The sequence below is a fragment of the Pholcus phalangioides genome, unplaced genomic scaffold, assembly GCF_987345545.1.
Source record: "Pholcus phalangioides strain wild (caught in Gottingen) unplaced genomic scaffold, Ppha-v1.0 ptg000020l_1, whole genome shotgun sequence".
NCBI classification, from domain to species: Eukaryota; Metazoa; Arthropoda; class Arachnida; order Araneae; family Pholcidae; genus Pholcus; species Pholcus phalangioides.
This window is the reverse complement of record NW_028301613.1, coordinates 13,864,124-13,915,908: the sequence shown is the minus strand read 5'-3', so window position 1 is coordinate 13,915,908 and position 51,785 is coordinate 13,864,124. Positions and strand designations below refer to the sequence as shown.

The window sequence follows — 51,785 nt, the reverse complement described above, 5'->3', positions numbered from 1 at the left end:
TTTCCGTTAAGCCTTTTTTGGTGTACGCGAGGGAAGCCCTTTACGATTATAGTAGTAATAAAAAACTTTCTCTTTTTTTTTTCCCCGCAGCGCCCTCTGACGAGAGAGAGGAGGCGTGGGAAAAACAGCTGTTTGAAGCAGCCAACGTCTTTTTCCTTTCTTTTCCCTCTTTTTCTCTCTCCCTGACCTTCAACAACGGTTGTTCGTGACGTCAGCGAGAGGGAAAAGAAGATGTTTCTTATCGTTATTTCAGCTTGGAGATGATTCTGCTCTGCCTGGGAAAGGCAATTTTGGGAAAAAAGAGCGGACTTTTAAAAAGGGGGAAACTCCCCTTTAATGTTTATGTTTATGTTGGTCAAACGACGAAGTGTGTGTATGATATGCGTGCCATTAAAGATCGTGCCACTGGAGTGCCCAGATTTGTTTTGGTCTCCGGTACTTTCTTACTTCGTCAGTGGCGTAGTCAACAATATTCCTGATGTGTGGGTAACGGGATTCGCTCATTCTATCGAATTGGCTTTGGTTAAGCTCGAGTATGTACGGCCAGAGGTGTGTAATCTGGAGGTCAAGGCGGATGTTGGCATTACGAAGGAACCAAGGAGCTCTCGTCAGTTGTCTGAGGATCTTGTTTTGGCGTACTTGTAGGCCTTTTATGTTGAGTTTCCGAGCGTGGGCCCAGACTGGTGAGGCGTAGAGCATTGTGGGGCGCAGAATTGATTTGAAGAGTATTGTCTTGTTTGTTAGGGACAATTTGGCTTGGGGGAAAGTGATCTTGTTTAGCATGCCCATAATGTTAACTGTTTTGTTCCTGGCCATTTGGACATGCTCACGGAAGAGGAGTTTCTTGTCGAGAAGGACTCCCAGATATTTAGTTAGTTGAACTGGTGGGAGGTTATGGCCTCCGAAGCGAAGAGTGTGCCTAGGAAGCTTAGTTTTCCGGGAAAACCACATGAATTGGCACTTGTTGAAATTCATGCGGACGTCGGAGTTAGTGCACCACTGTTCTATGTCGAGGGCTGCATCCTGGAGGTTCCAAAGGGCGTAGGCTGGCTTCCTGTGACTGCAGAGAATTGCTGCGTCATCCGCAAATAAGGCAATGATTCCATTTCTGGGGGTTGGGAAGTCATTCATGTAGAGCAAGAAGAGCTGTGGCCCAAGAACGCTTCCCTGAGGGACAGAGGCCCTTACGGGCCTTGAGGAGGAGAGGGTTTGGCCAATCTTGACTTGGAAGGTTCGTCCCATGAGGTAATTGAAGAAAAAAAGTATGAAGTGTGGTGGAAAGTTCATGTTAATTAATTTTGCAAGCAATGTTGCGTATTCACACTTGTCAAACGCCTTCGAGATGTCGCAGAACAGGGCTGCCACTGAGTCCTTGTAATTGAAGGCATTTGTCACAAATTCAGTGACTCGGAGCAGTTGCGTGACACAAGAGTGTTCCGGTCTGAAGCCGTGCTGCTCCGGTCGGATTATATTATTTGTATCAGTGAATTGAAATAGCCTAGTGGCGATGACTCGCTCATAGATTTTAGAGAAATTTTTGAGGAGCGAGATCGGGCGATATGAGGTAGCAACATCCGGGTCAGTTCCGGGTTTGTGTATGGCCCGTATGACTGCGTGTTTCCAAGGAACTGGGAAGTGGTTTATGTTGATTGATGCATTTATAATATTAGTAAGTGTTGTGAGGTGTGCAGGGGCCATAAGTTTAATTGCCTTGTTGCTGATGCCATCGGCTCCTGGGGCTTTTTTGGAATCCAATTTTTGTATGAGTGATTTAACTTCCTCTTCATTTGTGTTTGCCATATGTCCAGGATTGTTTCCCCTGTGGTATCGTATGTAGTTGGATACGCGTTGGCAAATGTCAATTGTGTCGTCCCTTGGCTGGACCCTGTTTGGGGAGAATTGACGCTCATAGGCGTCAGCGAAGGTTTCGGCTATGTCGGACTCAGAGAAAACGAAACCGTTTCCTTTTTTGATCTTTGTGAGTCGTGTTTGCGGAGGCCTACAAATTTTCCATGCTCGCCACAGGTTCCCATTTTCGGCTGTAGCATTTCCAATAAATTCTGAGAATCTGTCATTTGTGTATTCTGCAACGTCTCTTTTTATTTCGCTTTGTAGACGATTGAGGAGCACTTTGTCCAGTCGTCGTCTAAAACGCTGCCATTTTTTTCGGATTCGGTTTTTAAAGGCTATTTTTTGTAGAATATCTCTCGGGAGGCCGTATCGGAGGTCAGAGAAGTGTACTTCGCTAGAAGCGAGGTCAATGGCCTCCTGAAAGCGGATTGACAGTTGTGAAACAACCTCATCAATTTGCGTGGGCGTTTCCGCTGTGATAGGGATGATGTTGTCGTTTTCTGTTAATTCTTGGAATTTGGTCCAGTCGACCCGTTTACTGATTCGTTTGGATCGTGGGATGTGAAAGTCGACCTCGAAAAAAACAGGGTTATGGGGGGAATTTAGAATGACCTTGGTGTGTGTGTCAATGTCCCAGAGGAAATTTTTTGAGATCCCAAAATCTATAACATCAGGAGCTTGCCGTGGGCAACCGGGGATGTGTGTAGGGGTGGGAGAAGAGTGAACTTGAAGAAATTTGTTCATACAGTATCGTCGGAGGGCTACGCCATGCTTATTTCTTTTTTTGCTGCAAAAGAGGGGGTCCTTGCAGTTCCAATCGCCCCCAACGAAGACTGGGGTGTTTGTGTCAAAAATAGTATTTAGAAGGTTGACGTCAATTTTGTTTCGGGGCGGCTTGTAAATTGAGCAGAAGATGAATTTTTTACGCTCTATGAAAATTTCCACGGCAATGGCCTCCATTTCTGATGAGGCTGGGAGAACAATATTTTGGAAGGGGATGGTGTTCCGGATGTAAATTGCTACTCCGCCTCCTCTATTTAAAATTCTGTCCCTTCGTGCCATAGTGAAACCTTGTAGTTTCGGTTTGTTGCTGGGTAGCAGCCAGGTCTCAGAAAGCATTACTATATCAAGCTGGGCTCGGTGGACCTCCTCCTGCAGCTCTTTCAGGCTATTTTTTAGACCATTACAGTTCCAAGCCATAATTCGTAATGGTCTGGGGGGGACACTAATTGTTTGAGCTATTTTTAAGCAGGGATTGGAGTAGTACAATTAAAGTTGTTATTTCCTCTTTTTTAAGCTGTGTTAGTTGGTGAACAAGTGTTTCAGGTAATGTGCTGGTGGGGGCTGAGGCCAACTGCTTGGGAACTTCTGTTTCAGCTGTGAGGGTCTGAGCGCACACTTGGGTTTCGGGTCCAGAGGTGTCCTGGGCCAAATTTGAGTTTGTTTGCTTGTCGTTGATTTCAAGGTTTTCTTTTTCTGGGAGTGACTCGTGAGCATCTTCGAAAGATTCTTCGTCCGAGTCAATTTCTTCGGTTCTAAGGATATAGTAATTGTATGCAGCTGTAGCTGCTCTTTTGCTGGTGTCCATCTCCTCTAGCTTGGAGGAGAGTTCATCTAATGGGGCTTGTTTGTGTTCCACAGCTAGCGGGTGTACGCCAGCCTGAATTGTGTTATGCAATTTGGTTTGTTTTTCTTGCATTATTTTGGCTTGCTGAGCAAGGGGTATCTCATGAGAGGGCTGAGTTTTCGGCCCGGTTCCTGGCCCGTGGGGCCGTGAAGGGCGAATAGTGAGAGTGTCGGTACCAAGCGTGAACTCTTCTTCGTTTTCAATGGTTGGTAGGTTAGTTCCCAACTGGGTACTCGTGGGCTCCGGGGGGGCGCTTCCTGGGAGGGGGGGAAAGTCCTCAGCAGAAATCGGCCTGAGGTGAAGGGGGAGCAGGGGAATAATAATTCTGCCCTTTTCTTGTTTTTTTGGATTGGGGTGTCTAGGGCAACCTGGGAAAGTGGCTGTGTGAGGGCCACCACAGAAGGCACATTTTATTTTTCTTCTGTCTCCTTTATCCCTACATTTGCTTGTTTCATGCGGCCCGGAACAGAAGGCGCATACGGGCTTATGTTTGCAGAAGAGGGCCGTGTGGTTGAACGCCATACAGCGCCTGCATTGTATTGGGGCGGCGTTGCCCCTGTATCGTTCAATATCTATGGGGATACCAGCTAATTCTTTTATGTTAGCAAAATTTTTATTTTCAATAGTGATTTCCACCAAAAATAAGGGTAGGGGCCTGTTTCCTGCTCTGGTCGTCATGTTGGAGACCTTAACTGTATTGATGTTCTGTTTTCGGAGCTCTTCTTTTATTTCATCAGGTCTAACATTTGCTGGGAGCCCTCTAATGACAAATTTAAGTGTTTTTTCAGATTGTAATTGGTAGGTATTGTAATTAAATTTCCGTTCATCGAAAAATTTGGTTGCTGTTCTGTGGTCAGTTTCTGTGAAGACTTCAACCACTAAAGTATTTTGTGTTGGTTTGGAAGTGGGGGGTATTTCACAGAGGGCTCGAAGGGCGCCAAAGTCTGTCAGCCAGGTGTTTCCCCAGTTCCTAAGGATGATGGCAGGTATGTTTTTACGCCTACGAGGGCGTCGTGCAGGTTGGAACCCTGCATTATTCTGTATATCATCTTGGTCGTTTTCGTCCTCGTCCGACGGGGGCGTAGGAGCATTGTTTATGTTTATATTAGCTACGGGGGCGTTGCCCGGCGGTGTTGAGGGGGCGTTACCCTCAGAAGTGTTATCATTCGGGTGGGTTTGGCCCACCATATTTGGGGAGGCAATTCCTCCTGTGGTGTTTACATCCGGGTAAGTAGTGCTTACCAAATTGAGAGGGGCGTTCCCCTCAGTGTTGTTTATGTTCGAGTGGGCGTTTTCCACTGAATTTGGTGACAGAGTTCGCTCTGTTGACATGCTGTCATGGTCCGGTTTGTCTGATACCGGAGAGAGGGGCGAGATCGGAGTGGGGGCAGGGGGAGAGGACAGATGTTCAGATGCATCTGTTATGGCTTGTTGCACTCTTATGTCATTTGAGGCAGTGGTGTTTCCTGGCAACGAGCTATCCGCAGTGGAGCTGGAGTGAGCGGTGGAGCCGTTTTGAGATCCGGAGCTGTTTATACTCGAAGTGAAGTCAGTGGTATTTTCAGTAGAGGGGGTGTCAGTTCTCTCCTCAGAAGTACTTGAGTTTTGACGCTCTGAAATATTGGTGCTGTTTTCAGAGATTGCAGGCGTGTTATCAGTAAGGCTGAGACGCAAATTGATGTTTATGTTTGGATTTGGTGCGGACCCGTGGGTCGAATTTTCTGTGGTGTTCATGGTTGAGTCAGACTTCTGCGTGTCTGAAGAGCTTCCGGGGGCAGTTGAGGACCCCAAATGTGAGTTAGATTTTTTTTCCCTTTTCTTCTTTTTCAACCTTTTTCTCCGACCACCATTTTCGGGTGGGGGGGGGGGGTCAGAGTCACCCTTCAGCATGGGGGTTGAAGTAAGGTTGCGCTTAAACATAAGTGCCCTTTTGTGGCAGCAGGTTTTATTTCCCATAAGGTCAAAAAGGTCCCTTGCCTCGCAGAAAAGCTCTTCGAGGCCCTTAAGGGCAACCTTGTTTTTCCCTTCCTGTTCGATGTGGTAGTATTCAATCACTAGATTTTCGATCTTTTCCTCAAAGATACATCTATTGTGGGCCACATTTTCCCCCAAAACAATATTTTTAAGCTTGTCTATCCATGGCAGAAAAGCCTTACCAAACTCTGCCCTGGGGCCGGATTCGTCCAGGTCCCCCGCAAGATTTTTCAACTTAGCTACGGCTTCGGCGCCGTCAGTATCGGCAAAGGGGCAGATTATGCCCATCTTACTCAGAGCACATGCAAGAGAATTTCCACTCACCTGTTACTACTTACCGTGCGTATCACTTCCTTGAAGCATAGGTGTAGCAGGGAGCGGGGGGAAAGGTCCTCTTTTTTTTTTTTATATAAATTGGGGGGATTTGGTATCTATGGCTAGCACGCCGCTATCTAGCAGGCCATGCCAGCCTTTATTTCAACTTGAGTTTTGCACGCAAGTGGGCTATGTCAATATTTGACCTTGAGAACGAAGAGCCCCGACCCGTCCAGCCTATGCCTAGGGTCCGTAACTAGCTCCCTTTGGCAGGGCGGTATTCCACCTGCCCTTACCGCCTACGGGAGAACTGCACTAGCACTTTGCAATGTCGAAGGAGGGTGGAAAAAGTCGACCGTTCGTGACGGCGTCCAGTTCGATTGTCCCCCCTGCCGCCACGAGGGACGAGAGCTGCAAGGTAAAGCCGGGTTTTCCTAGGAGTAGAATTTCTGCGCCGTATGCAGCGTGAAGGAGGGGATTGGTTAAAAACCCGAAATCAGGGTTTTTTAACCAATTTTTTAACCAATCAGCGTTTTCACGCTGCACGTGAGGAAGATGACCTGCTCCTAGGAAAACCCGGCTTTAGGCTACAGGCCACAGCCACATCCCCTTCAGCCCACATCGAATCACAGCTGGTTTTACCAAATCGTATTGTCGCTTGTATTATCGAAAAACAATCAACTTCTTCACAGCTTCATCTTCGCTATCACACTTCTCATGTTAATACTAACATCTGAGGTTGTGCCGGCATTTTTCCTGCAAAAAGAGTTAAGGCCAAGAACCATTTTTATTAATCACAAATATACTTCCCGATTGTGTCAAAAAAAAAAGAAAAAAAGACTGCTTTTCCACTCACATACATGCATTTCACTCAAATACATACATTACTCTCTTGTCTTTGTCTTCACCAGGGGGACGCGACGGGCCCCCAGCCCTTATGGGGAATATATGGCCCGCTTAAGGGCCAGGCATCCCCTTAAAATTTTTATTCTGGTTCTGGTGGAGGCACACATGGAGGAAAGAATAACAGGAGGTGACCCGACCAGCGCGCCCGTTGAGAAAGCATGGGGAATCTGGGTTGCCAGATGAAGCCAGTTAACGCTCTATTAAAGGGACCAAGTAAGCCCAAACAAACCGTGGCATCCCATGCTTTTCTATGAGAAACATCCCCGTTTTTAAAAATCATTCAAAAATTTACTATTCACTTTAGGAACTCGATTTTTCCCCCTCAAATTCTTTGGATATATTTATACAATTGAACGAGAGCTTTTACAATTTTAGTTGTTATTTGTTTTCGAATAATAACTTCAACAACATGGAACCTTTTACAAAAATAACCAAAATTTACCCATATCTTGTGCCCCGAAATTCCTTCTTGGCATTTTAATTTTAAAAATATTATGCCAAAGCATGTAATACCTCAGTGCTGAGAGAGACACAATGTTTAAAGACACTTGAACAAGCGGTGTTTGAAAAAAATCGGACTCTTTTTTGCAAAACATTAGCATATATAATGCCTTTCATCTGTTTATATTAAAATATTGTAGAAATACTTCCAGTCCAGGTAGAACAACAAAAACTAGAGCACAGACAATTTTAGATTTCAAATTCAATTCGAAACTGTTTTTTGTCAAATTTTCGTACACATATCACTTTAAAAGCAAAGTAATAGGTACAAAATGAAGAGGAAAAAAAAACAGCCCTAGTGATTATTTTCCTAATACTATAGGCTATTTTTAATATTTTTTTTCTCAATAATACATCTACATAGTGGAAGGTTCGGATGGGCGGCATATATTTCAATCATACGTATTCAAGAATATGAGAGTGGAACGGAAGAAGAGGGTGGCGAAATTTGTACAGCCTACAGGCAGCAAAACGATAAATACACAGTGGTAGAGGACGCTCGAGCACTTCCAGTACTTTGAGGCACGGGGGCGGCAAAATGCTGTTTGACCCGAGTGGCAAAAATCCTAGCTACGGCCCTGTCAGAAGGTGCTCGAGCACCTCAGGATTGATTCAGAAATCAAAATTCCTCATGTAAAGCATAATACGAGCGCCCACGGACTTCAAACACTTTCGAAATGTCTCGAATCTATGATAATGATGAACGAAACAAAAAGGCAAAATAAACAGTTAAAAGAAAATTATGAAAATTGCATTTTATTGGAGTTTCATATAATTTTAATTAATCATATTCCCATAGACATTAATGTGATACATCGAATTTTTAAAATAAATTGAAGGCACTGAACTAAAAACTTATGACGAGTCGACCCGGATGCAACTAGAGTCACCGATTTGGGAATTCTCATTGACGAGCGACTTAAGTTTTCTGAACATTGTTCAGCGGTTGTCAAAAAAGCGAATAGAATGCTTGGTCTCATTTTCAAAAAGGTCTCTTCGCGTTCTCCTAAAGTCATTCTTCCGCTTTTTCGAGGCTTAGTTCGCCCTGGACTGGAGTATGCTGTAAGGAATTGGAGACCATACCTACAGAGGGACATAGACTTGGTTGAAGGGGTGCAGAGAAGAGCTACGCGTGTCCTTATTGGCACACAGGGCTTGAGTTATGAAGAAAGACTTCATTTTGTGAATATGTTTACATTGGATGAACGCAGGTGTCGAGGAGATATGATCGAAGTGTTCAAAATTTTCAATGGGATGGATAGGATGGACCATGAACTTTTAGTACACCGCCAATCGACTGCTTTTACAAGGGGACACCAGTATCGATTGGTGAGGGACAATGCAAGGTTATGGTGTCGCAGGGAATTTTTCTCCAATAGGGTTGTTAATAAATGGAATAGCTTACCCCCGGAGGTAGTAAATTGTAACACGATTGACACGTTTAAAAAGAAATACGATAGACATGTTGGGGTAAATCGAGAAGCTCTATTCCATTCTTAGAATAAGACAACCATAAGTATTCTTTATGGGCATTGTATAATATTTTATGTCAAGTGTATATATTGTTTATAATTTGTGTTAATTTCATTTTTAATTGGGTTGCTGTATTTTTGAAACATATGACAACCATATTTTTATGGGCATCTTTTTATCAGCCACCTCGTTGGGCATTTTGCCTGTTGTGGCGTTGTATTTGTATTTGTATTTGTATTTGAGAGTGAAAAGTGATCTTCCCCTTTCAAAAATAAATTAAAAATATAAAACCCCCTTATACAAGGATAAACTTTTATCTTTCCCCATTATTGGATCATGTAGATTACCTGAAGACGCATTAAACAGTCATGGTGCTTAAATTTATTTAGTTATTAATATTTTAAGAGAATTCGATCCGGCAAAACACATGTTAAGTATAGGGAAAAGAGCGGTTTGTTTGGGCTTACTTGTCAGCCCACAGGGTTGCCACAGCGGCTTCAATTTTCGTGCCTGATGTCACCTCCTGTTATTCTTTCCTCCATGGGAGGCACAGCTGATGACGAAATTTTGCTGACAAAGGGGGCTCAGAGTTTTGCTGACAAGGGGGGGGGGGTCAAAAATGGCTAAAAATTTGCTGACGTAATACAAGAACGGCCCCATACCACTCTACGAGTACTTTTCTTGAGAGAGTTTCTGTATTGGTAGTAAGAAAGGGACGGGGCTCAGAAAGATATGCTGGCGTTTTTTCTTTTACTTTCGGATGACGTTGGGTCTCCGCAAACGTCTTTTCAACGTCAAACGCTTCACGCAAAAAATCTTGGCTCTGCTTTTTCTTTTTTCCTGTGGGAACATATTTTTTGCTTTGATGATGCAACATGTCGCTTATGGAAGAAAACCTTCTCACGAAGCTTGTGACGTCACTGAAGAAAGCCATCTCACCTAAGTCGACTGGATAGGGGTGACCCTTATCCTAGTGGCTATAATCTCACCTAAGACGCCTTCATATCATAGGCGGAGATAGACTTGGAAGTCTGGGGGGGGGGGGTGCACGATGATGATATATATGCATACATTAGGTCAGTCGACTTCACCTTTGACGCTGGGGGGGGGGGGCAATGCTCTTCCCGTATTCCACCCATGCTTCATATACAAAGGGTTCTAATCTCACCTATAGCCATTGGATATGCTAGAAAAAGGGTTAAACTGGCGCGTGAGTCGGCCTGCTATACCCAATGGATTATAGCCACTGTAATAAGTCGCCTTCAGTAAGATGGCCTTTTTCAGTGACGTCACGAGTTTTGCGCAGAATCCACTTTTAAGTGGTGTTGGATGATGTCGAAATAGACGATCCGATTCTTTTACGGGAGAGGTTTCGAATCCGGGACGAGACTAGAATTAGCAACATGTTCTGTTCAAGTACCTTTCGGCCTTTGAAATCGGAGTTGTTCCTGCAATGCAGGCGCGGCATACCCCCCCCCCCCCCACCCTGAAGCAGCGCCCCTAGGCTTAGATCTTTGGCGGACCCCTCCCCTCAAAAGAGAATTTATAGCGTGACAAAGCAATGACGAGAATCGTCCTGGGCCCCAGGGCCGGGGCCCTGTCAGCCCCACTCTTGCGGAGGCCATGAGCAGGGAACGGGCTTTATTTTGCAACAAGCGAAAAATAGCTTTGCGGCCCTCAAAAATGATAATTTTTTTCCAATCCTGCAGGATCCTCGTTCAGTGTGCCAATTGACGTGATTTCAATGAATCATTCGGAATTAGGGGTCATTCAAGTATAACGTCATCATCAATGGGGGTGGTGGTGGTGGTGGGGGGGGGGGTTCGGTTCCGCAAAGCTGTTTTCGCATCGGGTTGCAAAAGAAATGATCCCGTCCCTGTCCGGGCAGTTACCGTCCCCCCCGTGCACTTAAAGCCGGGGTTTCCTAGGAATAGGTTTGTTGCGCAGCGTGAACCGAATTAGACCATATCGCGCCGGCAGAAACGTGTTACATAATTACGCTACGCATTTATGGTTTCCCAGCGAGACGCATCAGATCAGGGCTGCTATATAAAGTATATGGCTTTGGCATCAGCTACTCTGTCGTCTGCATGCTCCGGTATGAAGGGAAGAGAAAGAAAATACACAAGAGTGAAAAGAATATCGGCAAAACCGCGGTGCACGACGCATTTGACTCCTCCAGAAGCAGTCGGCCAATCACGCCTGACGTAAAGCGCCGTCGTGAGCAGTATTGCGCTCTGTAGGAAAACAGTCATGCTGCTTTTCTTATTGGTGAGTGGACGGCGTGTCGCGCTGGGTGAATCACGTTGCGCGTGGCACAGGAAACCTGCTCCTAGGAAAACCCGGCTTTAAGGTCGTGCCCGTACGGAAAACGGCCCAGGAAAGAATATAAAGTTCTCCTTCGGACTCCCATAACTTTTCTAAAAAATCAATTTATTCATTAAAAAAATATATATAAATTACCCTGAAGCTATAGTTCGTGTGTTGTTTCCTAGATAGAAGCAGAAGTTTGAATATTTTGAGCTATTTTTCGGCTACTTTTGGAAGATGATTTGGGCTGGAAAATTTTTCAAAATCTGGCAACTCTGTCGCGATGAAGACCAAACTGAACTGAACCAGACGACATGCAGCTGTCAATTTAATTTTATATTATACAGAAGTCATTGTTTATTTGACGTAATAATCAGGAAGTCATTATTACGAGAGAAATTAGCATCGAGGAAATAAGTGAGCAATTATTTCCTCTTTTAATTTAGTTTTATGTCAGTTATCAGCAAAAGAAAAAAACCCGAGGTTTTTTTTCGGGCTTTTTCAGGGTTTTTTTCAAGGGTTTTTCGGGTTTTTTTTAATAGCGAAGCAGGAAGAAAACTAGCGCGAAGAAATGCTGTAGCCTTCGTAAATATAACCGCTGTGGATACGTATATGGAGCCGAACGTTTATTCGTTGTACGGCGGATGCGGCAAGCCGGTGGTGTGACCGAAGGCCCGTTTATCATGGCCCCCCCCCACATCCTGGAGCAGGGCCCCAGGCTGAGATTTTTTACTGGTCCCTAAGGCGTCATTTTCACGAGTCCCTTTATAAAGAATTTATAGCGCGGAAAAACAAACAAAAAAATATTTTCTTGGCCTAGGGCTCGAGCCCTGTCAGCCCCACACTTGTGGGAGCCATGCCGTTTATACACGCGTTAATAACAGTCTCTTGGTCATTCACTCAACTGTAGTCACTCACATACTCAAATGGTCGCTCACAAGGTCATTCATTCGGTCAATTGTATTGGAGAATGAAATTAGTGGTCTAAAGCCGGGTTTTCCTAGGAATAGGTTTGTTGCGCAGCGTGAACCGAATTAGACTATTTCGCGCCGACAGAAACGTGTTACATAATCACGCTACGCGTTTGTGTTTTCCTAGCGAGGCGCATAAGATCAGGTCGGCTATATAAAGTATATGGCTTTGGCATCAGCTACTCTGTTGTCTGCATGTTCCGGTTTGAACGGAAGAAAAAGAAAACACACAAGAGTGAAGAGAATATCGGCAAAACTGTGGGGCAGGACGTATTTGACTCCTCCGGAAGCAGTCGGCCAATTACGCCCGACGTAAAGCACTGTCGTGAGGCGTATCGCGCTCTGTAGGAAAACAGTCATGCTGTTTTTCTTATTGGTGAGTGGACGGCATTTCGAGCTGGGCGAATCATGTTGCACGTGGCACAGGGAACCTGCTCCTAGGAAAACCACTGCTTTAGAAATTCCAACTGAAATTTGAAATCAGTGCATGTCCCCCTCGAGTCATGTTTCTGCTGTTCCTTAGACAGTAAATGGCAGGGTCGTCTTAACGCATGGGCCCACCTGGACGCTTATAAGCAATCCCTACATTTCTAGCTACATTGTAGAAATTTAGTGCATCGTGATTGGCCGAAACGAGTGATGAACCATTATGTCACTCATGGTGAAATTTTTTCTGGTGACGTTCAACAATAGATACAATTAATTGTGCTTGAATCCGAAATCCGCCGTTGGGAGTTATGGTTATAATACGAGACATATATGGAAGGTTGTGTGTTCGATTCCGTCTGAAACCCATCTAATTTTTTTTTTCCATCTTTGCTATCATTTGCTGATTTACTAAAAAAAATTTCCGTTTTTGTTTCTGATTTAATCAAATGCTGTTTACGTGCATCGAGAAGACAATAATAACAGCTTGCGAACCTGGGCCCAGCTATCATTTACTGATTCAATAAAAAAATGATTTCATTTTTCATTAATGAACTTTGTAATTCAGTTTCGCCCAAAATTCTGCCTCTCGTGACATCTTGCTAGCTTTTTTGTTCGCAGTAACCAATCACCAGTGTGCTAATGCTTCCTGTGTTACTAAGAGAGTGGTGGTTGTAATTACGCCACCCTGGCGCCTCAGGAGAAAAGGAGCCTTACAAAAATTAGATTTGGTTGAAATTTCCTAAAATTTACAAGGTAGGGCCTCAGAAAAACCACTTTGCCCGGAAGTGCCACGATGCTCTTAAGACAGCCCTGGTAGTGTGCATTGCACCATGGTTGGTTTAGGTGCTAATTTTAAAACTAATCAAAGTTTCAATTATGCTCATCATTGAGCCGGTTACAAATCAAAGAAAGCTTAAGCGCACGGTTAATCATATCTCCCATTAAGGAGTCTTTTCACAGAGAACGAAAGCCCTACAATGGTACAGGTATTTAACTATTACACTTCACTCATAGTTTGAGAAATATAGACGGCATCGTTAAAGGTTCACGCACAACACTAGATATGTGCTCAAACTGTTAGGTACACATTCGGTACAGCTCATTGTGGTAATTGCCCATAGTGATAGACTGGAGCTGTGCTCCGTTTGAAGAAGAAAAAGGTAAACCAATTACGCATACCAAAAGTAGATCGTTGGTGACTGAGCTTCCTTGGAGGGTTATCAGGAAAATAAGAATTATAATAGATATAGGGAACTTATTCAGGGCCATATCATGCCTTCTCAAGGGTCCCTGAAGCAGACTTTTTTCTGGGATCCTTTCAAAAGGTTGCGCTGAGAAAAATGTGGTTGTGGTCCCCTATCTGGACCTGTTAATAAAACTTTAATTACTTTTTTTTTTCTTTGTTGCATTGTACTCTAATGAAAAGCGAGTTGAAGCATTTTGAAATATCAAGTGATGCAGTATTTGTTTGCATTTTTAATGTGTACTGACCCTGTCACCAGATAGGGACTTATCTGATTCTGGTGGCAGTGTCAGCATTTGTGAGCTTTGGCCTAAGATAGGTCCAACCATCCATGAACGATCCCGTTCAGTGCACATGGGCTCTAAGGAAAGATTGCAAATCGTTGCCTTTGTAGTCTAGTGTTCTAAGGCGCTTACCAGGAAAGTGAGAGGACGCGAGTTTGATTTCCTGCAAGGGCATTTAAATTTTTTCTTTTTTTAGATTCCTCTCCGCATTATCCAGCTGTTAAAAACCTTTATGATCTTATTTCGTTTGTTCGCATACATTTTTGAAAGACAACTTAACCTCAAGAAACCCATTCAACTGGATAGATTATTCGTCTAAGTCACTTTTTTTTGCCGCTCCCATGCTCACACACTTTCCAGATCACAATTTTGATCATTCTATTGCATGCATACACTCTAGGTCACTCTCTCGATCTCTCACTCGTCTGGTTCCTTGCTGTCTAGATCACTCTTGGTCACTCCCATGTTTAACACATACACACACTGGGTCACTCTTTTTGGTCACTCAATGATTTAGTCCCTTGCTCTCTCTAAGTCACTGTTTTGATCACTTACATGCTTTCACACTTTTTTTAGTCACTCACATGCTTGTTAACCAGTCAACTGTCCAATTAATTTCTCCGAGCATTACCCGCAGTGCCCACTTTTTTTTGAAGATGCGCGCTTTTTTCCTTTTTTTCCATTTCTTGGAAGTTTGAAATATTAAAATATTTTTTTTATAGCATGTTTTTTTATAGCTCGAATGTGTCGAGACATAATATGACACCCCAAAAGTGGGGAGGGGCGGTCATAATGTCCTGTGACTAAAAGAAATGCTATTGATGGATTTATGTGGAACCATAGTAGTTGAACCTTTGCTAAAAGATATATGAGTAATAAAACTGATGCATCTTCGCAAGGAAATCGGAAATTGAAACATAAACGATAGGGATGCAGCTTTGCAAAGCATGACAAAGATAATAGTAATAATAATCTCAGAACTTGAAATATAATTGTCAACTCCATCTAGTGATGAGATAATAAAGTAGAAGGATGGCTGTACAGAGATGGCAGCACATGTATGACAAATTATTTCGTCATATCTATGTGAAAAAGACTGAAAAGTCTGTGTGTTGGCAAATGCCGTCGTAGGCAACACCATTACGTATATCAGCGACAGCAAATGCCGTCTTAACCACTTAACTGGTTAATTCTTCTGGTCACTTGCGTGGTCAGTGCCAACATGGCAACTTTTTTCTCTCCAAAATTGGCAACCCTGACAGAAGTGTCAGCATTTGCTAGTTTTGGCAACCCTTTATCAACCGCATTAATTAACTGCATGCATCGTTGATTCCATTTTTTGGTAGTTTTCCCTCGAGTCCTGCAGTATTTCTGGCTATGATTCCATAAGCAGGTGTAGCGACAAATTTGGAATTTAAAAATTTTTCATTTTTGAAAATTTCTCACTGTAATTAGCATGGTGGTGCTTGCGTGATCACCATTCTACTGATTCTTTTCCTCACTCCCCACCCCCCACCCCACCCAGTGCCGTCTTAAGGCATGGGCCCACCCGGGCACCTCAAGAGAAAGGGGGGGGGGGCTTACAAAAATAGGATCTGGTTGAGACTTTCAAAAATTTGCCTGGTAGGGCCTCAGAAAAATCATTTGGCCCAGGGCCATGATGATAAGATGCCCTGTCCGCACCCCGCAATGTATTTTATAATTTTTGTTTGTGCCCGCATTTATTATCTCTTCTGAGGTAGGCCCAGAAAATTTTAGAGCCTCGTGTGTTAAGTTGTGTGTCCAGTTATTTTTAAAAACAAATTCTCATTTGCTGTGCACCGTTCATCCTTGTATTTTTTCTTCAACATTTGGATTAACTATACTCACGTGTGTTTGCAATTGACCAGTGACGTAATTTTCACCCAATGGTTCGGGAGAAGGGAGAAAAATCATGGAAGTAAATGGGGGGAAATTTTTTTTTCCTTCCTCCGTTTTTGAGGGTTGCCCAAAACATTTCTACACCATAATTATGCATGGTAACCTCTTTTTTGGCAAGAGGAGGGGGGGGGGGGTTATAGGTAATTTTTAACTGGAATGGACTTGCCCTCAGTTGTCGCGTTGAAGCATGTGATATGTGCTGATGCTTGGCCAACGGTACCATCAGGCAGGAATCGCTCAGCTTTTTTTTTTCATTTGTTCCTGCGGAATGTTTGTGAGTAAAAAGCAGAGTGTAGTGTTCTTTTATTAGTAAGGGAAAGAATTGCAGCTCGCATAGTGCATCGGCGAACGAAGCCAGGAAGGAGAACACGTACTGTTATTGACTTGTGTGCAGGACTGGCACAATGGGAGTGAGTTTCAGTTGGGTTTGTGCCATCATTACAGAGGGAAATCCACTACAGGAAAGTCAGTGCGCAGTGAAACCCTACAGTCTTGTCAAGTTCCTGGAGGATAATATGCATCAGCTGCACGATAAGACTAGGGGAGTATGGAAGTCGAGAGGAGACATGAACCCGATGTATGTGCCCTCAGGAGAGTGCAGCAGTCAACCGTTGAGTGAGGGGGGGGGGTAGGAATTGCAGTCAAGACTACAACAATCTGCAGTAAATGATCAGTCATCACTGCAGTGACAACTGGACATGATCATAGATGAGCTTCATAAATGATCGCCATAATCACGGATGACTGTAATTAGCTGATGCTACGATTAACTGAGATTCAAAATTTTATTCAATAAAATTATTGACTATCATGATTGATTGGCGATTACCAGATTCTGATGTGATGAACAGCTATATGCCATCGCCTTATCATATTTATAATTTGATCATCCATTGCCATTATTTTATTTATCTATTATATGATTTGAGATTGACGATGCTCCATGACGATTATATCAATTTTTTTCCATTACCTTCATCTGTGGTGGATGTGTTTCTTTGGTTTTAATATAATTTCTAAACTCTCATATCCTTGGGGAATGCTTCAGTATGTATCGGAGATGAAAAACAAGGTGTGTCTGGTCCTTCAGTGATGGCGCGCCTGAGTGACATGGCAGTAAGATGCTCGTCTACCTTCATGAAGGTTGCGATCAGGTTCAAAGTTTGAACCAGGGAAGGAATACAGGTAACAAGATATTTTCCTCTAACGAGCTTCAGGCAACCACTGATACATGGTACCTTTGTTTCCAACCCAACTTGCTAATGGCACTAAATTATGGTACAGAGATATGGCTGGAGTTGGTGTGTGGCGAATTAGGTCCTTCAATATTCCAACGAGAAAGTAGCAAGATTTGCTATAATGCAAGTGTCCATGTTGTAATGAAATCTCATTTTAATATGTTTTCTGATGTCTTTAATTTCATGTTCTTTCAGAATGGCATCCCCCTTTCAGTCTACAGATGCAGGACAGGCTAGTGCACCGCAGCACCAGTCACCTTTCCCAGATTCGCAGGGGCTCGTTATGGGTCAGAATCCCATGATCATGGCACCGGTTGAAGACTCGGAATCTCAGAGTATGATGGAGTCTGCATCTGCAATGAATGCTATGGGTAGCTCGTCACAGTCGAAGCCGCAAACGGATTTCAACATGGCCTTGCTGTGCCGATTCGGACAGGAGACGGTCCAGGAAATCGTGACCAAAACCACTGAACTATTTCAGATTCTGAAAGCTATACAAGTAAGAATTGTTTAATTTCCTTCTTTTTTTAAATGAATTTGTAGTAGTACTTGGTTTACTGTGTGTTGTGTGATGTCAGATCTGCCAACTTTCCGGATTAAGTTGTCAATGCCAGATTTCACAACATTTACAGGGCGTCTGGATTATGAATTCGTATTTTGGAGTTCGGATTATTGCCATCAATGTGATGAGAATAAAAACTGTTATTAAATGAAGAAAAGAAACACACATTGAGTAGGGTGTTTTCCACTGTTTCTTTTCTTTGGGAAGCGACCCCCATTCAAATGAAAAAACTTGCAATGTGGCATCACCTGAACTGTTGTCGCGGTGCCCTGTATGAACGGTGATCGTCAAAGCCACCCAAATCTATGAATGCAAACATACATAGTGGCCCGTTCACACTGAAGTTATTTTTTTAAATACATGTGTTTGATTGTAAGACAGCTGGTATGTAATTTCAATAGATATTGATGATCGTATTTCATAGCGAAAATTACATAAGATCGGGATCTAGGATCTGACCTTTAAGCAGTGGTGGATTATAGTCGGTTGGGCCCCTAAATTAGAAAAAAGTGTGAAGTTTGTGTTTTTTGGGGCCCTGGGCATGCCCAGTGCACCCGCCAAAATATCAGCCTCTGCCCCTAGAATCCCTATATATCAGATATCGCCAGTTGTGGGCAAAAATTCCTAATTTATTGCTAAAAATTGCAGATGAGAGGGAAAAATATGGGGTTGCTTTTATAAATCTTGGTTAATTGAAGGAAACATGAAAAAAAACTTTCAACATAACGATAAATTAATAACGTGTACATCCAGCAAAGATAAGAAATTCAAAGAAGCATGTGTGAAAAAAATGTATATTGCTTAAGAATAATCAGACAGCAAATGGTAACAAAAAATAAAGAATTGTCCCATATAAAATATGGGTAGTATGGTCACCTTATGTGTTACTTCTTGCATTAGTTCGTATTATGGCCATAAATAAAATTTGACGTGCAAAAATATGTTTGCCAGATTTTTGAGTAATTGCAGGATTTTCATGAAGTTACAGGATTTTTACGTTCTGAAGGTTGGCAGGTCTATTCTAGTGAAAGAATATGGTATAGTGGTACCTCGGCTGCGACAAACGTAATTTCGGAATCATGTTCATTAGCTGAAACATGATTTTCCTTAGGTTTCTATGGAAAATTGTTTAATTCGTTCCAGAAACAGCCCAAAATTTGTTGGCGAGTTCCATAAAACTCTAAGAAGTACTGAAAGAGCCCGAAGGATGAGATAAACAACTGTTCACAGTTGAATGAAGCAGAGTTTATGGGAAGACTACTGTATATACTCGTGTATAAGCCAAGTTTTTTTGTGGAAAAATTCGTTCCTCAAGTGGGTGGGTCGGCTTATACTCCGGTCAGTTTTTGATGAGAAAATATATACCCCCTGCAATCAGTAGTCATTTTTGTAACAGTGTTTGAGAAACCGGCATTATTGGTATGGGATATTATGTTCAACCCCCACAGAACTGATAATGCCAAAGCCGAGGCAAAGAAATCGAGAACATCATTGGCTTTGATACCAGGTGGGTTAACGACGATTGTACAGCCTTTAGATGTGAGCATCAACAAGCCTCTAAAAGACTATTTGAGGAATTTGCGGATCAAATGGATGAGTTCCGATGATAAAGAAACTATAAAAACTGGTGCCTTGAAGGAACCTAATATTGGCTTAGAGTGCCAATGGGTACATGAAGCATGGAATTCTGTTTCCACCAAAATTATCATCCAATCCTTCAAAAAGTGTTGCATCAGCAATGCAATGGACGGAACTGAAGATTATATCCTCTTTGAAAGTGATAATGGCGATGACAGTCCAGGTGAGGATAAAAACAAAGATGCTGCACTCGCTTTGATGATCTGATGGATTACGATGAGCTTGGAGACTCAGAAGAAATGGATTAAATAGTTTGAATCATTTTCTATTATAAATTTCTGCAAGCTATTCATTTTGCATGAAAATATAAGATTTTTTTTTCTCTATAAAATGCACAGATTTTTGGGGGGTTGGCTTATACGCAGGTTTTCAATTTATTGCAGTTTTGGTGGACCTGAAGTGGGGGGTCAGCTTATACACGAGTATATACGGTATATGCTAAACATAGATTTTATTTTACACTATGCCGTTCCGTTCATGAGACATAGTAGGAAAAAAAACCATCATACTTTGTGTGATGGTGGGATGCTATGTGACATAGTCATCTTGTTTCTCTCTCTCTCTTGCCGCTGTGGTGGTCGAGTGGTTATAGTGCCGGACTCGTGATGCGAGGATCCGGGTTCGAACCCCACAGTGGTGGTCGGCTGAAGTTGGTTTTCTGTGGTTCCCAACTTCAAGGCGCAAATGCGAGCCGATCTCCCCGTTAAAAAATCTCGCCACAGAGAGTAACAGTCCTACAACGGTAAATCATTCAACCATAACACTTCACTCATAGTTTGTAAAACTGGGGGCAGATGACAGCACTACACATAACAAGCATTACACAGAAAGAAACTTTACGTCAGGTTGCACTACACGTACACGCACATTCCCGCATGTATCGATTCGTTGGGGGGTTCCGCGGGGGGGGGGGGATGCATGTGTGGTGTAGCAGTAGTAGGTAGGGGCTCGGGGATCCATGATGTTCTTAAGTCAGCCACCTCGTTGGGCAATTTGCCTGTTGTGGCGTTGTATTTGTATTTGTATTTGTAAATAGAAAAGATAAGTTTTAAAGTGTCCAAACAGTTCAGTTTGGTACAAAGAGTCTTACCGTATACGGGTCATTCTCAAAAAAATTGACTGAAAATCATGGATTTTGTCCTGTTATGAAAACAAATATCGCTGTTAAAAAAATATTGTTATTTCTGCTGTTTTTATGTCTTAAAATAAATGAAATAAGATTATTTCTTACACATATGCTGGAAAAAAAGCAATTTGTAAAAGGCAAGCTGCTGACAAGGACGTACAGTAATACTTTTACTCATGAGACACATGAGGCTTAAGTTTTATCGAGAGATGAAGACATTCTCGAGGAGTTCCATTTTAACCTTCATGACGAATTGTTGTCAGTTTCGCATGTTAACGTAGAGTTGTTCTGTATTAATGTAGAATAAAGGAATTCACCATATTCACCACTTCGTATACTACACACGGACCGTCACAAGTTGTAAACAATTTTTCCTTTTTTTCTGCCGTTTTGATGGTTTTTGATTTTTTTTTTTCGAAATAGCACATAGGAAAGTTTATTTTTTTTCACATATTTAGCCACTCAAAATCGAAACTTTTTATTTCTGACAGACAATGGGCTGGTAATTTATAATTCAACATCCTAGTTTGAAGTGTTCCTAAAATTTTTTGCCCGTGAACTGCATAAATGCTTCCCGTAACAGAGTGGACACCATTGTAACAGAATGCACAAAAACGTTTAACTGAGAGAAAGATATCTCAAACATTCTCTAAATAAGCTATGCAAATACTTTTGTTTTCTCAAAAATGATATACAAAATGTGATAGATGACCCAGAGACTCCTCCACAATGGCCACCCCATGAAGACATTCAAAAAACATGCACCCCATCCCTCGTAGTTTGAATTTTAGTCTTGTAAAATGTTCAAAATCTGGTTAAAGTGGACACCAGGTTCGTATATTATATCATCAGGATGATTTTTCTTTAACTTCAAAATTTTTTGTTAAAATTGAATGGTAATTTGATGTTGGTGTAAAACTCATGTTTATGCCTCTCCCATTAGTGATTCTGATTGAACGGGGTGGGGGACCTTGGGACTGGAAACAAAAATAATAATGAAAGAAAATAATGGTTCTGTCCCAGAAAATACAGGACGTAGTGTCATAACAGCCTTTACTAATACTAAAATGCCCCGTGTGACACATCTCCCTGGATCTGTGCGTGGCCGTGATTTTAAGGATCTGTATCTTTTGTAATTTAACTGAAAAAATAAAATGATGAAGCATATATTATAGGGTTCAAAATGAAAAAACCTTTAGATAACCTTAGTTTAAATTTAACTTAAAACTTCAAAACCTCTTAACTAGTATAACTTTAAATCATAGTTTCCATTCTGTTTTCCGTTGCTTGAGTTTTTGGAAGATGTAACAGAGTGGACAAATTAGTCTAAATTATCATTTTTTTCATAAATTTAAATGATTGATGTGATGTTGATATAGATGGAAAAAAAATCTTAATTATTTATGATAATGACTATGTAACAGAGTCGACATCCGACAGAGAAAAATCTGGTGCTAAAGACAAAACGTGAATATTAAGCGTTTTGCAAAAGTCAAATCCAAAATTTTTGATCAGTGAACCTTTCAAGGAGCTTAAAAGTGTTATCAATTTTAATCTGGTATAAAAATATATTTCCCAAATGACCGTAACAGAGTGGAAAAAAAAAACTTTTCTTTTTCAAAATTTTACTGTCAGTTTTGTTCATCTATGGCTCATATATAAAATGTGATTCAAAGTTTTTTGAAAAAAAAATTTCCAGATTTGCACCATCTCTTTGTTTAACACTTTTTTGAAGTGGGAACAGCCAAATTTTGACGTTTTGCTACAAACAATGATTAAAAAAAAAAAAAAATTAGATACCATCTGAAACAAATCAAGAAATACCATATGACAGAATTAAATGAAGAACTAGAAAAAAATTACTACAATAGTGCTCTGAAGTTTCATAAAAAAAATTTACAAGTCTCGGAAACAGTTTGTACACTTTTTTTGGGAATGGCCCATACACTGAAACCATATAAGTCTAAGGCAGGGCTGGACAAATCCCAGGCAGCAGGTCACCATGGCAATTAAAAATTGAGATTGGCATTAATTTTATTTTTGTTTGTTTGTTTGATAACTGAATTATAGTCTCAGGACCACAAAATTCATTTTCTCTTAGCCTAATCATTCAATACTTTTTTGAAAGAGAAAAAGAAATGCATTTGAAAAGTGATTCCGAGTTGGAAATAAATTAATTTGACTCGAGTGACAACTAATTATTGAATTCATTTTGATCGACACGCAAGTTCAGTTCATGACTTGGCAGTTTTATGATAACGCATGCATCCGTATCAACCGAAGTGTTTGTTAGCCGAATCCGTGTTCGTTAGCTGAGACAGAAAAATGTTGAAAAAATCTTTGTTAGCTGAAAGATTTTTAAGCCAAGTCGTGTTCGTTAGCCGAAACGCTACTGCAAAGCAGAATGGATTCAAATGATTTCCTGGAGAGAGAGAACATTTGGACATGACAGATAGTTGAGATGTGAATAATCATGTATTCATAATAACCATAATATAATTTATAACTTTTGCAAAGTAACATTTTCATGATGAAATGTCTGGAAGGCAGAGGAAAATATGAGAATGTTCCTAGAAAATAGGTCATATGATTACCCTATGCAATGCTTTCTCTCCCTCCCCCCCGAAAAAAATCTTCCCCTCATTTGTATGACTCTTTTCTTTGGCAGTGATGATGTCACACACACACACACACACACACACAGCAATCTACATATTTTTCGAGTCTAGGGTGGGACACATATTGCATATACGTGAATATACATATTTTTTCTGCACAACAAGAAGTACGGATTTCTGAAGAAGCAGCTGGGTGAATTTGCAGCCTTCCAGACCAGTAAAGTAGATACCGAGGAGAGTCTACAACATGGGGTCACATGGGGAAATTGGTAATTCATTAAAATAACATGGTGTTAATTGGAAAATCACAATGAGCAAAATAATAAACACATAAAATTGTGAACACGGTAGATCCATGTTGCCTGTCATCAAACTAGCCAGCATATATAGCTTTGGGAAGGATGAACTTGCCCTACTTGTCCAGTGGAATAAGGGTATAGTGCAAGAGCAATGCATGCCCAGAATGATTTAAAACACCTGGATGACTGAATGTGATTGAAATTGAACCAAGAGTCCATGTGATGCATACATGACAGGGATCTGTTGCTGTACTGCCTGCACAACTCCAACCTTGACATCAAAAATTAAACAGGGATTCATCAGACGATTCTGAACGTACAAACAAAGTACATAATAATGTCCACAATGTGCTGCTGCTAGATCAATTCAGATTTCAGTACTTAGATTACGATTTGTCATAATTATTTTATTGATTATACACCCATAGACGGGTTCCTTGTTATACATATTTATAGTTTTTCTAGAAAACTGTGTAATAAAATTCCAGATGCACCCAACCTTCGGGAAAACTTCTATCTCTCCCTGAGATGAGAAGCAGGGTGTGTCAGATCCTTTAATGTATTATGTTGATAATGAATGGCTGCTTATTATATCATTTCAGCCTCCGAATGGATCTGCTCAAGGAATGAGCGGACAGGAAGAAAAAAAAGCGAAGATACAAGAGACTCTCAAGAGCATCAATACGTGTTTCAAGCAGCTTCGGAAAATCCACGGGAAGTGCAACGAAAATTGTGCTGGGATGGAGTACACTCACATTGAAGTTGATGTAAGCACAAGTTTCATCTGTGCTTTTTCTGTCACAATGTGCATAAATGTGCTATAAATATATATGAAAAATAATGAAAGTGCTATAAATATATATATCCCAGAGATTTGAATTGTGAAAGAATATTATTTTTAAACTAAACATCACTGCCCAAGTGTGCATTAAGGCACGTATACATTGGTGTGTCAATTTTATAATGTGCAACTTCCACCCTACAGAATAGTTCTAATCTATTTATAGTTCACAAACTTCCTTTGTGTTCTCTGAAAAAAACTCACTCAGTTGGCAACTCACCCACTCTCTGAATCACTCATAGGGTTATTCAATCGCTTGATCACCCATTCACTAGCTTTCTACTAGTTCATTCATCAACTCATTCTGTCACTTCCTCACACGTTGGCTCACTTGCTTAATCATTTGGTCACTCACTCACTGGTGACAAACTATAGTCAGTAAATTTACTCATCTGTGAATTTTCCTATCTATGAATTACATGACAATTGTTGTCCGTGAATTTTATGTAAATCCTGTTTGACAACCAGTGTTTGGCAACTTCAGCACATTGTGATGGCCTTGCGATATGAAAGCCAAGGTTGGTGTTTGCTGCAACAATTCATTGAAAATTTACCAGAGGAGCATTTACAAGGTTCATGTGGGGCAGTAAAACCTCACAAAATGGGTACTCCCCATTAGCAGACACCTCCCATTAATGGGCCCATTTTTAAATTATGTCAACGAGCATCAATAAATTTTGTTGTCCATTAAAGCCTGCCTTCCATGACGTCCCGAATCAGATGCAGGGTAAAATAATTAAGGTGAAAGATAATAAAGTCTTTGTTTGACAAAAACCACAAAATGCTCCCGGCAACTGCAGCCAGTGTGAAGAAAATACCATACTTGTTCGGAAATTTCAGAGGAAGATGCTTGGTGGAGAGAAAAAATTTGGGGAGTTTCTTAATAGGTTCAGTATATTTAGCTGCAACAAACAATCTTTTCTATTTGCCTCTATCATTTTTTGAGACCTTCCTCTGCTAATGTTCCATTTCGAAATGTCAACATTCCCCGTTGTTGACTAGGTGTAGTCTCCCATCCGGTCATTATAGCCTTTGTATTCAAATCCATAAAAATGATTGCTTGATTGCTTTCCCGAGACCCGAAGACGATGCTTGGCTCTCGACGTTGTGGGAGGCGGGCTTTACAGATACCAGACACTCCTTGTTAGCAGAAAAAATTTTCTGTCCTGTAGGTGTCCATTATCAATAGGTTTACTGCAGCCTGAATGAACTAGTACGAAACATTGTGAGGTAAAAAAAGCCTGATAAAATTATTCGTGCGATTTGTTTATCTCTTTCAGACCCAGTACTAATAAACGTTAGGGGTTCTTTCTCACTCTGTAGATATTTTTTAACCCCAGGGAAGTTCAGTCTTGACGTCGATGATGCACATAATCCTTGAATTCAGGGCTAAATCCCAGAGGATAAAAAAAAAAAAGAATACCTGAAGTCTGCACGTTTGTGCATACAGGGTCTGAAAGAGTTATTTGGGTTCTGTGTCAAGGTGAAAGTAAACATATACTAACAACCCCTGCAGACTCAAATGAGTTACCAGGACGTGAAGTTAGAAAGAGTGAATGAAAAACTTTGAATGAGTTAACTTCTTGTTTTATTTAATAATGTGCATTCATTTTTTCATTAAATGTTTGTCTCTAGCAGGTTTGAAATTATGATTTTTTTTTTTTTAGTGGGTGACAAAATTAGGTTTGCATTCCTTTCACTGTAAAATTTTATGATTTAATACTGCGGTTTTTCCCTTAAAATATGCCATCCAGGGCAGTTTCCCCATTCCCCTCCATAAAGTCCCAGCCCTGATCTCCAGGGCTTGACAAATTCCAGATCATGATGGCAACTAGAAAATTAGCATTGTCTCCTAAAGTTTTTTGTACATGATTGTGAAATTGGGGAGTGAAAGGATGGCTCAAAATTTTCTGACTTCATCATAGCGCAACTTTTAATATGGGAAGGAGTTATATATACACACACACACACACATTTTTTTTTAAAAGTCCTGGAAAAGTCGAAATATGCATTATTTAGGACCGTTTCTCTAAAGCAAAAAACCGTGCATGATGCCTAAATATTTTTTCCATTTTTCAGGCCCTGGTTTTCTCACTCGCACTTGAAACACCAGCTGAAATTACATCTTGATTCATAGCTTGAATAATGTAATTCGTATCAAGTGGTGAACATTCGTGATACACTCTAGTTGAAAAATATTCAAATGTGGGCAGGGCCGTCATTTCAACTTTTTCCTGTGATGGGGGGGGGGGCAGGCAAAGAACATGTACTCAATGTATTTATAATTATATATATATATATATATTTTTTTTGTATATATACACACACCATTTTTAGTGTATTTTCAAAAGCCAGGGGGAGCAATGCCCTTCGACTTCTCCAAATGAAAAGCCTGAATGTGGGCATTAAATTGTCAAAGAAAAACATTTCACGTTTTTTTTTAGAAATTAACATTTTTAGTATTAACTGTACTAACAAGTAAGTGTTTGAAATAGCTCGCTTGTGATTCAAGCATTTTTGTCGGGTTCATTCAGCACGGATTTGCTTTTTATAAAATTAGATCACTGAGTGTTTCCGATCAACAATGGTAATTTTTTTTTGTCGAACTCAGTAGCTAAAAAAATGAATCTAACGCGAAAAGCAAATTAAATTCTGACATGTGTTTTAGCATATGAAAGGTGCCGTTTTTAGAGAGATACATTGGTTTTTTAATCAAAAGTCTGTCATAGAGAACCTGGGTATATCTTCAGGACTGGCTCCACGTTTCTTTACACGTTGCTCAGCAGACAGAATGGCAGTTCAAACCAGAAACTGAGATAGAAAAAACGGCATCCACAGTGTTCTGAAATTGTCAGAATTTTCAAATTGTGTATTTTTAGTCTTCAATGATTTGTGTTATAACAACTTGATGGAGAGAAAGTCTGACTGCTTATGGAATTTTTCTAAACTAAATTTGCTTCATACAAGAACCATAATTTTTCCCTCAACTTCTAATTATTCAAAACATTTGAAAAAACATTCTAATTAACCAAGAAATTATAACATCAAATTAAGTAGAAGACTCAAAGGTAACTCGTAAAAGTTTGAATTATCCAAAATTTGAATTGGCCAAGTTCCAGTGTAGCTGCTTGATTAAAATGTGGGTTGCTTTCTTTAGCTGCAGGGATCAGCAGGAGGGTTGCTTTATTGCAAATATTGAAAGAGCTGTAGTGTCTAGTACTCTCCAATTTCAGTTCATGCCATTAAGTTCTAATTATGTTGCCCTCCCCCCATTTCTGCAGAGCCTGGTGCCATTGAAGGATGAGATGGATACAAGAGCGGAGGACAAGAAGGTCTCTGACTCCATGAAATATGCCACTGAAGAACATAAGGAACTTGTGGAGGTAAAGCCGACCTTTTATTCAGTGTAATAGAAACTGCCACTGTGGTGATCGAGTGGTCACAGTGACAGACTCGCGTCATGCTTTCCTGGGTTCGAACCCCACAGTAGCCGCAGTGGTGGTCAGTTAAAGTTGATTTTCTGTGGTTCCCAACTTCAAGGTACGAATGCGAGCCGATCTCTCCTTTAAAAAGTCTTGCAACAGAAAGCAATAGACCTACAAACAGTACAAATGTAATTCAATCATAACACAGCACTTTTTAAATATAGATGGCAGCACTGAAAAATCAAAACACAACACCACGTACACACTCAGACTGTTAGGTACACACAATTTACACTTCTGTCACAACTCACTAGGTAGTAAATTGCCCAAAGATGGTGATAAACTGGAGTTGTGCTTGGTTTGGAAAGGAAGAAAGTGTATAAAAACAACTGTAAAATTTTATTATCGCTGGAACTGTATCTTGTGTCACTAACCCATATCATGTATCACTAAATTTATTTTCAATTCCTCTTACCTTCATTAACGCCACATGTGATTAAATTTATTTGATACAGTATTTTCCACTTACTCTTACTTTTTTTATCTCCTCTTCCTGTAATCAGCAAGTCATGCTGAGGAATCGTCAACTGAAAGAAGTCATTGATAACCTGAGGAGCTTCATCTGGGACATCAACACCATGCTGTGCATGAGGAGGTCTTAAATGTGAGTTTGTACGTGCAATTTTATATCTAAATGAAATGGAGGCTAGTCGTTGCTGAAGTTTTGTCCACTGAATAATTGTATAGATCTGTGTTCTTCATGGGCTGGTCTGCAGACCGGTACCAGGCCGTGGAAATTTTCTCATGGTGTGCGAAATATTTCGTCTAATTCACATAGCTGCCACATGATTTTGGATTCAATTTTTTTAAATATTATACAGTATTTATATTGATTTTTGCTTCTGTCTTCCATCAGTTGGTTTGCAAATTATTTCCACCATTTATCTATTTTCGCCGGTCTGCAAACTAGTTATATTTGTTTAGACTTGCACTTGTGGGTGGGTGGTTCCACCAAACCGCCACCAGAGGTCTATTGTCTATCCCCAAAAGAAAATAGACGTCTTTAATAGAGACCTGTAGCTGAAGCAAAGTTCTCCAGCAGAGATCTAATAGGAATGTCTTGAAGCTCACATGGTTCAATCAAATGACGACCCTAGTGCTTAAACCTGTGTGCAGAGTACATTTCACATTCACAAAGGAAGTGAGTAGCTGTTTCTTTATAATGCAACGTATGTGGGCTACAAGCCTTTACAAAGGACTGTCTTCTCCATCTCATTTCTTTGAACTATTGGTTGCTATGGTGACTTAAGTTAATTCTTTTTGATTATTTCGTTTTTTGGACAGTTTGATCTGTGTATTCGTTTTGTTCGGTCACGCTATTCCTTTCGTCCCTGTATTGTGCTTAGCCTAATAAAATAATTCACAGTGTTTGATCCGTTTGTAATAAACGTGACAATATAAACAAACTCTACAGGTTGAGTCACTACTAACTCCTATGGCATTAAGATGCCTTTTAAGAGTACGGTGGCCAGTAAGTAGACCAACAGCTCTATGAATATCAGTTTTGCTCAGCTTCTGCCTAAAACTAGGGCAGTCCCAATTTATCTTTTTTGTCTGTTGCTGACCATCAGTGTTCAGCCAGTCTTGGTACTGTTTTCTTTTTGCAGATGTGCAAGTTTTGCCATAGTTGGTATAGATTAGTTATTTTTTGCAGTTTTATTACTGCTGAGCACCATCTGGTGGCAGTGATGGGACTTACAAAAGAAATGGAAGGCCCAGTTTTTCTTGGGCTGTATCTGGCCCCACTCCCAAATGGGGTCTTCATAAAAGATGAGGCAAATGTTTAGATGACTGAAAATAACAAAAGAATGAGAGTGATAATTACCAGTAAGAAGTCATACAATTCTTTTTTGAAATGAAATCGCATGAATAGATCTAGCGAAAGCTGTCTTGATAAGAATTATGATTTGATCAAGTAGACAGCATTCTATGTAATGGTTATAATGTATTTGTTCTTGTTTATTTGTATAGAGTGAAGAGATGATGCCGAACTGAAAACAAGAAGCTTACGCATATACTCCTCCTTTTTTGTGATTTCCATAATCTCCCCCCCCCCCCCCCTTTGGTTTCATTTTGCTTGGCCCACACTGTATCATATATCCTTTGCTGCTGTGAGTTTCAGAGTTTCATTTATGCGTTAGTTTGAATCTGCAACATCTCATCTAGTGTGTCCGTGTATGTACCATTGATGTAAATTAAAACTTGTTAATGTATTAAATTGTCGTTTAAATGTGAATTTGCTGATCACATGGTTTTTTGTTTTTTTCCCATGTCTGTTGCAAGTCTTGTCAATAAACTCGTTACAAAAAGAAACAAAAAAACTGGTCCGAATGTTATTGATCTGAATCAAGTAGTCTACAGAGATGGCCAAGTGGGCCGTGACCAAGTAAAATTACTGTGTATTAAATTGATTTTCTTATTATTTGAGCCATCATTTTCCACAGCAGACTATTTACATTTATTATTTCTGGTGATGATAGCAATTAGTTATGTTCTCATCATGCTACCTTTTCATACACACGTATTGCTCTTAAAGTTTGTTATGGACACTTTTACTTCATCTCTTTCTGCCACCTCATTGGGCAAATTGTCTTTTTGTGACCTGTATTTGTAGCTGAATGCATATTTGGTGTTCTGTTCACAGTGACAAAACTTTTTCGAAGGGAATGGCAATTCTCACGATGGCATCTCGAAACTGCAACCGACTATATAGGCTACGTAGACCCTAATAATTCCAAAGAGCAAAAACATGTCATTATGGGGTGGTTGGGTGTATATTGTGCCGTTGAACAAGAGAGTTCCAACAAGTTGAGAGAGACACACCGGGATATGATGATTTTTTGTGTCACGAAGCAGTCGCACAGTGCGGTACTTGACCCGAAAACCTGGCTAAAATTATTTTTACTTTTTCAGTTCCTTCAGTCAATTTCTTACTACCGATTTCAGACTTACAAAATCAGCCAAAACATGCTTTCATGTGGTCAAACTCGGACAAATAGGAGAAAATCAAAATTGCCAAAAAATGCACAGTCTATTCAGCTATACAAAGAAATATTTCTCTCGCGCTTGGGCTCATTTTGAAAGAATCAACTTTGGACGTGGAAAAGTTTTTCGAGAAGAGATGGGCACGTTTATTTGTTCGTTCTAAAATTTGGGTGATTTGTTCTGACAAAAAAAAAAAAAACACGGAGAAACATTAAATAGGCTGCTGGCATGCAGGACATGGGTGGAGATACGGGGGGGGGGCAGCATCAAAGATAAGAGTCTACTGATCTAATGTATATATGAATTGACATCGTGTCCCCCCCCCCACACTTCCAAGTCTATCTCTGCCTATGATTCAGGATGCCTCTGTTGGCTGTACTCATCCTGATTGTCTTGCAACCAGAGGCCATCTCTCCTCTCGTAATCAGCTCTGGAGAACAAGCCCTAGTAAGTTAGAGTTTTACCTATAATTCCAGTCCTACTGACCAAGATGTCAAAGCATGTCTAAAATCAGACACATGTGCATGCTAAGGCATTATATATATACACAGTCTTTATAATTAAAGTTCCACTTTGAAATGGCCATAAAAGGAAAACTGGACAAAACGTTAACAAAAAAAAAGTTTAAAAACTCACCACCAGCGGGGAATGGCGCTGTATGCATCATTGTTTAATGAAATAAGACATGAAGACATCGGTTTAAAATGTTTTTAATCTCTTTTAAAGCATGTTCAATGTGGCATCCACCATTTTCTGAAAGCAAGTTAAATTGCATCACAGCGTTCTCAACAGTAGCTCTTAGCATATCAGGAGGAATGTATTCACAAACCATATATACCTATTCATCATTATATAATTTCGTTATCTCTTTATACTTGATGTAAAACTGTTTTTATATCTGATTACCTTACCAAGTATTCATAAAAAATCATTTCATAATCACTATTTTTTACAAACTCAAATACTTGATTTGTTTTTTATTGTCAATTGATTTTCAGTATGAAATAAGTTTAAAACCTCTGGGGCAATGTAGGGAAAGCTCTTTTTTTTTTTTTTAGGGTTTTATTTGGCTTTGGTACTTGGTATACTCTATTGCAGCGGTTCTCAACCAGTGCTCAGCGGCCGCTGGAGGAAAAAAAAAAACAGTGAAATTTAAAAAAATAATAATTATAAATATTTTCAAATAGTAAAAATAAATCTAATTTTGATGAATAATTAAGAAATGGGCCTCCACCATATAATTTTTTTAACTAAAAAGGGCTCCGCGAGTCAAAAAAGGTTGAGAACCGCTGCTCTACCTGTGCTTGTATTTTTATTTTTTGTCATATTTTTCATTTACTTGTGAGAATTTCACAATTCTATATAAGTAGTTTTGCCGCACAGATATAGGATGACACTGTGTATTTTGGTACTGTCTGTTATTATTTGAGATCTTATTCTATCATGTATGCCATATAATTTCCGGATATTCTTACATATACTCCACTCTATATATAGACATAAATTGCGTAATCAATGATTGAATAAATCCATTCATGAAATAAATCTTCCTTCGTTAATAAAAGTTTTTCATCTTGTGAATGATTGCTTTTTATTTTCTGATTTTTTTTTGATTAAAATATCACAGTGTGAGTTGCATTTATAAGGCCATGTTGTATCGTTATACCCAGATAATTATACTCGTGAACTTTTCTATTTGTGGCAATAGCAATCACCATGATCTTGGCAGCGACAGTGATTATGTATTTTTAGATATGTTTTTCCATTATGATTCATGTTTCTTGTTTTCCTTATGTAGATGTATTTTGTTTTTTGTGTGTTTAGTTTTAGTTTGTTTTATTAGCTAGAAGTTATTTTTTGTTAGGTCATCTTCTACCTTTTTTTTATTACATCTATTGTATTTGTATCTCCTACGTAAAGCATTGTGTCGTCAGCAAAGGTTATCAACTTTCCATTTAATTGCAGATTGCATAAATCATTTATATATATTAAAAAGAGTATTGCGCCCAGTACAGATCCTTGAGGCACTCCTTTCTTCACATCTCGAAAGGAACTAATATTTTTTTGAATCACAATAGCTGTCTTTTATTATAATATGACTTAAACCATATGAAAACATGTTTCCTCTGACTCCTATTGAGAATAGTTTACTTGTTAGTATTTCCAGATCAACGAAATCAAAGGCTCTTTTTTAAATCTAGCGAACACAGTTATGGAATATTTATTACTATTGAACCCGTTGCTTTGGTAGTTACTTAGATCTAATATAGCCATTTCTGTGCTTCTGTCGTTCTGGAATGCATATTAATTAGAAGAGAAGAAATTTTGTTTATTTAAGGAAATTCAAAAGTTGTTTTTCCGCACATTTTTCAATTATTTCTGAAAAAATTAAGTATAGCTATCGGTCTATAATCAAATCATTACTCTCTCCGGCTTTATATATATATATATATATATATATATATATATACACACTAGCTATAATACCCGGCGTTGCTCGGGTTTTCTTCAATGAGGCTTTTTTAGATCACGTGATATCTCCCTCTTTCTTTGAGGGACATGCAAACCGTGTCTAAGTTAACCAATATGGTGACTTCCTGTGCGACTCATGAAAGAAACAAATCTAGATTTAAAGAAACGTAAAAATATATATATTTTTACAAGCGTGCTAGGTATTTCGATTCCCCAGCTTTGAACTTCAAGTTATCTATCTCTGCCTGTTTCTGCTTTAAAAAATGCTTAAAGCTGTGGAATTTTTTCGATGTACTTTTTACGGGCCCATAATTAATTTTAAAACAACCTAAGCTATATGAATTTATTCAGTTGAATATTAAAAGACAATACGGAGACAATAATTTTCATGCTTGAGAATATATAAATAAAAAGTGAAATCAATGTTATTGCATGAATATCCACCTCAAAAGTAGGTCCAGCTAATTACTTCATATTTAATCTCCTGGGTTTCGTATATCTCTAAGCGAACTGAATATTTCAAAAATCGAGAATTCAATTCAATTTTGAAAATTATTGATGTGACAGAAAACTCCACCAAATTTTCGCATTTCTACAGTAAAACGGGTAATTTTAACACTGATTTGTATGAGGATCACCCTTTTCCTGACCCTCAAAGCGATGATGATTATGACGTCATTCAAAAACCTCATTACTGGGAGTATTGAAAATGTGGCAAACCATTATAAAGGCATAAATATCATATACTGAGAGCGTTGAAGAAATGACAGTCTTAAACGCATTGCTAGGGAACCACCACTGAGCTATAAGCAAAGTTTACTTATAGCTCAGTGGGAACCACGGTAACCAAAGTAAAAGTTCGGAAATGTGATTGTTGAGGCCAATGGTGTCGGAGCCGGGGGTGCTGTGGGTGCTCAAGCACCCACGGTAATTTGTGGCATGGATCCGAGCACCCCCAGAATTTATACAGAAATTAAAATTTCCGATATTAAACTAAAGACGAGCATCCACAGTTTCGAAACACTTCCGACGCCCCTGGCTGAGGCCCAAAAACCATTGCTGCCCTACTGTTTTTTTTTTTTTTTTTTTTTTTTTGCCCATTTGGGGCATTTGCCCTGCTCTGACGAAATTTCAAAGTAGCCTGTCGTTTAAGTCGGGTCCCATTTGGTATACATGCAAAATTTGGCGACGATCGATCTAAAATTGTAGATTTGTATAGAGAACATACACACACACAGACAGAAAATCAATTTTATATATATAGGATGAACAAGGGAGTATTTCAATTCCTGCTAAAAGATACCATTCAAAACAAAATGATCAATTAGATTTTTTTGTGGTATTTATAGGTGGTATTTCGAAAATATTTTCCTCATTTTAGGGGCCAGTCCATCATAATCCCTTGCTTTACTTCTCTTTAGGTCTCTTTATTAATTGCTTCAATTCTTCTTTATGTATCTCAGGACAATACATAGAGTTGTTCGAACTGGTTGTCGTATTATTTTGTTCCATACAGTAGAAGCAAAAACTATTTTGTTCATTAGTGTCTTTGTCGGAGAGAATTTCAACTTATTCCTTTTTCTTGTGTCAGAAAAACAATCCGACTCTTCGACGCGTCTAAGGGCGAAACCACACCCCGCTGAGTCGATTTCTTATGATTTCTCAAGACTGGTCCAAATTTATGGGACACCCTGTATTTAAAGATGATGTCATAATCGTTATTTTGTATCTTTTACTGACTGATGTGGTTTTGGAGAGGGGGGAACACCCTTCCCCATTGAACTTTTTTGTGAACAGTTGACTCTTTTTAATAAAATTGTTTTGGTCTCAACTCATTACAGAAATTTTAAAGAAAGTTCAAGTAATTCCATATATTGATACATTGCATGTTTCCTAGGCATGTGTTTTTTGTGATACCTTACTTGTGAAATGTAAGAAATTCTGTAGAAATTAGTCGAGGCTGTGAATTCGACACGGGTTCAAACGCGAATGCATATTTCAAACCTCGGTGCAGTCCAATGCGATCCTTGTTTGATCTGGTAGTAACTAAAACTTGAGAAGTCTCCACATTTCTTTGGGTATTATGTCATTCGTCTCGACGAATTCTATCCTCGTCTTTTTCATACTTTACTTCTAGTGATACAGCGTATGGTTGTCCCATATTTCGTTGCGAAAGTGTACCGCAAACTAGGTCAAAACTAAGGCGCCAAGAAAGGAAGATGGACTTCAAGTCCTCCATCTTTGTTTTGTCGCTCCAAGTGTAACGTGTAATCGTTTTTTTTTTTTTTGGGGGGGGGGGCAGACGTCGCACTAGCGCTCAAAGATTGGTAGATGAGTCAGTCTGGGGTTTCAAGTAGCCGTGGGTCGAACCAGACGACGTATCAAGCTCCTGGTCGAGAAAAACCCCAGCTCACCACGCTCGTACGTACAATAATCGGAAACAAGTTCGTTACGACATCCGTTACTAGTTCAGCATGTCCGTCCCGGACCATTCATAGAACATGAAATCCTGCAAAAATAAATAATAAAGAAAATCGTCAGTATATATATATATATATATATATAATATTCGTTTATCATCAGCTGTGTTGATATGCGCAAGGTGTTACTGATCATTGATTATCATGGCAATGCAGTCTTTCACTGTTGGCGTCGTGGCTAGAAGTTTCCCCTCGCGTAGTTACACAGAGCCCATCAGATTGTTTCTGCTGATTACGGAGTCTCCTGTCTGGATACCTGATACTCAATGATCTCTGGCGAACCAAGAATATGAAGTTTTCTCCTTTCCACTGCATAAATTAACTGCAGAATGTGGAGCAAACCGTTTGGAAGTCGAAACTTTTCTGGATCACATCTTTCTTTAGTCCAAAATCTTTCTTAATTTGTTATAAAGGTTGTACCATATTGTTGCAACGCAAATATCTCAGCAACCGTTGACTTTAGAAGCATACCTTTAATTACAAAAAGTTTTCAAATGTCGTGCAGTTACTTAAAATGTCTTAAATACCTCAAGGGGGAAGTCTACGTGAAGAATAGAAAATTAACTTTTTTATGTAGACCCTGTGTGATAAAACACTTCATAATTGAAATGTAGATTCCGTTCTGAGAAGTCATTTACAATAAATTTCATACTTGCAACAGTTTCGTATACAAGCAGTCGGCAAGAAAGAATCGGCGATAAATATGGTAACCTTGTTCTAACCTAACCGCATGTTAGAAAAAGGAAGGGGGAAAAGAAAACAAAAAAATGAAGGAAAACACTATATGTTAGTATACTCCCTCTCTCTCTCTCTCTCTCTTATCTGTAGAATAGGCACGAAATATATTTCTCTTTTCACCCATACCTACTTGTTCTCTTTCCCTCTTATGTACATGTATATAGTAGAAGCTGTAGAGTACAAGTTTTTTACCTCCTCATCACAAAGGTGAAAAGAACTACCTTTTTTCATAGGGTTAAAACAAAGTTTAAAATTTAAATTGCTGTTTATTGTGAATAAAAAAAATAAAATGGCTGGTGCGTCATTCTATTTGTGTGCAGTCCCTAATAAATGACGACTTTTGAGAGAATGAAAACTTTTCAATACAGTGATAACTTGCCAAAACATAGTGATGTTATGCACTTAATATCTCGATAAATATTGCATTTAAAAATATGAAATTTTTCAAACGTCTCTTCAGAGTGGGATCTACATTTCAATAACTAGAAGTTTTATAACCTCACGTCATTTGAAAACTTTGTGTAATTAAAAGTCGTTTCTTAGGTAAACGGTTACAGAGGTATCTGCTGTGCAAACAGTTTGGCACAGTCTGCGTAGACAAAAACAAAAATTTCAAAAATACGTTGGAAAGATTCTTTCCTTTTCGGATTTGTTTGAAAGTCTGAAACAATGGGTTTCCTATTAATCGAAACACCGGATCATTCGAGTCACACGACAATGCAATATCTAATGTAATTGACTGACTATTCATTACATCAGTGCTTCCCAAAGTGGGTAATATCACCCCCTGGTGGGCTATGGAATGGTTCGGGCGGGGCGATAAAAGCTACGGATTTAACATAGGATCCTATGGGTTCACTTGAGTTGGGGGGGGGCGATGAAAGGAAAACAATTTTAATGAAAAGGGGGCGATGGAATAAAAAGTTTAGGAAACTGCATTATATACATGATGGCTATATGGGAAAAAAAATACACTGCTCAAAACAATTAGGGGAGCAAGTAAAAAAGTGAAGAAAACCGTGCGAGACAGCCACGTATTGGCATACAATGGATAGTACACGCGTATCAGTGCGCAATACAGAAATGCCATTCCATACGCTGTATTGTTTCAGCTTCAAGCATGTTCTCCACTAGACGAGCTCTATGCGGTCGGGCATTATCATCCTGGAAAACAAAGGAATCTCCAATGGCTACAGCGTAAGGGATGACATGAGGTCGCAGTGTCTCGTCTGCATACCTTCGGGCTGTCAAAGTGCCATTCCGAATGATATGCAGGTCCGTACGTCCGCCTATGCTGATTCCACCCCATACCATCCAATTTGCTCGTCTGTATTGTGACCTCTCACGAACGAATGCGGGGTTATTTCGAGTGCCCCTGTCCCTCCATACCAGAACACGTCGGGTGTCACACTCCAGACTGAATCGGGACTCGTCTGTAAACAGCACTTGGCTCCAATCATGTTTGCTCCCAATCTCGATGTTCAGCAGCCCATCTTCTTCGGGCCGCACGGTGGCGTGGGGTCAACGGAATGCAGACCATTGGCTTACGTGCATAGAGCCCTCCCTCATGAAGCCGATTACGTACTGTTTGGCTGGACACCCTTCGTCCTGTTGCCAAGAGCAACAGTCTTTGCAGCTGCGTATCATTCTTTGTTCTGTTTCGACGGGCTGTTAACAGTACATACCGGTCATCAGTTGCTGTAGTGGCGCGTGGCCGACCTTGCCCTGGTCGACGTCTAACATTTCCTGTTTCTTGGAATCGATTCCACAGCCTTGCAACAACACTTCTGGCGACTCCAACAGCGTCCGCGACACTACGTTGTGTTTGCCCGGATTCCAGTCTGCCTATAACACGCCATGCCATGGATTCCGGTAAATCACGTTGTTATGACATCCTCAAGTCACCTTGTCTCAAAAAAAAAATACTGCGCAATCGAATTTCACAGTTACGGCAGTAAAACAGACGTTTCTGCAACATCCCAATTTCTGCCCTTATCTCCTTTTTCTGGTTTTTGACGTCATGAACTTTGATTTGCATATGAAGTTTTCTTCTTCCGTTTCCAGCTAGGCTTTAAATTATGGATGATTCATTTTATGTTACTTGTCGGTATACATCTTTGCGTAATTTTGTTAAAACCATGTGCTCCCCTAATTGTTTTGAGCAGTATAGAATTGATGTTAAAAAAGTTCCTCATAAAACTTACGATCAAAAAGCAAGCTCCGAGAAGAACAGCTTTTATGTTCACGTCAAGGTCCACCGGGAAGGTGATCACGAAGTTGTCGGAATTTGTAAACACCTCTCTCAACAATCCAGACCACTTTTTTTTAATCTTACCGACTACGACGGCACCGTCTTCAGACAAAACCTGATTGGATCGAGACAGAAAAAATATATATATATCTGCATGAGAATCTCGCGCGATAGAAGTGAAACTTCCAGGTTTGACATGACTGGATTCACGAATTTTGTAATTATTATAAATATACCATAAATTATGTCCAATGAAGTTTAAAAATGCATCAAAAACAGCTTGCACGCATGGTAAAATAACCTGAGGCAAATGTAATTGAATAAAAACTTATTCAAAATAAAAGAAATTGCGTTGTGACAGTGCAGCCAATTAAGTGCTGGCAACGTGACGTCACAAAACTTGCGTTCGTGTGCGAAATGTACTCTTGTGTGGCCATGGAGGTGCGGCGTCACTTGGAGTAGGGAAAGGTAATGAACTGTCTTTTTCCGACACACAAACCGTCCAAACCGACCCCCCACCCCACGCAACTTTATCTTCTTACACGGCCGAACCTCTATTGACATCCCTCCCCCCTCACTACTACAACCCATCTGCTTCTCCGACCTTCATCACACAATCAACTGGAGGGAAAGAGAAAGTTGGGGTTTGAAGAAAAAGAAAGTGTTTCAGTTTTTTGTGATGAATTTCCTTTCCCTCACAGAAATGTACTCTTACGTCGCTCTTTCATTGTTATGTCGCTATAGAAATTTCACTTCAAAACTTCATATAATGAAATGATACCATCATATACATACGATGACCGTGTGACGCTGCACTTTCGTCCGTTGACATCGTATGCATGATGTCACTCATGTTTTACAGCCTTTCTTGGCCGACGGCCAGGCTAAGCGTTCAGTGATGAGTCGTTGCGCTGCTTTCATTCCTGGATGCAAGAGTCCGTGAGTTACCTTGAAGACTTGTAGTCGAAAGTCCTTTGGTATATGTATACGGTCTGACTCTTCCGTCGGAACTGTCGCATAAAACTTCGGCTGAAGTTCCAGGTAGGACACGCTTCTAAAGTTGCAATGAGGAATTCGTCTGCAATTCGGGCAACTCTGGATCGGTCGTCTGTGCTTCAGCAATTGCTTCGTAATCGATTTGGCTGGGAAGTTCGATCACATTCATTCGAGAGAGCGTCAGCAACCTGATTGTGAGAACCTTTCACGTAACGAATGTCAGTCGTAAATTGTGAAATGAACGAAAGTTGCCGTGTCTGTCGAGAAGAATTTTTTTCCGAATTTTGATTGAAGGCAAACGTTAATGATCTCCCCTAATAGGGTAATCCGATACATCAACACACTGGGCTATCTGAGCGTCTAAATTAGGGTGAACGAGTAGTGTCGTCTGAGCTAACTGCTGCTTGTTTTCTGTAAACGCCTGCCGATCTTTTTCTGTCCAAGGTATGCCCTTTTTTTTCGTTTTGGTTTTTTTTTTAGCCTTTGAGAAAAGCAGTTAATCTGGCTTGTTTGTGTGCAGTGTGTGGAAAGAACCTTCGATAAAATTTGAAAGTCTTAGAAATTATCTTAGATCTTTGATGGCAACATGCAGTCTAGGATAACTTGTACTTTTTCGGATAGAGGTCCAATGCTGGCTGCGAAAACCTTATGGCCGAGGAACGAAAGTTCCGACACTCCGAATTCTCACTTGGATACGTTGAGCTTTATGCCTTATTCGTCTGGCTGTCGAAAAATTTGTCGGAGATGGGATACATGCGAATCTTCATAATACGTTAATAAGGGCTGCAAAAACGTTATCTATGTAAGCGAAACAGTTTGGAACGTCACGGAGAATTTCATTAATGAAACGTTGAAAGGACTGGGCAGCGTTGCACAGATGACCGAAATTCAGGAAAGGAAACAGTTCAAAAGGAGTGATGATAGCGATTTTTGGAAGGTCTGGTTCGATGACTGGAATGACGTGGTATGCTCGTAAGATATCTAACTTTGAAAAGATGTTCATACCATGGAGAGCGTGTGAAAAATCCCGGAGATGAGGTATTGGATAACAGTCAGGGACCGTTTGCGCATTCATTAGGTGATAATCTCCGACAGGACGAATTGCACTATTAGCTTTCGGCGCAACGTGTAACGGGGAGGCCCGAGAGGTTTTGAAAATCCTGCAGATGCCCGGCTCTACCATGTACTCGAATTCTTTTTTAATTAACTGTATCAAGCACCTGCGGATTCAACCTTCAAGGCCGGCTGTGTATAGGAGGGCCAGTGGTCTGGATATAATGAACGGTGCTGTGTTTGACAAAACGAAATGTTTCAGATGGATTAGTTAGCTCTGGAAACTTCAAAATTGTATGGTATCTAGAGGAGTTGTCAATCACTCGGATAGTTGATTGGGAACAAGCTTTAGATATGCCGGAGATGCTGAGGTTGGTGATAGAGTCGACTAGGCGTTTCTTTTTAAGATCGACCAAGAACCCGAAATGTCTTAGAAAATCCGCACCAATAAGGGGAACAGCAACTTGTGCGATGATGAAGTTCCACTTGAAGCACCTCCTGAGCCCAAAGTCTAAATTAATGAGTTCGGTACCATACGTTTTGTTTCTGGATTGATTTGCGGCATACAGTTCGAGTGGATCGGGATTGTGCTTTTGCGACTTACCGGAACGCATGGTATGTCAATGCCTGTATCGATCAAATATCGACGATTTGTGGTCCTGTCGTAAACGTGCAGCCTGTGACTTACGAAAAGAAGTAAGCTACCAGCCACTGGCTGCTACTGGCTTCCCGACTTCGAGAAAGTGCAAGAATCTCTGCGTTTGCGAGCTAAATTTCCGAAACGGGCATAATAATAACAATGTCCGTCTTTCGGTTCCGATGCGTTTTGACGTGGATGTTGCGATGTACTGTAGCCTCGAGAAAATGAACATTGGTCGCGAGAGGTCGACCGTGAGCGTCAAAATTTTAGCTGATTAACTTGCTCTATCAATTTGGAAACTTTTTTTTGCAAGTGGGTATAAAAGGCCAGATCGCGACAACAACATTTGAGGATTCGTTATTGGTCGCCAGAAAATGCGTCGCTCGTGGCTCTACGGCAACTTCGTGGATTTTATCTGCCAGCGTGGAAAGTTGCGCCAACTCCTCGGTGGAGTCAGAAAGAATAGATTGAATGGTCGTAGGCAACCGCTGAAGCCATAGGTTCTTCAAAAAGTCGTCGCGTCGATTTTGTCCCGTGCCAACTCTCGCATTTGACGTAGTAGAAATGACGGTTTGTTGTCGCTCAACCACAGGTCCTCCAAAAGTTTACGTATGCGTGTGGCTTCGGAATCAGCAAATTCTGAGATTAATCTTCGTTTCAGTGCCTCGTATTTATTCGTTTCCGGAGGTTGGGGAACGAAATCAGAAACGTGAGATAAAGTACCTGCGTCGATTGAGGCAATTAGCGCGGCATATTTAGTTTCGTCTCTCGTGATACCCGATAAAATAAACGACGCCTCGACTTGGAGAAACCATAAAGCGATGTTCTGACGCCAAAAAGGTGACATTTTCAGACCTATATGATCGATTTGAGCAGCGGCGCCATCGGCGTTAGTGACAGACATATTGCTGGTAGCGAAAGTACGATGCGACACAATATACACAGTTCCGTTATAAAATGATATATATGAAGACCTCGATTTTGTATAAAACGGAAATTTACAATTCTTGTATACATGGTTCTGACGGCTCTCCCGAAAAGAACGAAATTGGGACTTACGTGACTATCGCTGAGCGATCTTGAGAAGCGAAAGCGTTCACAGCGTGCCATTGTGGTGAACATCCAAACAGTCGCGTAAATCCTTGGACGATAGCGACGTACGATGTGAGTTCCCGCGTGAATTTTATTCACAAATTATCCACAAGTTCTGGCGTCAATGTCGTTTCCATTGATGTCGAAGGTGCGTGTTTCGAGTCCTGTTGTCACCACTGGAGCGAGAGCAGTATGGGAATGAATTTAATTATTTATTAAACACATTTACAAAGAACGAGAAATGCGACGGCGTTGATGGTACATGGTGAACTCCGCGGTTGAAAACGAATTACACATCAACGGTCGAAGGTGGTGTCGACAGGTACAGTGTGCGCCACTGTGATGGTCGAGTGGTCATAGTGGCAGACCCCACAATACCATCGCCTAATGCTCTGAGCAGTAGGAAGTTCAACACCATGGTATTTTCGACGAAAATCACGATGAACAACTGTTACGAACTCCCACTGCACGAAGTTTAGAATACAAAACGATTTCTGTTGTGCAGTCGCTATCCTGACAAACACTGAAGTGATGGCCTAAGGAAGAGTGTTAGCGCTACCTGTCGGTAATTGCATGAAACTCGAGATTTCGCTCTTTCTACCTATACATTATTCCATCAAAACGGATTGAAAGCTGAATAGTTATGATTTTTTTTTTAAATCGGATGATTCTTTTTGAAACACTCTGTACATTATTTGTTATTGAAATGTAGAGAAATCAGTAATGCAGAGAACTGAAAACGCTGGACCAAGAAAAACGGTCTAAAAATTGAACAGCTTTGCACTAAATAATACAAATACAACGCCACAACAGGCAAAATGCCCAACGAGGTGGCTGAGAAAAAGATACCCATAAAGATGCTAAATAAGAACTCTTCCTCATCAACGATGTTCTCCAGACCGAATACTGCCTTCTCAAGTGTTTCTTCCACAAAGAAAAGAATTCAGCGGAATAAAAAAAGGCATCGAAAACGAGCCTTTGATGAGTTTCTTGAGTAAGTACGCTGAATCTTGCGTGTAAGGTTCAGGAGAAAAGAGTGGAAAGAAGACCTGGGAGAAAACAGGATTCGCGAGAGAAAGAAAAGGAAACGAACTGAGACATTCGAAATAATAAATGAAATAAAATGTTCCAAGATATACGGAAGACTGGATGTTGTGAAGATATTTATTATTTGAGATGTTAATTTTTTAAGGAAGGAAAAAACTCATCTCTGCCTCTACCGGGAGTCGAACCCGGGTCCCTCGATTGCCGGACGAGTGCTCTGACCACTAAGCTACAGAGGAGATAGAGATTTTCCTTCACTAGAGCGTGAGCACTCGTCCGGCAATCGAGGGACCCGGGTTCGACTCCCGGTAGAGGCAGAGATGAGTTTTTTTCCTTCCTTAAAAAATTAACATCTCAAATAATAAATATCTTCACAACATCCAGTCTTCCGTATATCTTGTATTAACAAGTGGAGAGCGACATTCATGTCATAAATAAAATGTTGTTTTCTTCTTTTGGGAGTCTAGAACCCAGTTATTTCGTCCTGAAATCGTAGTAGAGATACAGCCGAGGACCTACGACAGATAAGAAGTCGGGGGAAAGTTTATTTGGCGTGAATACCCTGGTATCTCAAAACAAAAGAAACGTATTATTGCATCTAAAGGGATGCTTACCGGTACTTTGGTTGATAAGAGCCAATTTTCACCGAATCATTGTCGTTTGAAGTTTCACTGCCAAATCCGACATTTCACGTATATTCTCGTTGCTGAACCGGCTTTAAAAAAAATTCCATGCAACAAGCTGAAATCCCGGGATCAGTTAAAATGATTAGAAAATTAAAATGCGTGAATAAAACTGAAATCGCTCACTTTGAATACGACATCCCTACACATCGAAAACGTACAGAAGGGTCCTCCGATTCTCAACACGACATCTCCAGCTGCATTTTCAACGGTGAATTTCGACTTCAGGATGCTCCACTGTTGAGTGATGGACCCGATCAAAGTTCCAGGTGGAGAGAAGACATACATTTTCTGAATTTAAAAAGAACAACAGAAAAGCTTCTATTCATTGTACTGTATATTTCTTGGCTACGGTACTGCAGTTTGATAAACATTATCATTTCATTAAACATCAATGCGGCATCTACGCGTTTTATTAATCCCTTTTACGATCCGGGACGTAATATGGTGTCCAAACGCCAGTGGAATAAATTAATTCAAACAAGAGTTCTCTGTGTTTACTTTCCTCTCTCTTCACCCATCGAGAAGTATAGCAACCCTACCTCAACTGAAGTTGTTTTTTTCCTCTATTCCTTTTATAGTCCAGTTAATGATTTTTCCCCCCACGTATATAATGTATCTTTCTACCACATGTGAAACTACATGACATCTAAGAGCGAAAGAGTAGGGTGAGGGTGAAAAGAAACTCTAAAGAAAATTTTCTTAACTACCTTATCTATTATGCATTTTTCTTTTATATATTTTTTCCCTTTCTCCTTCCTTTTTCTAACGTGCGGTTAGCTCAGGACGAGGTTACCAGATTTATCGCCATTCGCACTTGCGAACAAAGGGCTAAATTTCTCCTGCACCAGATCACCGATATGGTTTATTGTAGGCTCTTTCGAAAGCTAGTGGAATGGACAAGTTTTTTGGTAAGTTTGACCGATTGAAACTAGAATGCTGTTTGCGTAATTGGCGGTGAAATTTGTTTTCGACAATTCGTTTTAGAACTTCGTCAATCTTTCAGCACTTTTAGCTCACCAATAAATCCAAATATTTCGATGAAAATGATGTTATCTTATAGGAGTTTTACTGTTCTTTCCAAATATATGCTTAGTTTGCGCGTAGGTCTCTTATAAACTTCACGAATGCAGGTTTTGTTTAGACGTGACACATATTTTTCCATAATCGATTATCCACCATAACTCAAAAACAGATAGGACAGGGTTAGTAGGGTGTTTCGTTTCATGATCCCCTTGGGCTCGTCTATCGCCCCCTTTCGTTTGAGGTAATGATAAGGCTGCTATAAAGCCTCGCGAAGAGAGAGGAAAGAAAGCACAGACAGCTTGTTTGAATATATTCCACTGGAGTTTGGACATAATATTGAGCCCGTGATCGTAAACAGGTTAATCAGGCCTTTTGCCGTTTGTTCCAAAATCATCAAGTACGGAGGTACGTATTAATGTAATAGTGTCACGAATATGCTAATCTAAAAATAGTTCCGATGATTTAAATAAACTATTTCGAATACCTGCAAGCAACATGGAAACAGGCACGAATCGCATCTAAGTAGCCTGTAAAGATGGATGACCTCCATTCCAGAACTGTCCCTTATCATCATATCGAAGGGTCGTATCGGTCCGCAGCAGTTCCTTGTACAGCAGTCCGTATCTAATTGTAGATAGGCGAAATGTGAAATGGTTTCTGATGATGCCAAAAGTGGGCTTGCATGCAACTTGCCATGTAAATGGTTCGCAACATGCCGGTGTGTTTGCAACATGCAAACACACCGGCTTCCAAAAGTTCAGCACGCGACGGCTTATGTAACAATTCAACACCGCTTCAACCTTGCCTCTCTGGATTGGATGGTTAGTGGAACATAAACATGTGGTACTCGGGCGTACAGTGCCTTCACGTGGGCCTTTGGTGCACAGAACCGGCAGATATTGTCTTGCCGAGTGACGCTGCAACTGTGGATGTAACAGGAGGTCGCTCGACGATTCCGCTTGGCCACTATAGCAATATACCGGTCATGGAAACAATTCCAAACAAGTCAAAAAATTGTCTAGAGACCTGTGCCCAGTTGACCAAGGGTTACAAAAACTCCCCCGATGATTAAAGTGACGTCGTCATGTTATATAAGCAGAGGCGCATTTATGATTTCGCCGCCTGTGGGCTACACGATTCACACTGTCGCCCTTCTCCCATTCTAGTCTAATGTTATTGACTAATCTTTCCTTGAATCCGCCACCTCGTGGTTCCCCCGCCCTTCTGCAAGTACACCAGTCTCTCAAAGTCCCTCTTTTGATCACTCCCATGCTCACACATTCTCCAAGTCATTAAAGTCATTCACATGCTTGCACCCTGTTTTGGTCACGCACGTACTTGCACACTGTTCCGGTTACTCACATGCTTGCACACGCTCTAGGTAGTGACCTAGAGCACATTTTTGGTGCTCACTGACATGGTTCCTTGCTTTATAGGTCACTATTTTCATCATTTACACGTTACACATGTTTTACACACACATGTTCCACGTTACTCTTTTGCTCATTCACATGCTTGCACACGCTCTAGGTCATCGACCTGGTGCATCACCCGGTAGGTCACTCTTTTGATCATTAACATGCTTGTTTAAGCTCCAAGTCATTATTTTGCACACTCAGGTGCTTGCAAACACTAAGGTCGTTCTTTTAGTCTCTCACTGACCTGGTCGCTTGCTATCTGGGCAGAGGTGAATTTATTGAGTGTTATACAGATTTTGCCGCTCTTCTCCCATTTTTCTTGGTCACTCGTTCCGCCCCTGAACTTTCCGCCCTGGGCTATAGATCGCTAAGCCCCCCCCCCCCTGTAAATACGACACTGTATATAAGCCGTGTGCTTAACTTTCAGAAGCCATTGTACTTTGACATACACGTTAACTCAATCGAATCACTAAATAGGGTGATACTTATTCGTAGAATCACAGAGTTTCAAAGTTGGGGGGTCGTCCCGGAATTCGATAAACCTTCGAACGTTTGCAGATCTGCGTTGTCCTTACCTTCTGTCGCAGTGTAGACGATCCGCCCGGCGCTGTTATGGATCGTGTATTCATTATTCTCCTTCCAACAGGCTGGAAAGATATCCGGGAGGGGGGGGGGGGGAGTGAATTCAAAATGGCAGCCAATTAAAAAAACTTTTTCAAATAGAACAACAGAAACTTTTGCACAGAAAAACAAATTACGTGGAAACTGCGTTACAGCATTGGGTCTCAGTTACCCGTGTTTACTCAACACCACCTAAAGAAGAAGGCCTCCGCACGAAGCTCGTGACGTCACTGTCTGTCAAACCGAGCACAACTCAGGTCTATCGCCATGGGAAATTTATTACTTATTATTGACTTGTGCCGGAAGTGTGTGTGTTCCTAACAGTCTGAGTGTGTATCTATAGTGTTGTGCCTGATTTTTCAATGATGCCATCTATATTTCAGAAGTGTAATGACTGAATATTTGTACCTTTTATAGGCCTGGTGTTCTCTGTGGCGAGACTTTTCAAAGGAGGAGATCGGCTCGCATTCGTGCCTCGAAGTTTGGAACGACAGAAAACCAACTTCTGTGGTAACGGTAAGGTTCGTTCCTCACGATGCGAGTCCGTCACTATGACCACTCGCCCCCCCCCCCCACAGCGGCGCGTGACGTCACTGAAGAAGGCCATCTCATCTACAGCCATTGGATATAGCAGGCCGATGCGTGCTCCATCTTTACCCTTTGTTGTAGTATATCCACTGGCTATAGGACGTCGCGAAGTTTCGTGAGGAGGCCTTCTTCTATAAAGGGTGTTGCCCAAATAAAGAGACATGGAACTTTGTGGGTGGGTGTTTATGGTATGAAGTTCATTTCCGCCAATGTGTGCGCCAAATGTGACTGCGCTTGTTTCTGGAGGTAAAGAAAACTACTTGTAGGTTATGATTCGACCAATTCAGGTTCAACCAATTCAGAACAAATAACTACGTTTCATCCAATGCGTGAAAACTCCAATGGAGCAAAACCAGCCTGGGTCGACCGACCCCACATCACGGGAAGATCTGTGTTGAAATAGATCTTTTTAACAAAACACGTACCTCCTAAGCAGTCTACGTCCTGTCGTATGAGCAGCTGATCGATCGCCGCCAGATACTCGAGGTGAGGAGGGCATGCCGAATGTACTATCCAGTTTCCTTGATCTGCAAATAATACCGCAGGAATTTCCATCAAAAAATAATATTAGTAATTATTACTGTGTCACTATGTCCACACAGCGGCATGTGGTACCCCTCCGTTATAATTATCGTAAATCTAATAACAAAGACACCCATTTCAACTCACCTGCAGGCAGCGGATCGCTATCGGTAGGCTGCTCCGTTATCGGGCCAACTAGAGGTATGTATTCAGGGACGTATTCATCGGGTGACGGATAACCCTGAGCCATCGGGTGTCCACCAGTCGCGTACTGGCCCGGCTGCTGTTCATATCCTTCGGCCGGCGAATATTCGACTTGCTTGCACTGTCCCTGCGGAACGTATCCTACGTGGGCAGGATTATGTTCGGGTTGCGGGTACCGCACAGGAAGCGTTTCGTGCGAGTAGTTATGCGGGATGAAGCCGGATGTAGGTGGTACGTAAGATACTGGTACGTATCGCGGTTCCATTTTTTTTTTTTTTGGAATTCTATAATTCTAGGTTGAAGCAATTATCAACTTGATCGGTCGCATCTATTTCTCATCACCTTCAGACCATATCGGCGATGCACTGAATGTGATCGCAATAAGCATCTCGACAAACACGTAATTACGCCGCAAACCTGAAACTACGGGAAAACGGGACGCGGAACTTCCGTCAAGAAAGCGTTTTTTTCTCTCTCTTTCCTCCGCATTTCCGCAGAACTTTTTTGTTTCTTCTTCCTCTGACGTCATAATCGTACCCGCCTCGTGACCCTTGAAAATACAGTAGAACCTCGATTTATCCGGGAAGCAGATAAAACGGAGCGAAAAAAATTACAAAATCTTACGAAAGAACAGTCAAATAGCCCTGTAGGTCGCTCACGTACTTGCTAACTCCTTAGGTTCCTCTTTTGGCAGTTAACGTGTTTGCAAACACTGTTTCGGTCACTCTCACATGCTTGCAAAATCTCTAGTGCAATCGTTTGATACCTAGTCCAATTCTCTCTAGGCAGAGGCGGATTTATGATATTGCTGCCCTTCTCCCATTCTAGCCCTATTTTCTTGACCACCCATTCTTCAAATATTCCGCCTTGGGCCATTCCCAGTCCAACCCCTGCAGATACACCTCTGTCTCTAAATCATTTACATGCTCTTGCACATTCTCTTAAATATTCTTTTGGTCACTCACTGATGTGGTCCTTTACTCCATCGGTCACTCCTCTGGTCATTCGTATGAAAAGGGTGATGTCATAGCCAGCCAAAAAGTTGCACCACGACTCCCACATCCTGGAGCTGTTGTAGACGAGGCTGAGGCTTGTCTACAACAGTGAGTGACTCCCGCTATAAGGAGTATTTTTCGTTATTTTTCTTACGTCATTTTGTTTTTGCTACTGAAACTATAGGAACTTCGTATAGTTTCGAAACGCGTTTAGCCGTGGTTCTTTCTGCAATTTTAGCCGGGTTTTCCAAGGCATAGGTTTCTTGCGCCGCGCGAACCGAATCAGGCCAATTCGCGCCGGCCGAAACGTGTTACGTAATTACGCTACGCGTTTGTGTTTTCGTGCTAGAGTGACGCATCAGATCATGGCGGCTATATTATAGTATATGGCCTTGGCATTAGCTACTCTGTGTCGTCTGCATGCTCCGGTTTGAAGGGAAAGAAAACACACAAGTGTGAAGAGAACAACGGCAAAACGCGCTGCGCACGACGCATTTGACCTCTAAAGAAGCAGTCGGCCAATCACGCCCGACGTAAAGCGCTGTCGTGAGGCGTATCGCGCTCTGTAGGAAAACAGTCGTGATGCTTTTCTCATTGTTGAGTGGACGGCGTGTCGCGCTGGGCGATTCACGTTGCGCGCGGCACAGGAAACCTGCTTCTAGGAAAACCCGGCTTTTGGGTTCAAATAACGTGGTTCATTCAATTGTCTCAATCCTACAATCTTACACAATTAGCCACCCCCTCCTGTGCGATCCACATCGCTGTGGATCCGTGACTGTGTCTAAGGTTGAATATATGATCTGAATATTTCTGAGCACTCACTTCATTTAAGCTTCCTCCTACTTTTTCCAGCTCAAAGGCTTTGATAACATCTTTAAAACTAATGCTACTTTTACCACATTTGTGTCTATACTTCGTAGAAATGAGCCATCATATATTTTTACATAATTTATCGAGGAAATGGACTCTCAATCAAAAAGGGTTTTTGACACATTATTTGCTTCTTAACTCAACGCATCTTAAATTTTCCTTTCAGTGTTTTGATTCTGGCTTTGAAATTACAATGTTAATTGATTTTATTGGTTTTTCCATCCCCCAAATTCAGATTATTGACCTCTCTCTATACCTTTCTTGAAAATTCTTATGAAAAATTTGTTAAAAGATAAATTTTTAAAATTATGCAAGATAGGGACATGCTTGTCAATTTTACCTCTTTTTTTTTTAATTGCCAAAATGCACGTTTTCGAACTTTTTTTCTTTCATTTTTTAGATAGACCATGGATTTACTGTACAGGGTGGCCTCTGTTAATTCGCCCTTCATCTCATCAACTATTTGTCGTAGAGATAAGGGGTTCCAATTTGAAAAATGCTAAAGATGCTCCCAGAAACTACTCTGTTTTAGTTTCGAGAATGAAAAATACAGTGTGTCACAAAATAAAAAAGAAATTGATTTTACATGGACACCCTGTCCTAAAAATAACCCAATTAGAAAGTTGTTGCAAATACAAAAATCTGCGAAAAGTTGGGAAAGCGCATCGTAAACTAAGGAACAACACCTCTTTCCCTTCATTTATGCTGTTCTTTCCCAACTTGTCTCCGATCAGGACCGGACTTGGGGGGGGGGGGTGAAAGGTGAGGTCTCACCGGGCCGCAATTTTGCCAAATGAAACCTTTTTCTTTCTCAGCAGATGCTTTGGAAATTTTTTGATTAAAATTTAATTTTTTCCCATTAAACTATTATTGATTGTGAAAGGAGGCTTTCAGTTTAAAGCCCCAAAAAACATTATTTTTAGCGTTATTAGGTATGGCAGTAACTTATTTCTAAAAGAAAAAAGAGTATGTTATGCAGGTGGTCGCATTCTTTATCCCTTGAAAAAAGTCTGGCCTTTCTTTCTGCCGTTAAATAATAACAGGGCTATATTAACCATTGAGAAGAAATATAAGTCTAATTCTCCGCTGAGATATTAACCAAGAAAAAAACATGCTTAGAGCATCAAACGAAAATGAAAACTAGAAAAGATATGCCGCAATTTTTCCCCCTTTGAAAACCTTCCCTTTCGTTAGAGTTACCATCTGGTCTGCAGGTACCAATAGTGCGCACAAGGTTGTAGTTTCATTCGGCGATGCTTCCACTATTGATGGGTCCATACTAGCTTGTAGCATGGATATCTCTAGATGATGACTGCTCCGCAGCGAGGCAACTTCGACTGTCCTCTGGAGTGTTAATTACATTCCTTCCTGGAAACCTCTGAACTGTCATGTTTCCCCAGGGAGGCTTGAGAATTTTTTCAGTCGTAAACATTGCCATCCGAATCATTCTCTGATATATTCCGGAAGACGGATATACAATGTGTAAATTCTAAATT

The 51,785-nt window shown here is 40.7% G+C and overlaps 2 protein-coding genes across 4 annotated transcripts; one reads left to right on the top strand and one right to left on the bottom strand.

The window, feature by feature from the left end:
* Nucleotides 1–5,197: 5,197 nt before the first annotated feature.
* LOC149071038 (mediator of RNA polymerase II transcription subunit 30-like) lies at nt 5,198–32,177 on the top strand. Of its 3 annotated transcripts, none has more exons than XM_089248527.1 (6): nt 5,198–5,271; nt 17,238–17,541; nt 23,888–24,052; nt 27,408–27,509; nt 28,115–28,215; nt 29,583–29,847. In XM_089248527.1, exons 2-5 carry the CDS (start codon nt 17,239–17,241, stop codon nt 28,211–28,213), a joined length of 669 nt encoding a protein of 222 aa, XP_089104653.1. In that variant the 5' UTR covers nt 5,198–5,271; nt 17,238; the 3' UTR covers nt 28,214–28,215; nt 29,583–29,847. The 3 variants fall into 3 exon arrangements, with proteins under 3 accessions (XP_089104653.1, XP_089104652.1, XP_089104654.1); XM_089248526.1 differs by lacking the exon at nt 5,198–5,271 and adding an exon at nt 11,226–11,374 and having other exon boundaries at nt 29,583–32,177; XM_089248528.1 differs by lacking the exon at nt 5,198–5,271 and adding an exon at nt 11,241–11,374 and having other exon boundaries at nt 28,115–28,223; nt 29,583–32,177.
* A 2,128-nt stretch (nt 32,178–34,305) lies between these two features.
* On the bottom strand, nt 34,306–48,806 carry LOC149071037 (phospholipid scramblase 2-like). Its single transcript, XM_089248688.1, has 7 exons — nt 48,368–48,806; nt 48,124–48,225; nt 47,065–47,136; nt 45,556–45,695; nt 44,172–44,336; nt 38,491–38,652; nt 34,306–35,577 (listed from the first exon to the last, which is right to left on the bottom strand). The coding sequence occupies exons 1-7, from the start codon at nt 48,687–48,689 to the stop codon at nt 35,533–35,535; spliced, it is 1,008 nt and encodes a 335-aa protein (XP_089104814.1). The 5' UTR covers nt 48,690–48,806; the 3' UTR covers nt 34,306–35,532.
* Between the last annotated feature and the right edge of the window lie 2,979 nt (nt 48,807–51,785).

What these genes read in the sequence shown, in the direction of transcription:
- LOC149071038 (XM_089248526.1), top strand. Translation starts at nt 17,239, where the DNA reads ATGGCATCCCCCTTTCAGTCTACAGATGCAGGACAGGCTAGTGCACCG. An exon ending in AGATTCTGAAAGCTATACAA is followed by an intron (nt 17,542 to 23,887) that starts GTAAGAATTGTT and finishes ATATCATTTCAG; the next exon opens with CCTCCGAATGGATCTGCTCA. An exon ending in ACACTCACATTGAAGTTGAT is followed by an intron (nt 24,053 to 27,407) that starts GTAAGCACAAGT and finishes CCATTTCTGCAG; the next exon opens with AGCCTGGTGCCATTGAAGGA.
- LOC149071037 (XM_089248688.1), bottom strand. Translation starts at nt 48,689, where the DNA reads ATGGAACCGCGATACGTACCAGTATCTTACGTACCACCTACATCCGGC. An exon ending in GGACGTAGACTGCTTAGGAG is followed by an intron (nt 47,137 to 48,123) that starts GTACGTGTTTTG and finishes ATATCTTTCCAG; the next exon opens with CCTGTTGGAAGGAGAATAAT. An exon ending in CGTCTACACTGCGACAGAAG is followed by an intron (nt 45,696 to 47,064) that starts GTAAGGACAACG and finishes ATCTACAATTAG; the next exon opens with ATACGGACTGCTGTACAAGG.